This window comes from Helianthus annuus, chromosome 6 (assembly GCF_002127325.2).
Source record: "Helianthus annuus cultivar XRQ/B chromosome 6, HanXRQr2.0-SUNRISE, whole genome shotgun sequence".
Taxonomy (NCBI): Eukaryota; Viridiplantae; Streptophyta; class Magnoliopsida; order Asterales; family Asteraceae; genus Helianthus; species Helianthus annuus.
Window position 1 is genome coordinate 28757359 of NC_035438.2, and position 72089 is coordinate 28829447.

At 40.1% G+C, this 72089-nt stretch overlaps 1 protein-coding gene across 1 annotated transcript; it reads right to left on the reverse strand.

Annotated features, from left to right (window-relative positions):
- Nucleotides 1-29468: 29468 nt before the first annotated feature.
- Nucleotides 29469-32715, reverse strand: LOC110931711 (protein FAR1-RELATED SEQUENCE 5-like). The gene is made up of 7 exons (XM_022175094.2): nt 32610-32715; nt 32171-32269; nt 31444-32060; nt 31271-31347; nt 30904-31162; nt 30219-30791; nt 29469-30125 (listed from the first exon to the last, which is right to left on the reverse strand). Exons 1-7 carry the CDS (start codon nt 32713-32715, stop codon nt 29469-29471), a joined length of 2388 nt encoding a protein of 795 aa, XP_022030786.2.
- Nucleotides 32716-72089: the final 39374 nt, after the last annotated feature.

Consider the following 72089-nt stretch of genomic DNA (forward strand, 5'->3'; position numbering starts at 1 on the left):
TTCTTGTAGTTTCAAAAGAAAAAAGAGACTGATGACACTGAAGATTTAAAATCATAAATTGCTTCTACTTTTTTTTTTAATTTTCTTTATCTATTGTTTGTCTTGTAATTTCAGTTAATAAACAACAAAAGAATATTAATGCTATAATGAAAAATATAATAAAACGCTAAAATTAGCAAATGCGTGTAAAACGCCATAATGCCATAAAAACGCCCCCAAAAAACTACCAAACTATAATAAAATTAATTTGAACAACTAATATTATAAAAAAAGCGTGAAACAATGTGCAAAGAAGTCCAATAGTTATCTAACCGCCATTGGAAAACAAAACGCCATAATGACAGCCGCCAAAGATTTGACGTGTTACACCAGAAAAACAGTTGAGTCTGAAAACAAAACACGGTAAACTGCAAAAAACAGTAAAATGAAACGACGGAAAACATAATTACTAACATTTATTATATTTATTTATCTTTTTCAAAACGCCATTATTACCTGTCATACGCGGGAAAAAAAAAGTCAATATAAAAGAAGACCATGAGAACCCAAGTTCAAACACGCCAAAAAAATTGACTAAAACGCCACATATTGTCCAAAACGCCACATATTGTCCAAAACGCCAAAAAATTTAAAAATGGCTAAGGTTATTGCATGGAGGTTTGAAAGGAAAGAGAAACGATTCATCATAAAGTTCTCTGATAGGAGAAGGGTAAAGGTAAGGACAATCAAAGCCATGCTTGGAATGAATGAAAAAGTTCAGAAGGATATCCTGGCCCTTGGGGTTCCAATAGACAACGATTGTGAAAGAACGAGAACTGTAATAAAAAGACTGAAGAGAAAATTTCCAGCAGAAGATGATGAAGATGATTATGATATTTTAGATACTCCTATACCAAAATTTAGTAGTTGGGTATTGCATGAGGAAGAAGGAACACTGGAAGTGACTTATAAAAACGGGGTGCAATATTCAAGGCCAATGGAAGAAATGTTGAAGACTTGGTTGCTATCAATCATTGAACAACTCTGTGATTTAACACCTTCAAACGATCCAAAATCCAAGGATGCAGTGATATTCAAGAATAGTCTGCAGAAAAGAAAAGACGAGCTAATGGCGTTATACGCAAAAAAATGAAATTTGATGATGAAGAATCTGAAGAAAGTGATGAACAAAGTGATGGGTACATCTCTGATGTAATCCCACCTACGAAAGACTATTAGTTTATTTTGATTTTCGTGTTATTGTAGTTTTATAAAATATTAATCTATGGTAATCAATTATTAACAAAAAGATACAAAACGCAAAAAATGACATGGAAAAAGCCATAACGCCAAAAAAGTAACTATGTGACACAAAAAGAATTAATTCAACGAGAAGAAATCTGAGAAAAAACAGTAAAACGCCAAATAATTAATAATTCTACATAACGCCAAAATTATCTTGCACGTAAAAAATAAAGCAGCATGTCAAACGCGAAAATCGTGAAAGGAGAAGAATACTAAAAAGACAAAAAAAAAACCCCTTGGACCCTGATCATGCCCCGCGCCACGTGTTCGGCCAGGATGCGTTCTCACCGTTCTCACACTTTTTGCCGTTTTCTCCTGATCCCGTCTCTCTCTCTCTCTCTCTCTATATATATATATATATATATATATATATATATATATATATATATTGTCGAGTCCTAGATCAACAAGATTACGTGTCCGTTGACGGAGGCCCACTAACGTGTCATTGACGACCTGAGAAACCTGCAAAATAGAACACTGTTAGCCTCGTCACGGAGAGCCGGGGGAGGAGGGGGTATCCGTGACCAAACTCTGACGTGAGAATAAACGACCGTTTTCCCAGGAGAATAATTAATTTAATGCGAATATTGAAGTGGTCGGAATGTTCTTCGTGAGTTTAGTGTATTGAATGAGAGTATCCAATGAGAGAATTTACTTAGTGTTTGTGTATGTGCATGATAGGTTGAGTCCCTTGAAAGTGGTACTTACCTTTGCTTATATGCTCTTGATTCGTAGTACAATGTGGACTGCTTCCAGCGGGTGACCATCGGGATGTTCTTCCGGGTTATGATATTGTCCGAGTAATTCTCAGAGCCTTGTCTCCTTGGTAGGATCTTCGATATCCTTACATTATATGTTGCCTTCGCTATTAAGCAAATACCTTATCTCCATCAAAGATGGAGAGGCCTGAGGCCGGCGGTGCTCAGGGAGCATTTAATGAAGAGGATGAGTCACATCGCCGTTGGTCTGTCGGAATAGTGTCTGGCTTGCAGGGTTATTGGGCGGGAAAACCTAGGGGTGGCAATCGTATCGGGTTGGCAGGTTGACGGGTTACGGGTTGGCGGGTTGAAATATTTAACCCGAACTCGACCCATATTATTATTCGTGTCAAAGATTTCAACCCTAACCCGACCCATATTAATTTGGGTCAACCCGACCCGTTTAACCCATATTTTTAAATGAGTGATATAAGTTGATGATTTATAAACGAGTTATTCGGTTTTAAGCGGGTTATCGATAACATGTTTAATGATGAGTATGAGTGTAATAAATAAATAATATAATGTGTCAAAATTAACAATATTATAACTAACCATCTAAAATAGAAACCGAAAAAACAAAAACAAAAATATAAAAGATTTTTTTATCTAAATAGTTAAACGAGCTAATGAGTCAACCTGTTTTTATACGGGCCAACCCGAATCTGACCCGTTTTTAATACGGGTCAACCCGAACCCGACCTGTTTTTTTTAAACGGGTCGTGTTAGTCGACCCAAACCTATTTTTTTTGTGTCGGGTTCGGGTCGGGTTAACGGGTCGGGTCAAGAATTGCCGCACCTAGGAAAATGTTTCCTTTCCTTTGACTTGGTCTTCTCTTTTGGCCCTGATGCTCCTTAATTGATGGGAGAAAGTTCTAATGGGCTTGGGCCCAATCAACGATTAGAAAGAATAGTCGAGACGAGGGAGTATATATATATGATAAAAACAACTAAATAATTTATAGATTTCATATTTATTATTCTTTTTCTAAATATACATAACAATAATTATACATCCAAATAAATAATAAACGAGTTGACTTGTGTTTAGAAATTTTGATACACCGAGGCTCATGACTATGCGAAGTACCACTTTTTAGTATTTATTTGTATAGCATTGAGATTATATGTAGATAGCATACTATGATAGTTATATAGCATTGAGATTTATGTAGATAGCATACTGTGAAATGACAATGAAGAACATCTTTACCCAATCTTGTGACTCATAGTTGTATAGTGCATCATCACATGGCCGTGTGTCTAATTGTGCGCAAATAGTGTTAAATAAATTCACCCAAACCCATTTTTTTAAGTTTTTTTGTTCGATTCACAATTGTCCACAAATTCATTTTATTTTTATTTTACTTTAGGTATTCCTAAGACTATAATACATTGAGCTCCTTAATTTACGTGTTCAAACACATAGGATGTAATTCGGTCGACTTGCTAAATTAATAAGTATAAGATTAAGAATATACACATATCACAAGCCACTTACAACATAATTATTTCTTTCTAATCAACAAGTGGAAAACAGTTCTTAAGCCGGTCAGAGTCATCCATCTCTGTCCCAATTCATGGTATTAATCCCACAAGTCAAATGGCTATAAACATGGCCTCAAGTCAATGATTATCTGTTTTTTTAATAAAAATATAGATTTTCGTTCTAATTAACAGGGCAAATTACATAAGGATAGCAGGTAGACGGGCAACAAACTGCGCCGCCATCCCCTTCTAAATAGAAAACTCTAATCTACTAAAAACAAAGCCTCACTCCTGAGGGGTCGAAAAGTTGTTGTTGACCACATGCTGAACTCTATCCAAGAACCGAACCGCCTCTGACGCCAAGGAGCCGAACGGGTCAAACGCCAGAAGGACAAATGCATGCTGATTATCTTAACTCCAGAATCAAGTTGTGAAATAAAATAGCTTTTATAATGGTTTTACCTAAGTTTTACTATGTTATTATTATTTAAAAAAATACAATTACTATATTAGAAATGAAGTTACATTATTGTATTGCATTTGGCATACGTATCTATATAACTATGTTAGCTTGACAACTTAGTACTTTTCGTCGTCTATTTAAAAGACAAGAAGGAACATGGTACGGATAAATACATTTTAAAATATGATCCAATTGATGGCCTTTTCATAGTTTCAAGCGTCCATGATCGGATCAACAAATAATACCAAGAAAATATTTTAATTATATGGTTTCCTAGAAACTGCCTTTAAGAGAATGCTCGGTCAAGGTTGTACTTAATGGTTTTAAAACTCTCAACTTTCTGTCACATTTATCATAGACTATCTAATATACTATATTCACAATGGATTTCTTTTATGGAATGGCGACGTTTTTGTGTTAGGTCATCTCACTCCCTAAATTAGAGAGCCTCGTTATCTTACTTTGGTCAGACTATGTTGTGTTAACCGGGCCCACATTGGCTTCAGAGTTTGGCTTGGGTGTTTCCCCAGGAAACCATACCGCCGACTGCCACTTGACAGACATGCCACCACAAGATCTAAACACTCTTTGGTGTAACACACGGTGGGACGAAACCTCGGGTGGGCTCAGGATAGAACATGGCACCTCTTTAAGAAGGCTAGGTTCTATCCATAATTTCCTAATACACCAAAGTGACACAAGTGGGGATTGAACTTAGGGTATAGGGAGTGGTTAAACACTTTCAATAGGTAAACTTTAAAATTGATCAATCAAACAGTGCCATGTCATTTTACCTATTATGTTTACATATTGCTCAAAAACATTGGCGGTGGTTAGACACTTCGGAATAGGTAAGCTATTTAAAAAAAAAAATGTGTGATTGGTTGAGAAGGTATGGACCCCACCACACACCCCCCTCTCTCTCTCCTTCCCTCCCTCTCCCCGATTCGGTGAGCTTTAACCGATTTCTCCCCCAAAATCGGTATTGTTGAACGGTAAAAATCCAAGGCGGTGGTCACCGATCGGTGCCAACCCACCTTTACCGCTCCACACCGTACCCCCTTAGATCTCCATTAGAGAACGCAAACCTTCATACTACTAGGATATTACAGAATCAAATTAATAGATGATAATAGTTTTTCCTATAATCTAATTTTTTTTCATAGAAAAATAAAAGCTAACTATAATATCATAGAGTCATCCTTTATGGACCAACATATCTATCTTATAAATTTTGATGGCTAATTTAATCATGTCATGAGGGAGTTACATCAACTCTCGATCAATAGGGTCAGTCTGAGAAGTGCAAATACTTAGGGAGTCACTTTTGAAGAATATACATGAGTAGCAAGACACTTGGATGTTTAAACATAACTTGAGGATATGTGATTTCTGAACAAGCGAGTCTTCAAAATAAACTAGTGTGAAAATCTCTAAAAAGAATATAACATTAAATTATTGTTTTTTTTTTATTTGGATGATAATAATAATAATAATAATAATAATAATAATAATAATAATAATAATAATAATAATAATAATAATAATTTTAAAACCAGACGTCACGTCGGAAGTCGATTTGATGCATCAATAATTTCAACTTTTAAATCTAAAGAATTCAACTTTTATTTCTAAAGAACAAGGATTCGATAGCATGTTATATTTTCTACAAATTATTTTTGTATTACAGAACCCTCTCAAACTTTAGATCACATGAATGGTGATGTAGTCTCTCTCGTTTTTTTTAATGACAATATTAAAGTTAAACTTAGTTTCAAAGCATTAATTAATTAAGCAGATAAATCTAAGAAGATTATGCCAAAAGAAATGATCATACTGGGAATATACTTTTTTATATTTGTTACATCTCATATTTCATTTATAGTAATTTTAGTAAGTCTAAGGATTTGTTAAATAGGAAGCAAGAGAGAAAGAAATTTGTTGGTGTATATATAAATGTTACTCGAGGTATGTTCGAACCTAAAGGAAAGGGAGCCAAATTTACGAGTGAAATCTAGAAGGTCGGATAAAGTGTGGATGTGTTTCTCCATCAACGAATACTAAACAATCATCATATTTGATATTTTTTAATTTAATTTAAAAGGCTTTTTGACAATTTCTGAATGGTTAAGTGTTGAACCAGTAACGGGTCTGAACCATTAAGTGTTGAATCAATAAAATGTCTGAACTATTAAGAGTGAGTATAATGCTTAACCTTTCAGATGAAAATGTCTGACCAATTTAAATTAGAGGTTTGAATCATTCATACATCTGCCCATGAACCAAACAGTCTGAACCATTAAATACTGAACTAGTAAGAGTTTTGAACCATTAAGAGTCTCATTAAGAGCTAAACAAATAGCCCCTAAGTTATGGTTCATAACTCAAGTTAAAGACTTTTGGTTTTAAAGTGAAATTGATACTCTAAACGAGTTAGAAATGTTAGGTATGTAGTTGCTTGGTAGAACAGATGCTTAAATTTAAAGAAATAAGAAAAAAAAAAAGAATTACAAAACGCATGAAAATCATACACGTCAATTTGGGTTTTACGTGGTATTGGTATTTGATGTGAAAATCTAATGTTGTTTTGCAAGAATATTTGATATAACTAGTAGGGTGCGCGTGCGTTGCGTCGGAGGACACTTTGCATTGCAGCACTCATTTATGGTAGTTTTCTTATTCGTATAATATTTATGATAACATTATTGTGGTGGATGTCATAAGTGTTACACATGTCTAGTAATTGTTAAATTTAGAATTTAAATTATCAAGTACTTCAAGAAACCATTGGTGTAATAAAGTAACACACGATTAAGAAAAAACAAGTCTTAAATATAACTAAAAATTATATAAAGTAGCACACAAATAAGGAAAGACATGTCTTAAACATAAATGTTGAAAACTAAAAACTCAAGTGTCAAGTACTTTTGCATCATGAGGTTAAAAATTTAGTAATCATACGACTTAAACATCTCAAGGATCTCATCCATATTGTCACACCACCACTTCTCATCATCGAGATCAACGTCCTCTGGAATTTCTTGTCTCTCTTTCTGTTTGATTGTTACATCTTTTCAAGGATGAGTTTCTTCTTTGATCTCGTCTTTAACTGATACATCAGTAGTAGCTGCTGAATCAGTTTAGGGAACTGAAAGAAATGTTAATTATTTTAGTTACATATGTTTTATCATGTAATTGTTATATATAAGATATGATGGATAGGTATATATAACATTACTTGTTACAAACTTTTTTTTAAATCTTTTCTTTTCAAAAATAAAATGTTTTGTTTATAAATAAAAAAACAAGAATTGTTTTACATATGTAAAGTTTTGTTCTTTTATAAAAATTAATAATTAAAAGACATAAAATATTGTTTTTTTTATAAAAATTAATAATCAAAAAGACAAAAAAATAAAAGATAAGTTGTTATAACTGTAAAGTATGTTTATTTTATTGGTTAAATTATAAAGTATAATTTTATTCTTTAAAGTTCATAACTTTTTTTAAATATCCACATAGTACTCATCCAATAAATTTTAAGTTTAAAATTTGCGTTTTTATAAAAATAAAAAATAGTATTTGACTCGTAAGTACGTTTTAGACCTTTATCTTAAATTTTTAAATTTTATTTTGTATAGATATAAAAAATCTATATTTTTATAAAATTTCAAGAACTGTTTTTATAAAAAAATAGGATGTTAAAAGTTTATATCCTTATTAAGTTTATATCATACTAAGTTCGGATTTTTAGTTCATAACTAATCTTATCTATATGAGTCTACTTATAACTTATAATCCCTAAAAATATGCAACACAATCTACTATGTATCTAGTCAAGTTGGTAAAGAATTATTTTGAAACTGATTAATATTATCTATAACAATAGAGTTGAACTTATAATTCCTAAAAATTTGCAACACAATTTAGTATTTATCTAGTAAAGATTGTAAATTTCTGGAGTATTTTATTTATATTACTTGTTACAAAAATGTTTATAAAAGAATTATTTTTTTTATAAAAATGTTTGGTTTATAAAAAAAGTAAAAAAAAAACTGTTTTACACATGTAAAGTTTCGTTTTTTATAAAAAAAAAAATAATCAAATGATAAAAATAAAAGATAAGTTGTTATAGTTGTAAAGTAAGCTTATTTTTGTTGATTAAATGATAAAGTTGTAATTTTATTCTTAAAAGTTTATAACTTTTTTTTAAATATCCACATAATACTCATCCAATAAACTTTAAGTTTAAAAATTTTTGTTCTTAAAAAAACAAAAAATAAAAAATAGTAGTTGACTCGTAACTACGTTTTACACCTTTAACTTTAATTGTTAAATTTCGTGTATATATATATATATATATATATATATATATATCTATATATATATCTATACTACTTTATAAAGCATATAGGAAGGGCAAGGAAACAAATGTGTTGAAAACTCCTTTCAAGCATGAAGTACAACTCTCTAAAGCACAATACATTTATACCTTTCCAACAATACCCTCATCCAATCTTTGGGCGGCCAACAAAACCCAAAAATTTCATTTCAAATTTCAAATCCAGAGCCCTTTTTCATTTTGGTTTTCTCTCTCCCTCAAAGATCTGGATCTGCTCTTCCTTCCTTCTCTCTCTCTTTCAAATTCCCCCTGGATCTGCTCTCGCTCTAGCGATTCACCCTTAAATCAGTGAAGAATTAAATATCAATTTGTTTCTTGATGCTGATTCAAGCTTGCATCGTGTTACTGGTGGTAGCAGAGGGTGATGGGAAGATTCTAGAGTTCTGGTGTTCAAGCGACGCTAGAGACAAAATCCAGATCCATCAAGGTATCGATTTCACTCATTTACACCTTTATTTCCTTACTTATCAATTGTTTCTTTAAACTCAGGTTTTCTATTAAACCCTAGATTCGTCTACCCTCAACTTTGGGATTTCCATCACCGCTGCTCCCACGAAAGTGAAATCAATCCCTTCACCACCACTTCCCCTTCCACATCCGTATTGTAGGTTTCATCATCGATGTGGATCTGTTAAATTGTGTTTGATTTTCATTTAGTGTAGTTATTTCACAGGTTTAACCTCGCTCATGTCAAGTTTCTATTGAATTCCTTCATCTGTCATTCCGGTGACCTTAAATTTCATCTTAGCTTCAAATATATTTACCTCCGTCTTCCTTATTATATCTGCTCCTTGATGTACTTCTAATTCTGTCACAGGTAATCCTTTTTTCTCAGCTTAATATGCGTTTTACTAATTATACTGAGTATCGCTATCATATTTTTGTTAAATACAAAGTTACAATTGCCGGCAAAGAAAGTTTGGATGATGAGATATGTATTTTTTGCACCTTATGTAAACGATTGGTTGCACTTTATATGTTTAATTTGTGTTCTAAAATTAGGTTTTCGGCAATATAAGAATGAGTTATCTGCAGGGCTTAAGAATGAAGCTTTACAGAATTTTGTTTGGATAATGTTGAAACCATTGGCTACGCGGGCCTGCTATAAAGAAAGGTAGTTATATCAGAGATCTTTCTTTCTGATATAAATATCTCACATATAGTATTTATAAAAGACTTTTTTTGTAGACTTGTAGTAGTTGATCTATTCATCAATACCTGTTAGATATCATTTATTTCTAAAGATTTCTTGTTTCGTCAATGAATGTTGATATACATGTTTTTTGGTTCTGAATTTGCTAGAATATTTGAACAACGCGGAGGCAACGTCATCGACCATCGATAAGGATGGTTGGCTACAAACAGGAAACATTGTTTATTTTGACCAAGACGGGTATTTGTATATAGTTGATCGCATTAAAAAGATGATAAAGTACAAAGGGTTTCATGTAATCAAATAAATGAAAGGCTTTACTACAAAAGAGAGTAAAATTGGTTACCTTATATGAATAATATGATTGAGCTGCAGATTGCTCTGGGTGATTTAGAGGATGTGCTAGCATCTCATCCAGCCATTCTTGATGCTGCAATAACAGGGTGAGTGTGACCAAATTGTTAATCAAATATTTTCTTGGAAAGTGTACTAAATTGTGTAAATTTGGAAGTCAAAACATATGCTTTTGGACAAGTCAATGAAAATAATCTCAACACATAACAAGAATTTAAAGTTACTTTCATTTTTTAATTGGATTTGTGATATTGTTTTCGATCTGCATACTAAACAGAATCAGAGATGAGGAAGCAGGAGACATTCCAGTGGCGTTTGTGATGATGAAGGCCCGGAGCTGAAGCTTCTGAGTCAAGCATCATTGACTTTGTAGACAAAGAGGTCCGAATCAGTATTTGCAATCCGAAAAATCTTTATAATGTTGGCTGCAAGTTGTAGAGGTGCAAAATGTGTGGGTCGGTTTCTTTGGTCGGGGTGGGTAAATGGGTCGTAGCAGGTGTTTTGATGCGGGTCAAGTCGACCCACAATCACTTTTTTATCCACCTTTTGATATTTTTGTGTTATTTATGTGCAAAATATGACTGTTAAAACTATATATTCACATAAATAATCAAAGTTTTTTTAATATATTGTCAAAATTATTATTTACAATCTGAACATTATGATAATGCTGGTTGCAAGTCATATGTGTGGCAAAATAGGCAGGCGGGTGGGTAAATGGGTCAAAGAAGCTATATTTCGGGTCAATCCAACCCACAATCACTTTTTATCTATACTATATATAATATGCATATTGGAGGGGCAACTTTGGTCATTTGCCACTTACTTAAAAAGTACAAGCGTTGAAAGCTTTTTGTACAATTGTTCAATGCACAAAACATTAAATGCCAGCATAATGAAATTTGGGGCGGCCATATCTATTTCATTTCCTGTATCCAAAATTTGAAATCCCGCTTCTCATCCCCAAACTCTCATTATCCCACTTCTTCTCATTTGCAGGGAAGAACCAGAGAAAAAAAGAGAGTTAGAGAGAGAACCCTATCGGCGGATAGGGTTTCAAGGTTATCATCTCAGGCAACGGTGGTAATTAGTCTAAATTTTGGAGTGATGGGGGTGGTGGAACCAATGAAGATTGGAGGTGATGTCGACTGTTAGGGTTTTGGCCGTGAAACAGACTATTCGGCGACTAATCTGGCGACAATCATTATGGTTTCACGAATCAGGTAAAACCTATACCTACATCCGATTTTCCTGTATACAAGGTTGTAAATCTACTAATTTCATGTCACTGTTAGTTATCGGTGAACTTGTGCTTACGCAGTTTAGCTGACAAAAGTGAATGAACTTATTTTTGGATCTTAACAAAAGTTTCTTTGGGTTTTTTGTACAAGATATATGGAAGATCCGTGTTCAACTTGCAAAATCCGTTACTTCGCCTCCACTTATTTGGGGAGTAGTTTGTGGAGCCGTTGCTTCCGGTACATTTGCATAAATCCATAACATCCTGCTTCAATATGTTAGATCTACAAAATGAAATGGGAACTCTTGAAATCTTTCAGTATTGCATTCTATTATGTATATATATAGCTATAGATTCTAATTTGCATTGTAGGTATCTTCCACTGGACTATGGAAGATGTCGCTAAATTAATGGTCTGCATGTTGATGTCTCGTCCATTTCTAAGCGATTAGGCACATGTATATCTCTCATGTTCGTTAGATTACAACTAAACGTGGTTTAGTTTTTTTTTTGAAAAGCAAGTAAATGTGGTATGTTAAATATCTTTTCCATTTTGTTCGTTACTAACTATAAAATGGGTAAATTTTAAACAGGGTCGGTGGATCGGGCAATGGGCATGGATCTTAGAAGCCAAGCAAGAGTAATTAGATTTGTTAGAAGGTTGTTTATTGATTTAATCTTAATTTATTAATCTTAATTTATTAATCTTAATTTGTTTTTTGTGGGTTTTAGACTTGTAGTTCTGGTGGATGATCAGAAGAAGCTCCCAAATTGGAACTATGATGGATCCAGCACCCCCCGGGGAGGATCTGTTCTCAAGTCATTTGATGAATTGAACAGTCCCCAAGTTATTTTCAAGGATCTGTTAGGACGGGGCAACAATATATTGGTACATTTAAAAAAAATCTATATATTTAGTATACTTTATACCCGGTCAAAGGGGCAAGGCTGGCAGGGTAACCAGTCAAAATGAGGTTCGACCATGTTACAAGTAAAAAACTCACCATTTTAGAAAACGATCAATTTAGTTGGGGTTTGATTTAGACATAATGACTAATACGAAGATTATACACGTGTGGGTTGAGTAGGGTAATGGGTCGTTGCCAGTCAGGGTCCGGGTCCGAATGAGTTCCACCCAAACTGTGTACTTGTTCAAGAGGGACTGTTTTAAAAACTGGTCAAATAGGTTTGAGTCAGAATAGGTTCAAACCTTTGGTCGGGTTGCCTGGGTTTCGATAAATGGGTCTTTGGTTTTCATAAAGCAAGGCGCTGAAGTTGTGAGTTAATTTATTTTTATACTACATACTTTATTGTGTTTGGTAGCATGGAATTCAGATTCTAAATGGGTCACGTGTGAGCAAGATGCTTGATTGGATCGTTGAGTTAAAATGTTTGGTTTTAATCAACTGGTTGTTGAATGGAGGGCTTTCGTGATGTGGTGCACTTGAATTTATGGGATCACTCTGCTTGTGTGACGATTTATGGGTTTTATTTTGATCAAATACTGGATTATGTATCAAACAATTCTTTTGCAAAGGTACCCGTGTAGCATGTGTTACAAGAAAGATGTAACGTATTAACATGTGATGCTCATTTAATCTCTGTTCTATTGATTTAAATAACTGCTATTCTATTGATTTAAATACATCTTTGTTTCACGTGCCCACATAGCTTACTTTGTATATGGGCACATGGGCCACCCACCCAAACCTGCATTTTTGCTGGCTAACCAAATATGCTAAACTATTGTTGGTTTGTTGAAGAAAAATGCTAAAGCGTTCTTTTGGTGGCATGTGTTTTGGTGTGTTAATGTGTTATAGTAACCTCAAGGTAGGAATGGAACAGGCATCAAGGTGCATTTGGTGTGTGTTCATGGGGAACCTGAGTGTCTTAAAGATACATGGGTGTTTGTTAAAGGGTTGCTATTGTTCATGTGGTTTGGTTTCCTTTCATGTCGTTTCATTTCATGGTGGGTGGGTTTTTTCCTTTGTAAGGGTATTATGTGTGTGTGTTTTATAATCTGAGAATTGGGCTTGCTTAAATACATTATTATTTCAATTTTCAAGTATTTATTTGATCTGTTACATTTTCACTATCTTTCCTATATATGTATACATAATTAGTTCTAAATATTATAACTAAGAATATCATAACAATAATATAAGAAAAGTCATTCAGTTATGTGTCATCCAGGTGAAGGGCGAATACGGATCTAACTTATTCATATAAAGACTTTCATTGTTAACATTCCGCCGCAACGCATGAGTTCGCATCAAATCATTTACATATATATGTTAAATTTTTAAATTGTGAAGGTTCATTTTTTTAAATAGAACTTAACTAAATCCTAAATTTTATTCAAGCAATATTTTCTAAATGTAGAAACTCGGTGTGGTTGTGAAGGTGGAGGGAGTTTTTTGTGCCACATGTCAGTCACATAGGCAGATGGGGCATGGCGGGCAAAACCCTCAAAACCATGGGGGTGGTGGGCAAGGTGGAGCTAAGGTTTTTTGTTTATTGTTTCTTTTATTGTAATTCTTTAAAAAAACAAAACACCAATCATCATCATCCTCCATTCACCCAAACCAATCAACACCCTCCCCATCCAAACCCTTTTCTCTCCACGCCCTTGGAGAATCTCAAGCCCATCCCCCCACGCCATATATGAGTCAGTGTTGATGACATGAAAGGGCTTCACCCCATATCCATACCACCACACTGTGTGGTCTAAGGTTTCCAAAGATATTTTTATGGTGTGTCATTTCACATTTTGTTGTTTAAAAAACGTTGACCAAACTGTAACTATGGAATGTTTTGAAAATCTTAACAAAGTAAAAAAAATAAATAAATAAATAAAAAAGGTATGTAAATGAAATGTAAGTCAATACACGACTGTCGCAAGTCAACACTTGCATAAGAAAATTTTAACTTTTAGAATTTTGTCGAATATAACTTCGAATGTTAAATATAGATCAGAAATTACAGGCGGATTGGTTTGATTAGTTTGAGCTTATGGTTGTGCTTTTGTTGGTTTGGCGCAGTTCGGTTTGTTTATATTCTTTTAAAACTCTTTAAATCCCTATGACCGGTTTTGAAGTAACTTAACCGAAAATTTAGATTTTAGTTATGATCCAACTAAATTGAACATTCACATGCACACCCTTAGAATTACTAACAAGTGTTGTGTTTTCCTTTGCATCGCGAATTTGGTTTTGGTTATGGCTCAAAACCGAACCGCCCCGTACATAGCCATAAACTCACCAACCTAAGTGATATGTTTCCCGCCGCATCGCGCGGGTAAACGACTAGTATATATATATATATATATATAGATATAGAATTGCGCTAAAATGAGAACCACCCCGAGTTGTAAGAACCGCGAGAACCACACCATCCGGGTCGCCGTTTACCAGATTTTTTTTACAACTAGATGTGTGTATTATAAACACATCCATAAAAGAAAAATTTTAAACGCCGCGCCCGAGGGGGTAGTTTTTTACACCACAAGTTTGGTGTAAAAAAAAAGAAAAAAGAAAAAAAATAAAAACACCAAACTTGTGGTGTAAAAAACTACCCCCTCGGGCGCGGCGTTTAAATTTTTTTTTTACGGATGTGTTTATAATACACACATCTAGTTGTAAAAAAAATTTGTGGTAAACGGCGACCCGGATGGTGTGGTTCTCGCGGTTCTTACAACTCGGGGTGGTTCTCATTCTAGCGGTCCCCTATATATATATATATATATATATATAGGGCTTGGTTATATAAGAAACCCTATCTTTTTAAGAAAACTATGGAAACCCATTCTGAACCATTGATTAGATCACATCAAACTTGATCAAAGGCCATTATTATTTTGGTATGAATAAAAATAAAAAGAAATAAAAAGGACTGCAACTTTGTACCGTTCAAGGGCATTTTCGGAATTGAACAGACACATTGGGAAGACAGAAACTACTGCCATGCAGTAGCCGTCTAATCAAAGAAAAGTAAACAAAATTCAAAAATTTATCTTCTTTCCCATTATACTCATTTTCTCCCCTCCTGTTCATGTTTCTCTCTCGTCCCAAACCCTAACACAATTCAAAAGTTTTCCTTCTTAACGATTCAAAAGAAACATTGAAAAGCTACTCCACAAACCCTAACACAGAAGCCGATAGTGTCGAGTTTGGAGAATGAGGAAGTCGTTCATAATCTTGTCGTCGTCGTTGAAGCTGAAACGATTAAGGAAGATTCAGACTTCAAGTAAAAGGTTAGTTTGTTGTTATCCGTCATGTAAAAGTTGGTTTTCTTCAACGGATTATTGGAAAATGGCACCTGAGTTAGTTTTCTTATATATATGTAGGACTTCGAAACACAAGTTAGGGCAAAAATGGTCTGATAGCCCTAGCGTTGTGATTTTATCCGACGAACCCAAGCCCGGACCTTCCAAAGAACAATCTCACTTTGGTCCGACCCAACGGGAGTTAGGTTAGAATTTTTATGTTTCTGAACACTTAACATAGTTATAGGTGATCTGTATATTGATAGTGTGTTGGATAAGAAATTGGGCATAAGTGAATTTTGTTGGATGCCTTGCAGTTTATGATGATACCGATAGTGTGTCAGCAAGCCATGGGAAAAGACGGAAAAAAGGTAACGGTTAAGCAGTAATATTGTTTATAATTTGTATAAAGTATTGTTGGGCTAAACGTTTTCCTTACGAATGTATCGGTGCTAAATGAAGGTTGTGTGGAAAGCAAACGGGGACATAACAAAAAGCACAGTGGTAAGTTCCTTTTCTTGCAATAGAGGCTAATTGCGTATCCAGATAAATCTGATTAACATGTTTGAAACTGTAGGGAAGAAAAGCATTGTCGGGGATATTTCCGGTTTTGGAAATAAAAGAAAACGTGGTTAGTTAAATACTGTTGGCTTTGTTTAACATGTGTTAATTGGGCATGATCTTGAAAATGCACTAACATGTGATAATTAGCAGGTGAAAGAAACATCGCCGATGCAAATTATGGCAATGTAATGCGGAAAAACCGTGGTTAGTTATTTTTTAAGCCCTTCAAAAAATTTGGATGTTACGAATGAAAATTTCTTACATGTTGTCACCGGTAGTTGTAAAGTAGACTAATTGTTTGGGATGTTGTTGTTTCGTATAAAATGTTATTTCAGTAATTAGGGCAGAGGTGACGGCTACATCGAAGGGCGGGGCGTTAAGGACCGAAAAGACGAAGGGTTCGGATGACAATGGGAAAGGAAAAGCAGGGAAACCAAAGGTAGTTGGTAACAAACCGGAGAAGTCTCAGAAAGCCCGTAAGCGAGCAAAAAAGGATGAATTTCCCGGCATAAGGACAAGATCTGCACCGTTGCAGTTTTATAAGTGTGTACGGGCGTTGACAGAACAACAACGTGACGCAGTCAGGGAAATGGGCTTTGGACGTTTGCTAACTTTCAGCGTTGATGGTTTGCCGGCTAAGTTAGGTTATTTTGTTGTGGACAATTTTAATCCAGATAAGATGGTGATATGTACGCCTGCCGGTGATATCAAGGTGAACAGGAAAGTGATACATAAGTTATTAGGGATTCCGACTGGTGGACAAAAGTTTAGTTCGATTGGTAAGCTGCCGATGCTGACTGAAGCGATTGCCGATTGGAGGGCGAGATACCCGGGGGCAATGGTGCCTCCAACAAAGATGGTGAAAATGATTGAAGAGTCTGATGGCGAAGACAGTTTTGATTTCAGGATGGATTTTGTAATGTGTTTTGTGGCAGTGCTGGTTGATTGTCATAAACAAAGTTGTTTACGGGAAGAAATCTTGGAGTATCTCGATGAAGAAATGGACTTTGCAACAATAGACTGGTGTGACCTTGTTGTAGAAAAGCTGAGAACTTGCAAGGATACATGGAATCGGCTTGACCCACAAAGTTTCTTCGCCGGTCCTCTAGCGATTCTAATGGTAAACAACTTTAATTATTTTAGATAATTAACATGTGTTAGAATAGTTGATTATTGCCGGCTGAACGGATTGTTGTTTTCTTGTAGTTGTTGTACGTTGATAGCATTGAGTGCACGGGGATGGAGGTAGACAGTGCGGCGTGTCCTTTAGCTTTTTGGAACTTGAAAAGATTGAGAGAGAGAGAAAGGCTTGAAATCCTTGCTGGTGGGTTTGGAACAGGACGGTTTAAAGGATTAACACGTCCCAGAAACTATAACGTGGAACAGTGGGCAACTAAAGAGGTAAAGTTAGATGCTCTAACATGTGTTTTTTGCAATTAGTATATGTTCATAGTATGAAAAATGTTGAAAAACTATTCTCAACAGGAGAGGTTGACGATAATACGACAGTTAATAAACGTGACCAAGAAGAACAAAGTCAAAATTGAGGGTATGTTAGAATCGCTATTGGTGGAGAGCAATGAAGACGAAGAAGTACAAGAGTTGAAGGCAACGTTTGAAAGTATGTTTGAGAAGAAAGTTAGTGAAAGGGAGGATCACGATGACGCGGTAGATTTAGCGTCACACAAGATCAATTCGGTCTTGGGAGATTTGAGAAATGATGAAAGGTTGCACAGCAACGAAGGAGAGAACGCTGGTTAGTAACTGTTATTGTTTGTGCTATTTAGTTAAATTTTTTGTAATCCATTGATCGTTGTGCAAACGATTTCGTAGGGGATGGCATGGACGATGATTTTTCGGATGGGTCACCAATAGCGAGCTTGTACAGGAAGTCGCTTATCCGGCAAAACAAAAAAATCAGTAAAAGTAGGTTGAAAGCAGTAGGATCTTCAGCAATAGACTTTGATGTCCAAGAAGGTGCGCTGACGATGTTTCTGAAATGAACACGTGTTAAATGTTATACCTGTTGTGTTGGTTATCATTCTTAATTTGGTCACTGTAACACATTTTGACGGTGTGGCAACATGATTTGATTGACATTTTTTTTGGGTTTGCAGCTGATGTTGCGGGCCAATCATTCGTAGATGATGGTGGAGAAGACTACGCTGAAAAGATGGAAGATGGTGGAAAGTCGGGTGAGGTGCGGAGATCTGCAAGACTTGAGAAGTTAAAGCATGGTAGTGAGACAGAAGAAGGGTTTGTGACCCCAAAAAGGAGAAAGACAACTATGAAGTTTGGTGGACAAGACACGGATGGTGGCAAAGGAAAAGGTAAATTGTTACATGTATTACCCATTTTAAGAGTACGTTTATAGCGCAAAAAGAGTTTACGTACCTTTACTATATGTTATGGAATGAAATGTTTATGTTAACACACGTTAAGGTGATAATTATCGTATAGTATAACCTTCCTTTGTTGTTGCAGCAGATGGTGCGGGGGAATCATGCGTATTTGCTGATGGAACTGAGTGTACCGGAGCGCTGGAAGAAGGGGGTATGTCGTCGTGGGTAAGGAGATCTCCCCGTCTGAATACGTTAAAGGATGCTCCCGAAACAAAAGCAAGCTTTGTGGCCCCGAATTGCCCGAAGACGAAAATAAAGATTAATCGGGGAAAAACGGATGATGGCAACGAATCAGGTAAACTGTAACATGTGTTACCAGTTTCAGCAGACATTTAGATTTTGAATCTAACGCATAGTTTGTTGCTCGTTAAAATTTAGTACCCTCTAATATGCGTACGTTCTTGAAACACATATAATATTCATATGATGTTATAGGGTTGAACAAGACTAAGAAGCAACTGGAAGAGAGAGAACTGGGGTTTAGTGAACTTGGGCAAAAAATAATTGAAGTCGTCGAAGGTGATAAGAGTGTTCGTGATTCTGGTAATTCAAGTGGAGGCAGATGTAGTGTTGGTGGGGCCGAAGAAAATAAAGGAGCAGGAGGCGTGGATAAAAGTGATGCTGAAGAAGTGCATAAGCCGCTGGGTTTAATGCGTGCAATAATGCGTATTAAAGCAGCAGAAGTGCATGGTGCGCGTGGTAGTTCCCGTACCCCTTTAATAATGCCTAACTTTAAAAGTGTGCTTTGTTACTTTATTTGATTTAACATAGGGCATCTTGTTTGGACAGATTACCGTGGTTCGGACATGCAGTTTGTTAGTAAAGATGAACATAGAGTGGATACAGACAATAAAGTGGCTGCGAATGACAATGATGAACAGAACACCGATCTTGAAGCGAAGGACGCCAAAAAGGATGAGATTTACGAAGCAAGGTTTGTTTGTGATCAAGAGGTGGCCAAAATGGTCGAGATGGAGGTCAAGGATAGTAAACAGGATGAATGGAATGAGAAGGAATGTAATCTTCGGAAACCGTTTTATTTGTTTAGCATTGCTTAGCCATGCCTTATTTATTCGAAAAATGTTTATGCAAGTACAGATCGTAAGATTGAGAATGAAGTTAGGGCTGTATCTGATGGAAGAAAAGAAGAGAGTGGTGGCGTCGTGTTTTCATCTGTGGAAGGTTCTGTTAATGATAAGGACGAACATGGGGTTCTGGATGGCGAAGGCAAGGGGGCTGTTGATGAATGTTACCGTGTTTTTAACGGTAATTATTTATGCAGCTTCTGGTGCTAAGTTGTGCATGAGATGTAACAGCATTGTTTTATGCAGCTGCAGAAGGTAAGATTGAACATGATGGGATGCATGCTAGTATTGTAAATATGCAAGGGTGCAGTAGCGCGGGGGTAGACTTAGTTTCGGGCGACGGTTTTGAGAAGGCCCAGGTTGTCGATGTCAAAGGGAAAGCGCCTGAAGAGGTCCCTCCTGCGGAGAAGAACGGTAAGGACTTTCATGCTCTAACATGTGTTAACTGTTTTCCTACATGTATCATTTAGTGAGTTAACATGTTTAATCAAACACACAGTGTGCCTTGGCGATACCGTTTTTGATGAACGGAATTTAGATAGCCCGAATTGGAGTCTTGGGATGACACAAATTGGGGCTCAGTTCGACGTGTCACAGGAAATTGGTACGATATAGCATTAAACACACTTACTATTGATGGGGTAGTTCGAGTCACATATAATATACTTATTTGCATTAAACGTGCAGGTTGCACAAGTGGGAAGATGGATGACATTCCTCGGACAGAAACCGAGCGTTCCGGTGAGCTGAGACACATTGATTTACCGCATCAAGTGTGTTGTAATTTGTAATGCGTTAAGTGAGCTATTTATTTTATATGCATTAGGCGATATGGAGGCTACCACATACTTGAGTATGGTTCTAATGGTAGAGCCAGTTAGCTCCTATGACCCGGCCATTGCAATCCACAAAGGTCAAACTTGTCTGGAATCATGTGGGGGTGATATGTATGAGGTGGAGGACAATATTCCGCTTGCAAACCGTGTGCGTATGTTGGCTGAGTTGGGGGCACAAAAAAGGAAACTCCCTATCAGAGAGAAGGTGGCAGCGGAACTAAACAGATCACCTTACTATATAAGGACTGTTGACATGGGCCAGCCAATAACTAAGAAGGAGACAAATCTGTGGGGGTACATATTCACTGATGAAAGCCCATTGCACCTTTTAAGTGGGTATTCTCGTAGGAAGCGGGCAATGGAGGCAAACGTGTAAGTAGAACTGCAACGTGGTTTATTGTTTTATAGTAATAGGGCAAACCATCAACCAAGTTCCACACTAGATAATTGGTTATTTTTTGTTTTTTCCGCAGGAGGGAACAGGGTTCGTCGTCGGTGGTTGATGTAGATAGTCCGATACACATGGCTGTGTAAGTAGGGGGGTCACCGTACAAAATTTTAGTAAAAAAAAAAATTACATATGTTAATCTTGCTTTTACTGCTATACCCGGAGTGACTCCGTGTACATCTCACACCAGGGAGTTGCTGTTTAGAAGCCCTAACCATGTACAAGCGTCTCGGTCTATGTTCAAGAGTTTAAACGTTGGCAATGAGGTCTCAGATGGTATTATTGACTGTTGGGCGGAGGTGCTAAACTTCCAAGAGAAAAGAAAATCACGGGAGGCTTACAGTAGGCAACTCTTCGGTACTAAAGTTGTGGTGAGTGTAATGTATATATAGATTACAGTGTGGCGACTTTTTGACGTTATTAATTTCTCTGTTGTGCTTATAGTTTCCATGGATGCTCACATCTGAGGAAGGCGGGGTAGAGGCGCGGATGCACAAGTTTCGGCTTGGGGTAAAAGGTGCGGTTAACAGCGGTGATTACGTTCCTGATTTTCGAAATCAAGACATTGTTTTCTTCCCTATATTGGAGCACAAACACTTTTACTTGCTAGTGTTTGAGTTACGCGACCCCGGGATGTCGTTGATAATGACAAAGCCCGACAAGGTCAGTTGATAGAAGATAGTGTCTACTACCTACACAAGGACACAACGTATAAGATCGTAAGTTACTAAACTGACAATTGTTGAACAAATAAGTGTTATAATATTGAGGATCTGCCTGTTTTTTTTTTACCATTGCTTGTGTATGCGTATGCAGAAAGATATGTTTGTGCAATATTTGCGGGAGGTTGGGAATCCACGAGCCGATGACATAGAGTACTGCAACATCCAGCGTATGCCGGTTCCTTGGGTGACCACCGCAAACACAACTGATTGTGGGGTCTTCTTGATGCGGCACATGGAGTGCTATATGGGGAAAAAAAAAGTTTTAACTGTGGGTTCAGCACGAGTGGGGCGAGGAAGATGGCGGAGGTGAGAAAGTTGAGAAAGAGGTATGCGGCGCACATATTAGGTTCGGAGGTGAATGTGCTGCTGCCCAAAATCAAGGAAGATTGCCGAATAGAGTAACACGTGTTAGGGTGGTTGTCACATGTTACTGTAGACCCAGTGTGCATTAATTGCGCCAGCTATGTGTTTGGAAACATGTAATGTACTTTGATGGATTTGGGGATGTTGCTTTAAACTTATTGCGGGGTAGGTGTTTTGTTGGGTATGGCATCGTCACGATGTCTTTTTGGGGGATAGACTATCTATATTCAATCTGATGTTTAGTAACTTGGTAATTCTAAACTCTAAAGAATGTTGATGTGTTGTTAAATGTCGTAGAATATTATTAATCTAGTTTATTGACGTAGTTTATAATATTTTATTAGATACTGTTTTGTAACATTATAGAAAAAGAGAAAATGCTTCTTCCAAGGGGAACAGTCTTTCTAAAAAGGTAGTACGAATATTGGAAATTGGGGAAAGTTGTTGGCAGAATACTACAAGCATAGGGGTTGGTGTCTATAAAACAACTTTATTGGGAAAAGGAACAATTGCTTTTTATAACCTTTTGGTCACATCAAAGTCAAGTCACAAAGACCTATATTAAATGTAGCCAGGGAACACCTCTATAAGTATTGTAGTGAAGAACCAAATTCATATTCTGTAATACTTCACCACTTCAGTTAACCATAAACACCCTTGTCCCAAAGTCTTTTAATGTGATGGACCCGTGTGAAGGTAAGGTTACGGCTAGCCAACCAGGCATGGAGAACCGGAAGCACAAGGGAAAGGAAGCATGTGAGGGCCAGTACGGGGAGGTTAACGAAAAAAAAAGGGTCTCACCAGAATGGAGAAGACGGGAAAACTGGAGTAGCTTCTGGTGAAGATGCTTCAGAAAGCGGAACCAAAAATGTAACTGATGTAGCTGTTGTGTCGCAAGAACCGTCAGGCCGAAGGGAGCACGTTGTTCCAGAAGATGAAAAGTTGAAGGGGCTACCAGATGAGTTGGTTAGGTTGCTGACGGACCCAGACCATGAAATGTGTGGTTGCCCGTTGTGTCCATACTCACCCGAAACAATCCAGTCCTGGTGTTACCATGACCCATGGGAGAGTGAGCGCAGCCCCTCTCCTCTGTACTTTCATGATGAGGAATTTCCCACACCATGATGAAAAGCTTTCATGATGAGGATCACAATGGGTAGTTAGTATGTTGAAAATGGTTGAATATGTGTTAACATGATGACCCTATGTTGTAACAAAACGACATTCGAATGTCGTCTTGTTGGTATTTTATTATGTTTTTTTTTTCTTTATTTGTAACCTACTAGTAGAATGTTTGTTTAAGTTGCTTAAAGTCTACTTCTATAACCTGACGTGGTTTAATATATATGCTGTTTTTATGTGGTTAACACATATTGTTTTGAAACTTTCAAGTTTACTGAGCCAAGCATTATGGGGACTAACACGTGTTAACCAGCTGTTTGTATGGCATTGTAAAGTTGTCTAGAGGTGAAGTCTACTTATATAACCTGACTTGGTTTAATATAGATGCTGTTTTTGTGTGGTTAACACAACTTGTTTTGATACTTTGCAAGTTAAAATGCCTAGCGTTATGGGGAGTAACACGTGTTAAGCAGCTGTTTTTATGCCAGTTTGTGTGGTTAACAAAGATTGTTTTGAACCTTTCAAGTTAAAAAGACCAAAGCATTATGGGGATTAACATGTGTTAAGCAGCTGTTTTTATGCCATCGTAAAAAAATAAAACACAGAAAATGAGATATCAAAATGCAGATAATATTAAGATAAACCCGTTAAGCAACCACAGCGGTCCCCGAAGATCTTCGGTCCTACAAACACAAAAGTGGCCAAGGCCATAGAGTTTCTTACAATCCTACTTATGGTTATTGGGATGAAAATAGTTCCACCTTCTTACACACGTAACAGAGAAGAGCAGGATGATGTCAAAAGACTGTTACATGTGTGTAAGAAGGCCAAAATGAAGAGAGTCTCCCATTACATAGTACTACATAAAGATGTTAATCAGAGGATCAGTCGCCAGTGGCGGTCTGCCTTTGTTGTTCAGCAGCTGCCTTTGCTGCTTTCATTGCAGCCACCTTAAGGCAGTTGCGTGAGTCGTGGTCGTCGACATACAGACCACAACGCTTGCATAAACGAAGCTTCTTTGGACGTTTTGGTGGTTTTGCTTTGGCCTTCTCACCGGGCCCAGAAATGCGAGTATGAGTACCACATCCTTTATTGCGTGCAACTTCTGGATTAGCAACTTCGACTGGAATGTTGATTGGCTGTCCAACTATTTCTTCCATTTGACACTCATTTGATTCATTTTCAGTTGTTGACAAAGGTTGCTTGGAAAGAACATTGATCTTGAAATCCCTGAGTTGGTCAACCAGTTTTGCCAACGCATCCTCATCGGTTCTAGCAACATCAACGCATTCAGTAACGAGGTCGAGGATTTCATTCCGCATAACGGACGGTGCATGTGGGTTGACTCCGTATCGACTGGAAATTGAAAAAACATGTTTGGGGAGGGCATCTCGACGCCACCTATCGTTTATGTATTGTGGTGGAATCCTTTCAACATTTTTCAAGCGATAGACGCAAAAGACATGGCGACACAGATATCCGATACGTGTGAAATTCCTGCATGAGCAACTGGCCGATTGATCCACAGTCTTATACGTAACATGTTTTGAACATAGACAACAAAAAAGAAAAGCCCTTTAGATGTAACATACGATAGAGGATGGGTAATAATGAAATTGCCTAACATGTATTACCTGATAGACGTTTGTGATGTTGTTCCTTTTATCCAAATGAGTGACGTCTATCAGAAGACTGGAATCGCTGGTCTCGGTTTGGTTTGTGATGTAGCATAAAAACTTCCCTTTAATTATCTCTTTTTGAACTTGCGCGAAAACAGCGTTTGTGTAAATGGCGAACGCGTGCTGTTCTATCGCTAAATCAGTATTGCCAGTGAACATTGTGGATGAGGTTTTGAACTCCGAAACACGTTATCGATATCGTTGGCTGTCTACCCTATTTTCAAAGCACATCATAAATTGAACAAGGGTGTTTGCGCTTGTTGAGTTAACCTTGAAGGCAGCGTTAGAGCTTTCGCAGCGGGAGGTGGTCTTCATCAAGCAACACATGGGCAGTTCCCTGAAGTAGGCTGGTACCCAGAGATGTTTGATGTTGTACATGTCGTTCAACCAGCTGTGGTGTTGAAGCCCAAATGTTTGTAGGAGGTCACTCCAGCGGGACTCAAACGTTTCAGGTTTGATATAAACATTCCAAACCAACCGGTGAATGCAGGACCGAAGATCAGTGTTATCGAGCACGTCGGCAGAGATCTGAAAAATTTAATAGTTATAACACGAGTTATCTTAAACCAGTTTGAGAAGACATATAAAAATAGTGTTATGTTGAATAACACATGTTAAGGGTTAACAAACTTCTGTATACCTTGGAGGGTAGTTTTTTCATTATATGCCACATGCATAGACGGTGTCGTGATTCGGTAAAGACCATAGGAACAGCTTGTAGCATGGATGGGTCTTGATCACTCAGCACGAGAGTTGGTTGAGTACCGTGTGCCTTCAAGAAAGCCTTAAGCAACCACACGTAAGATTCAATGGACTCGGTTGATATCAAACCCGCTCCAAATGTAACACATTGGAAATGATGATCCACACCCGTGAATGGCACAAAAACCATCTTGTACCTATGAACAAAAATTTGATTTGATGTTAACAATATGAACAACTTTTTGGGTTTAAGATTGGATGCTTGGGTATCAGAACTAACATGTGTTAAAGGGGGGGGGGACTAACCTGTTTGTGCTGTAAGTTGCGTCAAACGCTAGGACATCGCCAAAAGCTTTGTAGTTTAGCTTTGAGATCTCATCAGCCCAGAATACAGAGGACAACTTTCCATTTGATACAGTGTAATCAAAAAAGAAGTTGGGTAGGTTGTCAAAACGCTCACGCAAGCGTTCAAGGAAAACTTGTGCGTCGCGTTCACCAATAAAAATTCGCAACTGGTGGCTAAAGTTTTTAAAATCGACCGGCGTCCCATTGACATTGTGATGCCCTCCTTTTAAAGCTACAAGACATCTATACGCTATCATTGGTCCGATGCGGTTTAGACTCATGTTGTGAATGAATTGTTTCGTGGAGAATGACAGTTTCCGTGATATCTTGCTAAGATCACGGTTGTAACTCTCAACAAGTTCATGATTATGAATATCATTGAAACTCAGAACTGCGTATGAATCGTTCGAGATCGAGACTAGTATGCTTGCCTTACAGTCACACCATGTGAAGGTGGTCCTCCGGTGCTTAACAGAAGATTCATCTAGGGTGTCGAAAGTCCTCTTTGGTTGTGGTTTTCCATATTTTGAGCATCGGAGATACTTGTGTGTGGGAATTCCATTCCAGACTTTAGTTTGCCCTTTTTTTTACAGAAAAACCTGCTTCAAACGCATAAAGTTCATACATGGAAAGAACATCCTGAAAGGTTGGATAAGATTTCCCACACACTGGTATGAACTTATCAGCGACGTTAGGAATCCAGTAACGGGTTCCCTGAGGGGTATCAAAAACAAAGTATGGATTCGAAGGCCCTGTACCATAAAACGAAAAAAGTTATGAATCTGCGATAAATGACATGACAAAAAAGGTTATAAATCTGTGATATGAGAATAAAGTGGGCTCCCATGGTGCATTGTACAACCGTCTAACTGGCCGCGTGATGATTCAGCAAACATAGAAGGACCATGAGATGATCCAGAAACAGCAACAGTCATGGGCTGCATCTGGGAATCTTGGGATCCTACATGTGAACATTATGGAATATGTTTGAACAATGCCATATCTGGTGAAGAAAAAAACAAGACCAGTGTATAGAAAAAACAAACCTTCTTCAATATCCATAACCTGGTCATCATTAAACGCGTTGTTCATGAAATTGTTGGATACCACAACATCAGGGGATCTAACAGGGGCTTCAGATGACCGAGAACAATCAACATGCATATAAGTGTATACAGAAGCTTCGAATGAAACAAGTGAACATGGACATGCAGTATAGTTTGGATTATTAGATTAAAAAGTTGTGAAAGACCAAAAAAAAACAGAACTTCTAGAACAGTTAATTGACATATATGGACAAACCTGGAGCATTAAATTCCTCATCATTTTGGAAGTCGCTGCAAAAGAACCGGTTTGGGAAACTACGGACCGGCGACATTAATTTTGAGGTTGGTGGATTTGTCTCCATGGATATTAATGGAGTTACTTGCTAATTTGGAGTAAAGGTGAAATGGGGTTTCTCTGATTAATGATGAAGAAGATATAAATGAAAATATGAAAAAGAAATATGGGGGAGGATGAATGGTACGATTTGATGGACAATTAATGAACATGTCAACTCATATTGGGGGAAGCTCTTGGGGGTTAATGTAATTTACTAATATAACCTTGATGTCAAAAGTAATACAAAGTGATCTGTGCAACGTGGAACAATGTAAGCCACATATATAGTTTGCTAAGTTTTCTAAGTTAACGTGGAACGAGTGGGGCGAGGAAGATGGCGGAGGTGAGAAAGTTGAGAAAGAAGTATGCGGCGCACATATTAGGTTCGGAGGTGAATGTGCTGCTGCCCAAAATCAAGGAAGATTGCCGAATAGAGTAACACGTGTTAGGGTGGTTGACACATGTTACTGTAGACCCAGTGTGCATTAATTGCGCCAGCTATGTGTTTGGAAACATGTAATGTACTTTGATGGATTTGGGGATGTTGCTTTAAACTTATTGCGGGGTAGGTGTTTTGTTGGGTATGGCATCGTCACGATGTCTTTTTGGGGGATAGACTATCTATATTCAATCTGATGTTTAGTAACTTGGTAATTCTAAACTCTAAAGAATGTTGATGTGTTGTTAAATGTCGTAGAATATTATTAATCTAGTTTATTGACGTAGTTTATAATATTTTATTAGATACTGTTTTGTAACATTATAGAAAAAGAGAAAATGCTTCTTCCAAGGGGAACAGTCTTTCTAAAAAGGTAGTACGAATATTGGAAATTGGGGAAAGTTGTTGGCAGAATACTACAAGCATAGGGGTTGGTGTCTATAAAACAACTTTATTGGGAAAAGGAACAATTGCTTTTTATAACCTTTTGGTCACATCAAAGTCAAGTCACAAAGACCTATATTAAATGTAGCCAGGGAACACCTCTATAAGTATTGTAGTGAAGAACCAAATTCATATTCTGTAATACTTCACCACTTCAGTTAACCATAAACACCCTTGTCCCAAAGTCTTTTAATGTGATGGACCCGTGTGAAGGTAAGGTTACGGCTAGCCAACCAGGCATGGAGAACCGGAAGCACAAGGGAAAGGAAGCATGTGAGGGCCAGTACGGGGAGGTTAACGAAAAAAAAGGGTCTCACCAGAATGGAGAAGACGGGAAAACTGGAGTAGCTTCTGGTGAAGATGCTTCAGAAAGCGGAACCAAAAATGTAACTGATGTAGCTGTTGTGTCGCAAGAACCGTCAGGCCGAAGGGAGCACGTTGTTCCAGAAGATGAAAAGTTGAAGGGGCTACCAGATGAGTTGGTTAGGTTGCTGACGGACCCAGACCATGAAATGTGTGGTTGCCCGTTGTGTCCATACTCACCCGAAACAATCCAGTCCTGGTGTTACCATGACCCATGGGAGAGTGAGCGCAGCCCCTCTCCTCTGTACTTTCATGATGAGGAATTTCCCACACCATGATGAAAAGCTTTCATGATGAGGATCACAATGGGTAGTTAGTATGTTGAAAATGGTTGAATATGTGTTAACATGATGACCCTATGTTGTAACAAAACGACATTCGAATGTCGTCTTGTTGGTATTTTATTATGTTTTTTTTTTCTTTATTTGTAACCTACTAGTAGAATGTTTGTTTAAGTTGCTTAAAGTCTACTTCTATAACCTGACGTGGTTTAATATATATGCTGTTTTTATGTGGTTAACACATATTGTTTTGAAACTTTCAAGTTTACTGAGCCAAGCATTATGGGGACTAACACGTGTTAACCAGCTGTTTGTATGGCATTGTAAAGTTGTCTAGAGGTGAAGTCTACTTATATAACCTGACTTGGTTTAATATAGATGCTGTTTTTGTGTGGTTAACACAACTTGTTTTGATACTTTGCAAGTTAAAATGCCTAGCGTTATGGGGAGTAACACGTGTTAAGCAGCTGTTTTTATGCCAGTTTGTGTGGTTAACAAAGATTGTTTTGAACCTTTCAAGTTAAAAAGACCAAAGCATTATGGGGATTAACATGTGTTAAGCAGCTGTTTTTATGCCATCGTAAAAAAATAAAACACAGAAAATGAGATATCAAAATGCAGATAATATTAAGATAAACCCGTTAAGCAACCACAGCGGTCCCCGAAGATCTTCGGTCCTACAAACACAAAAGTGGCCAAGGCCATAGAGTTTCTTACAATCCTACTTATGGTTATTGGGATGAAAATAGTTCCACCTTCTTACACACGTAACAGAGAAGAGCAGGATGATGTCAAAAGACTGTTACATGTGTGTAAGAAGGCCAAAATGAAGAGAGTCTCCCATTACATAGTACTACATAAAGATGTTAATCAGAGGATCAGTCGCCAGTGGCGGTCTGCCTTTGTTGTTCAGCAGCTGCCTTTGCTGCTTTCATTGCAGCCACCTTAAGGCAGTTGGGTGAGTCGTGGTCGTCGACATACAGACCACAACGCTTGCATAAACGAAGCTGCTTTGGACGTTTTGGTGGTTTTGCTTTGGCCTTCTCACCGGGCCCAAAAATGCGAGTATGAGTACCACATCCTTTATTGCGTGCAACTTCTGGATTAGCAACTTCGACTGGAATGTTGATTGGCTGTCCAACTATTTCTTCCATTTGACACTCATTTGATTCATTTTCAGTTGTTGACAAAGGTTGCTTGGAAAGAACATTGATCTTGAAATCCCTGAGTTGGTCAACCAGTTTTGCCAACGCATCCTCATCGGTTCTAGCAACATCAACGCATTCAGTAACGAGGTCGAGGATTTCATTCCGCATAACGGACGGTGCATGTGGGTTGACTCCGTATCGACTGGAAATTGAAAAAACATGTTTGGGGAGGGCATCTCGACGCCACCTATCGTTTATGTATTGTGGTGGAATCCTTTCAACATTTTTCAAGCGATAGACGCAAAAGACATGGCGACACAGATATCCGATACGTGTGAAATTCCTGCATGAGCAACTGGCCGATTGATCCACAGTCTTATACGTAACCTGTTTTGAACATAGACAGCAAAAAAGAAAAGCCCTTTAGATGTAACATACGATAGAGGATGGGTAATAATGAAATTGCCTAACATGTGTTACCTGATAGACGTTTGTGATGTTGTTCCTTTTATCCAAATGAGTGACGTCTATCAGAAGACTGGAATCGCTGGTCTCGGTTTGGTTTGTGATGTAGCATAAAAACTTCCCTTTAATTATCTCTTTTTGAACTTGCGCAAAAACAGCGTTTGTGTAAATGGAGAACGCGTGCTGTTCTATCGCTAAATCAGTATTGCCATTGAACATTGTGGATGAGGTTTTGAACTCCGAAACACGTTGTCGATATCGTTGGCTGTCTACCCTATTTTCAAAGCACATCATAAATTGAACAAGGGTGTTTGCGCTTGTTGAGTTAACCTTGAAGGCAGCGTTAGAGCTTTCGCAGCGGGAGGTGGTCTTCATCAAGCAACACATGGGCAGTTCCCTGAAGTAGGCTGGTACCCAGAGATGTTTGATGTTGTACATGTCGTTCAACCAGCTGTGGTCTTGAAGCCCAAATGTTTGTAGGAGGTCACTCCAGCGGGACTCAAACGTTTCAGGTTTGATATAAACATTCCAAACCAACCGGTGAATGCAGGACCGAAGATCAGTGTTATCGAGCACGTCGGCAGAGATCTGAAAAATTTAATAGTTATAACACGACTTATCTTAAACCAGTTTGAGAAGACATATAAAAATAGTGTTATGTTGAATAAGACATGTTAAGGGTTAACAAACTTCTGTATACCTTGGAGGGTAGTTTTTTCATTATATGCCACATGCATAGACGGTGTCGTGATTCGGTAAAGACCATAGGAACAGCTTGTAGCATGGATGGGTCTTGATCACTCAGCACGAGAGTTGGTTGAGTACCGTGTGCCTTCAAGAAAGCCTTAAGCAACCACACGTAAGATTCAATGGACTCGGTTGATATCAAACCCGCTCCAAATGTAACACATTGGAAATGATGATCCACACCCGTGAATGGCACAAAAACCATCTTGTACCTATGAACAAAAATTTGATTTGATGTTAACAATATGAACAAATTTTTGGGTTTAAGATTGGATACTTGGGTATCAGAACTAACATGTGTTAAAGGGGGGGGGACTAACCTGTTTGTGCTGTAAGTTGCGTCAAACGCTAGGACATCGCCAAAAGCTTTGTAGTTTAGCTTTGAGATCTCATCAGCCTAGAATACAGAGGACAACTTTCCATTTGATACAGTGTAATCAAAAAAGAAGTTGGGTAGGTTGTCAAAACGCTCACGCAAGCGTTCAAGGAAAACTTGTGCGTCGCGTTCACCAATAAAAATTCGCAACTGGTGGCTAAAGTTTTTAAAATCGACCGGCGTCCCATTGACATTGTGATGCCCTCCTTTTAAAGCTACAAGACATCTATAAGCTCTCATTGGTCCGATGCGGTTTAGACTCATGTTGTGAATGAATTGTTTCATGGAGAATGACAGTTTCCGTGATATCTTGCTAAGATCACGGTTGTAACTCTCAACAAGTTCATGATTATGAATATCATTGAAACTCAGAACTGCGTATGAATCGTTCGAGATCGAGACTAGTATGCTTGCTTTACAGTCACACCATGTGAAGGTGGTCCTCCGGTGCTTAACAGAAGATTCATCTAGGGTGTCGAAAGTCCTCTTTGGTTGTGGTTTTCCATATTTTGAGCATCGGAGATACTTGTGTGTGGGAATTCCATTCCAGACTTTAGTTTGCCCTTTTTTTACAGAAAAACCTGCTTCAAACGCATAAAGTTCATACATGGAAAGAACATCCTGAAAGGTTGGATAAGATTTCCCACACACTGGTATGAACTTATCAGCGACGTTAGGAATCCAGTAACGGGTTCCCTGAGGGGTATCAAAAACAAAGTATGGATTCGAAGGCCCTGTACCATAAAACGAAAAAAGTTATGAATCTGCGATAAATAACATGACAAAAAAGGTTATAAATCTGTGATATGAGAATAAAGTGGGCTCCCATGGTGCATTGTACAACCGTCTAACTGGCCGCGTGATGATTCAGCAAACATAGAAGGACCATGAGATGATCCAGAAACAGCAACAGTCATGGGCTGCATCTGGGAATCTTGGGATCCTACATGTGAACATTATGGAATATGTTTGAACAATGCCATATCTGGTGAAGAAAAAAACAAGACCAGTGTATAGAAAAAACAAACCTTCTTAAATATCCATAACCTGGTCATCATTAAACGCGTTGTTCATGAAATTGTTGGATACCACAACATCAGGGGATCTAACAGGGGCTTCAGATGACCGAGAACAATCAACATGCATATAAGTGTATACAGAAGCTTCGAATGGGACAAGTGAACATGGACATGCAGTATAGTTTGGATTATTAGATTAAAAAGTTGTAAAAGACAAAAAAAAACAGAACTTCTAGAACAGTTAATTGACATATATGGACAAACCTGGAGCATTAAATTCCTCATCATTTTGGAAGTCGCTGCAAAAGAACCGGTTTGGGAAACTACGGACCGGCGACATTAATTCTGAGGTTGGTGGATTTGTCTCCATGGATATTAATGGAGTTACTTGCTAATTTGGAGTAAAGGTGAAATGGGGTTTCTCTGATTAATGATGAAGAAGATATAAATGAAAATATGAAAAAGAAATATGGGGGAGGATGAATGGTACGATTTGATGGACAATTAATGAACATGTCAACTCATATTGGGGGAAGCTCTTGGGGGTTAATGTAATTTACTAATATAACCTTGATGTCAAAAGTAATACAAAGTGATCTGTGCAACGTGGAACAATGTAAGCCACATATATAGTTTGCTAAGTTTTCTAAGTTAACGTGGAACGAGTGGGGCGAGGAAGATGGCGGAGGTGAGAAAGTTGAGAAAGAAGTATGCGGCGCACATATTAGGTTCGGAGGTGAATGTGCTGCTGCCCAAAATCAAGGAAGATTGCCGAATAGAGTAACACGTGTTAGGGTGGTTGACACATGTTACTGTAGACCCAGTGTGCATTAATTGCGCCAGCTATGTGTTTGGAAACATGTAATGTACTTTGATGGATTTGGGGATGTTGCTTTAAACTTATTGCGGGGTAGGTGTTTTGTTGGGTATGGCATCGTCACGATGTCTTTTTGGGGGATAGACTATCTATATTCAATCTGATGTTTAGTAACTTGGTAATTCTAAACTCTAAAGAATGTTGATGTGTTGTTAAATGTCGTAGAATATTATTAATCTAGTTTATTGACGTAGTTTATAATATTTTATTAGATAGTGTTTTGTAACATTATAGAAAAAGAGAAAATGCTTCTTCCAAGGGGAACAGTCTTTCTAAAAAGGTAGTACGAATATTGGAAATTGGGGAAAGTTGTTGGCAGAATACTACAAGCATAGGGGTTGGTGTCTATAAAACAACTTTATTGGGAAAAGGAACAATTGCTTTTTATAACCTTTTGGTCACATCAAAGTCAAGTCACAAAGACCTATATTAAATGTAGCCAGGGAACACCTCTATAAGTATTGTAGTGAAGAACCAAATTCATATTCTGTAATACTTCACCACTTCAGTTAACCATAAACACCCTTGTCCCAAAGTCTTTTAATGTGATGGACCCGTGTGAAGGTAAGGTTACGGCTAGCCAACCAGGCATGGAGAACCGGAAGCACAAGGGAAAGGAAGCATGTGAGGGCCAGTACAGGGAGGTTAACGAAAAAAAAGGGTCTCACCAGAATGGAGAAGACGGGAAAACTGGAGTAGCTTCTGGTGAAGATGCTTCAGAAAGCGGAACCAAAAATGTAACTGATGTAGCTGTTGTGTCGCAAGAACCGTCAGGCCGAAGGGAGCACGTTGTTCCAGAAGATGAAAAGTTGAAGGGGCTACCAGATGAGTTGGTTAGGTTGCTGACGGACCCAGACCATGAAATGTGTGGTTGCCCGTTGTGTCCATACTCACCCGAAACAATCCAGTCCTGGTGTTACCATGACCCATGGGAGAGTGAGCGCAGCCCCTCTCCTCTGTACTTTCATGATGAGGAATTTCCCACACCATGATGAAAAGCTTTCATGATGAGGATCACAATGGGTAGTTAGTATGTTGAAAATGGTTGAATATGTGTTAACCTGATGACCCTATGTTGTAACAAAACGACATTCGAATGTCGTCTTGTTGGTATTTTATTATGTTTTTTTTCTTTATTTGTAACCTACTAGTAGAATGTTTGTTTAAGTTGCTTAAAGTCTACTTCTATAACCTGACGTGGTTTAATATATATGCTGTTTTTATGTGGTTAACACATATGCTGGCCGCATCGTCGCCTATGGTGACTATTGCTGTTGTCCAGCTTCCTTGTATTGATAGAAGTGTTCACTGGACGCGGTGCGAGGCCGCATCGCTGCGAATACTTCCGTTTTCATATACCAGATGTGATGCTATGTCGCATCACTTTACCGTTCTCATGTTCCATGTAAGTCCTCCTTCGTTACTAGGTAGATTGGATTCACCCCTTGTGTCAATGCGTTCTCGCATGGGCACAAGTAGGTTGTTAACTGGTGGGGGTTTTGATAAGGGTAATGGTCACTCGCGGTCGATGCTGACGCGAGATCTGGGACCATACCCCTTCAAGTCCCCCCAGTCTAGTGTTGCTGCCACATACAAGTTGTATGTGGGAGGAGTACTGGACTATGGTGTTTAGAAGGTAGTTTGGAGTCTGGAGAAGATCCTAGACCATGTGGATGGTCTTTTCTGTTTGTAGATCAAGCTGGAGGTCTGGAAGGGTCTTTTGACGCCTCTTCCGTACCAGTGAAAATGTTTCGTCTGATACGAAATTCTCAGCCTTTGGCTGGTTGCCACCTGTTGGTGTGCCGAACCAACTGGAGGAATTAGTTGGAGGAAGTGTACAAACTTCGAACCAATCTTTGAGATGTGGTTGAAGGTGTGCACAAACTTCGAGCCAACCTTTGAAGTGGTGAATGAAGAAGAGAACATGTTGTTCCCATGATTGGATATCTAATGATGATTCCGTTCGTGGGGTGTTCATGTTCTTCCCATTAGCTCTCAAGTAACCGCACGTCTTTTGCGGTTACCTCGTTGCTTGACATTGTTGGCCACGGTTGTGGGAGCAACGTTGGGCACTTGCGTCATTGTTGGCCATGTTTGGTCGAACAATGTGATTCTGGATAACGGTCAAATAAACATGATCATAGGCATGGTAATGCCCATCATTGTTTATTCTATCCAACGTACAAGTAGGGTAACAAAGTCATAAGCAGACTTGTTACCGCTTGTTCGACCGCTTGCTGTTCGACAAGGGCTCGTATGATTATTGTGGATTTCGTCCGCATCTCTTCCTTAGGCACCTTCCTTCCCGCTTCAATACCGAGGGGTTTTCCTTGGAGTAGTTTCGTCCCTCGATGAGGAGTTAGTTGTGGCTCTACCGTAGCAACCATTTCCGGAAGCTATGGTTATGTCCGCAGTGACTCATGAGTGTCTGCGGTTTTGCATTCCTATATTCGCTCGAAACGGGTGTGTTGCTCGGATGTGGCTCTTGAAGGTTCAGGAGTCAGGGTTGCTGATGTGCGCGCGCGTACATTCCCTTCCTTCTTCAAGTTAAAGAAGGTGTTCAATTACCCTCTGCGGTTGTGAACCGGACGGGAGGGATTTGAAGCTTGAAGAGAATGAAGGCAATGCGGTTTACCTATATCTGAGATGCGGTTCAGTCCAAAGAACAACGCTGGTTCTGAGTATCTGACACACCTGAACGGGCTCGTGTGTGTCATTTCCGCATATTCCACGGGTGCTCGTGGGTAGTGCGGAAAGGTATTATACCCCCTTATAGTGTGAAGACATATTTTTTGCCTATTTTTAGGGGTATGTAAAAAAAACGATATGCGGTATGGGTTATGGTGCGGGAACCAGAGAAACCGTATACCGCTTGCAATTGGATAAGGTAGTCGTTTTTTGTTGCATACGTGGCTGATCTCACGTGTGAGTTGGTGGAAGTTGGTGAGATCTTTCTGGCATGTGCTGAAATGAAAAGACGTTTGCACTGCCCGAGGCATTAAATGCACTGTAGCAAAGAGTGTAAACGTCTCTTATGTCAGGCGCGTGGGCGGCCACGCGCGCGTGATAACCGTCAGCAAAAACGGCGCTTGACACGTGGTGTCGCGCAATTCGTTCTTTTTGAACGTGATGATTCGTTTTCTCCCTCCGCATTAATTGCGATGGGTATATAAGGGGAAACCGTTCGGGGTTTCCCCTCACTTGTTCAAAATTTCAAAAAATTTGCCGGTGAGAGAAAAGAAGTTACTTGTCTTCTCCGATCAATTGTTTGAAGTTTCCGGTGAGGTTTTCTGAGTTTAGTGTTTCTACTCACTTTCTTTCGTTTCTTCGATATTTTCTGATGGCTGAACCATCAAGTCCACACAATGTGGAGGGTGAAAACCCTGAACAGCCGGTAGTGGCGGAGGAAGAAGAGGGGGGGGGGGGCAGCCGGTGGTGGTTTACCGGAGTTAAAGTGGACCAAGAAGACCTTTGATCGTCTGATGCTTGATGTCCAAATGCCCCCTGAATATGGGGCATGTTACCCTTCGGAGGGTGACACCGGTGCCGATGCTCCGGCCGGTTATGTGACCATGTGGGCAGACTTTTTTGGTGACTGTAATCTCCGGTTACCTTTGACTGTTTTTGTTATTGAGGTTTTGGAGTGGTACAAGGTCCACATTTCTCAAATGAGTCCGTTTGGTATGATCCGGATTCGAAATTTTGAATTCACCTTTCGTGCTCTTGGCATAGAGCCTACCGTTGGAGATTTCCGCCGGTTTTATCAAATGACGGTGTCCTTGGGGTTCTTTTCTTTCCGTCAGCGAGAGGGTAGTCCCAAACTGATGACTCCTCCCAAGGGGATGACGAAGTGGAAAATGAAGTTCTTTTACATCAAGGCTGCTGCGATTGTTGGCAATATGACGTTTCGGAATGTGACCGATACGATCATATCAGAGACCATTGCAGTCCCTAGCATGAAGTCGGTGGAGTGGTTCCCGCAGTTGCAGACCATTGAGTCGGTGAAGCTGAGCAACACACAGTTGTGGGTGTTGCGCATGATGCTCACAAGGAGGAACAAGAAGTCAAAGCCCGTGGTGCGGGAGAAAAGTGGTGGTACGTACTTTTCATTTGTTTAACTTTCTTATCCCCGTATACGTTACTGAGTTGTGCGTTTGCTATCAGAGGATGCTCCCTTATGGAGGATGTTTGCCCCGGATTTCCAGGGTCAGGTGGAAATAGTTGTTTGTGCGGATGGCGAGGAGGAGTTTAATGTTATCATTCGAGATAACTTCCGGGTGCCTACTGAGGCCGCATTAGCAGTTGAGTTGCCGCGGGGCAAAGGTATGTTTAGGAATCCTTTATTCTTGTGATAACAATAATGGTTGCACTGACTCACCTCTTGTATGGTTTTCATGCAGGTGATCTTGGGGCCTTAGGGGACCCTGATGCGAAGGGTGTGCCTAAGAGGCAAACGGTGAAAGGCGTGCGCTTTCGCCAAAAGAAAATACCGGAGGTCACTGTTGTGCCTCATCTGGTACCGCAGGCGGCAGGTATCTCTCACTCTTCTTTCCGTAGATCCTTGGATTATGTGATAGTATCTGATACCCTTGAGGGTTTGGGTACAGCTGCGGGCTCACAGTCTGGTGCTGGGAAGAGGCAAGTAGAAGAGACGGCCGCTGGTGCCGGTGGACCGAAACGTCGGAGGTTGCAGTCTAAGAGGACTGGTCCGACATCAAAGAAACCTGCGGGTACTGTTGGTAAGTGTTGTATTGCTTGTCGCAAGTGTTATGTACAACTTGTGTTTTGATAGCTATTTGACTTTGTTTTGCAGAGCTTCAAGATAAAGATTTTTCTATCTTTGATGCTCCGTTGTCACCTCCGCATGCCACGGGTGCAGGTGCGGGTGCGTCAGAGGAACCTTCGGCACCCTTTGTCAAGGTGGTGCCTGATTCGACCGTGCAAACGGAGGGTACCGCAGAGAAGGTCGCGACCCAGATATTCGATACCGTTGATTCGTCCAACAATCTGATCTCTCCCAATGAGGGTGATAATTTGGGTCTGCGGTTTTCTGATTCTGGGAAGCAAAAGTCTGATGCTGAGCCGCAAAAAACTGATGCTGAGGTGCGGCAGCATGATGCTGAACCACAGAAGTCTTCTGCTGGTGAGAAGGGTACCGGTTCGTCTGTCGGTGGTGCGGGTTATGATGGGCCTCCAATTCAGCCTGGGGAGTCTGAATTGGAGTATTATTATCGCACCTATACCCAGGGTCGAAGTACTGTTTATCACCGACCCCCTTGGACTGTTATGCAGGGGGATGATATTTCCAACGACCCCTCTGCGTGCAAGGAGATTCTGGGTGGTTTGGGCACCCCCTTTGAAGCAGAACGTGCCCGTGCCGCCCCCCCGTGAGTTGCGCATCAATCAACTTTCCACCTTGCTAGTAGGAAGTTCCATAGTGGCTAACGCCATTTTGGAAGACTACAAGGTGTTAGGCCGCAGAGAGGAGGAAGCTGCTCGCATGCGGGCCGAAGCGGAAGAGTTGATCAAGGCTGCTCGTGCGGGTGCGGAGTAGCTTGAGAAAGATAGAGCTGCGTTTGAGAAGCAGAAGCAGACCTCGGAGTGGGCTGCCACTGCTCAGCTGAAACAGGTTCGTACTCTTGCCAAACTCCTTTCTGATGAACGCAAGAGCTGGAACGAAAAGTTGTCCAATGAGCGCAAGAAGTGGAATGAGTCTTGGGCTAAGCAAAATGACAATTTGTTCCGTGCTCGGCAGGAGTTGACGAACGCCAAGGCAGCGAACGTTGCCTTGGGTAGAGAGAAGGCTGCAGCTGAGGCAATTGCGGTTAAAGCGCAGCAGGCGGAGGCCGGGGCCATAAAGGCTTTTGAAGAGGCCAAGGAAGCCGGGGCGCGTGCTGCGAAGGCCCTGGAGGAGGCCGAAGAGAGGGAGAGCCGTTCTTCCAAGGCTCTTGAAGAGGCGAATGCTGAGCGCATTCGTTTAGATAAAGTTGTTGCCAGCCTTCAGGTATGACTTGTTACCTTTGTTTTATATTTCTCTGCTTTTTGAGAATGTTTACTGAGTAAACTGTTTCCTGCTCTTTGACAGGCTGAGGTTCAGACCCGGGAGGTCGCGGTCACTGACCTCACAGCCCGCATGACTGCAGCGGAAGAGCGGGCCAATGTTGCCGTTGAGGCCAGAGATGCTCTGACCTCTTCGTTTAACCAACTGGAGGCTGACCGTGAGTGGATGCGGAGTCACGGTATCGCGCGTGTAAGTATCCCTTACCTTTATATTTGCTTGGATTAGTATCCGAGACTTATCCTTTGTTTACTGCAGATTGTTCAGGCTATCATGGACGCGCCTGAGACTGCAGCTGGTTTGGACTTGGTCAAGCAGCGTGCTCGTGACGCTGGTTTTAAAGCTGGTTATAACTGCTGCATTTCCCATATGAACGTCATGTCTGTAGGCGGTGTTATCGAAGAGCGATCCAGCTTTCGGGACGTGGATACCGAAGGTCGCCTGAACGCGGTCGTAGCCTCCTTTTATGATACGTCCCTCTCTTGTGTGGAGAAGTTGGACGACTGCTTAGAGGCTGCGGATTACGTTGATCGGCTGCGGATGCTGTATGCTGATGCCGAAGAGGAGGATCCCGCTGGTGGTGCTGGAGATGACGCGGGTACCAGCGGTACGAAATAGGGTTTAGGTTGGCAAGTGTGCCCCCTTTTTGTTTTCCTCTTGTATATACTAGGAACTTTATGTAAATCCATTAAGCATCGCGTGGGTGCTTGAATTTTTTGAATATAAAGTTTTTTGTTCAGTTTGTACAAGTGTTTTTAATTCTTGCATGTTTGAGCGTATGTATGCAGAACTTTACCCATTTGTGAATGGGGTCCAGTATACTCCATACTCTTGTCGTATGAGTACGCGTCAATTCTGTTATTTACCCCGTTGGGGTTTTAGAATTGTGTAAGCTTTGTAAAAGCTTATATATCCGGAACTCTACCCATTTGTGGATGGGGTCAAGTATACTCCATACCTTTGTCGTATGAGTACGCGTCAATTCCGTTATTTACCCCGTTAGGGTTTTAGAATTGTGTAAGCTTTGTAAAAACTTATATATCCGGAACTCTACCCATTTGTGAATGGGGTCAAGTATACTCCATACCTTTGTCGTATGAGTACGCGTCAATTCCATTGTTTGCCTTTTTGGGCTCAGGAATTGTGTTAAGTGTTAACAAAACTTATTTATCCGGCCGGATAAATATGCAAGTCTTTTTGCCTTTTGCTGGCCTATTACAATATTTGTGTGTGGTTACCGCTTTGTATGGGTATCGCGAATGAAGATTTTGCCAATCTGTTTTTGGGATACCGCAAAGTGGAACACGCATTTGTAATAGTAGTAACAAACAACAGTGTATAAAATTGCTTATTTATTTATTTGCCAATGGCCTGCGGCCCGATATGGTACATAGAAAATGTAGGAACATGGCTTACATATAACAGCGTCGAAGCTGTTGTGCGTTCCATGTTCGTGCGATAGGTTCGCATTCTAACGTTTGTAATTTGTATGCGCCTTTCCCTAAGACCTCTTTGATGAGGTATGGTCCTTCCCACTTGGGGGCAAGTTTGCCTGGGCGCTCAGCATTAGATGCTTCGTTGTCGCGTAGGACGTAGTCTCCTGGATTGAAAGTACAAACGCGGACGCGCGTGTTGTAGTACTTTTCAAGTTTGGATTTATATTTGGCCTCGTTGATGGCCGCGTTTTCGCGCCTTTCTTCCAAGAGGTCCAAATCGATCCTGCGTTCTGTGATGTTGTCTAGTTTTTCAATAGCCAACATTCTAGGGGAGGGGAGACCTACTTCCGCGGGGATCACCGCTTCTGAACCGTAGACTAGGCTGAAGGGTGTTTCCCCATTGCTTGTTTTTGGGCTAGTACGGTGAGCCCATAGGATACTTGGGAGTTCATCGACCCAGCCACGCCTGGCTGTTCCCAACCTTGCTTTGATGCCCTCGACTAGGCTTTTGTTGATACTCTCAACTTGTCCGTTTCCTTGCGGATGTGCCACGGATGAGAATATGTGTTCAACGTGTAGTTCTTTTAGCCATTTTTGAAATTCGTCAGCAGCAAAGTTGGTGCCATTATCGGTGACAATGCACATTGGTAAACCGAAACGGCAGATGATGTGTTCCCAAATGAATTTTCTTGTTATCATAGCAGTGGTTGAGGCGAGCGGTTTTGCTTCTACCCATTTTGTGAAGTAATCAACCGCTACTATGATAAATTTGACCGCACCCGGAGCGTCAGGGAAAGGTCCCACAACGTCAATTGCCCATTTCTGAAAGGGCCATGCGGTTGTGATGGGGACTAAGTTGTTCTTTGGCCGCAAAGTTTTTGGAGCATGACGTTGACAGTCGATGCATTTGCGCAACTCTTTGACGGCGTCAAGGTGCATGCCGGGCCAGTAATACCCGACATTCATGAATTTGGCCACTACCATGCGCGGTCCAGCATGTATGCCACATATGCCCTCGTGTATCTCTCGGATGAGGTATGTGGCATCCTGGGGGTTGACGCATCGTAGTAGTGGTCCTAGGTATGATTTGCGGTATAAGATACCGTCTCCCATTTGATAATGGCACGCTTTGTATTGTAGCTTGCGTGCCTCTGACTTGCTTTCGGGAGTCACACCTGATTGCAGATATGCGATGATAGGTGTCATCCATGATGTTGTACCATATTGAATGACGTTGACTTGGCGCAGGGGTACCGAAGGATTTTGTAGAATTTTGATGCGTATCTCCTTTGCCAAGTGCTGGAAGCTGGTGGATGCAAGTTTTGATAGTGCATCCGCGGACTTGTTTTCACTTCGATTAATATGTCGGATATTGAACGAAGCGAATTGGGATGTTAGTTGCAGGGCTTGCTCGAGATAGAGGATCATGATATCCCCTTTTGCGGCATAGTCGCCGCGTATTTGTCCTGCAACCAACAGAGAGTCGACGTGTGCTTCCAGATGTTGCACGCCGAGTTTGACTGCTAAACGTAGTCCTGCCAGTAGGGCTTCATATTCGGCCTCGTTATTTATGCTTTTGAAATCGAGGCGGATGGCATATGTAAGCTCTTGGCCATCAGGGCTGACGAGTCGCAGACCTGCGCCCGCACCTTCCTCGTTGGAGGCACCGTCGGTAAATAGTGCCCAAGTTTCTGAGGAAGATGGCGTTGGTGCAGGGTTTTGTGCTTGTTCGCATTCTTGGATGCGATTCACCGGTACTTCGGCAGCGAAATCAGCTAAGATTTGGCCTTTTATCGCGGGGCGCGGTTTGTAGTTCAACGTGTGCGCGCCCAGCTCTATTGCCCATTTTGCTAATCTCCCAGAAATGTCAGGTTTGGATAGGATCGGGCCGATCCTTTAATTGGTTAGCACCGTGATGACATGGTTCGCGAAGTAGCGGCGCAACCTTCTTGATGCGTGCACTAGTGCTAATACCAATTTTTCCATTATTGAGTACCTTGTTTCTGGGTCGTTGAGCATCTTGCTGATGTAATAGATGGGTGTTTGAACCCCCTCCCGCTCCACTATCAATACCGCACCTACCGCGTTGTCCGCGGCAGATAGGTATAATATGAGTGGCTCCTCCTTGCGTGGTGCGGTTAAGGTTGGGAGTTGTATCAAACATTCCTTCATTTCCCAGAAGGCGTTTTCGGCCTCTGCGGTCCACTGGAATTGTTCTTTCTTTAAACAGTTCGGCAGGGTTTTGATGAAAGGATAAGACTTAGCTGCATGGTTGGCTAAGAATCTGTTGAGTGCCGCTAGCCTGCCGGCTAGTCGTTGCATATCTTTCATCGATGAAGGCGATGGCATGCGCTCGATCGCCTGGACTTTCTCCGGGTTTACCTTGAATCCATCTTTTGTCACGATGAACCCAAGGAATTTGCCTTCCTCCATTCCAAACGAGCATTTCCCTGGATTGAGCTTTATGTTAACGCTTCGCAGAGTCTGGAATGTTCTTTCAATATCTGTGAGCATGGTATCTTCCTCCATGCTCATGACGACTAGGTCGTCCATGTAGATTTCGACACTTTTGCTTATTTGGCCGCGGAAAGTGTCGTTCATCAGCTTTTGATAGGTTGCGCCCGCGTTGCGCAACACAAACGGCATTTTTGTATAACAGTAATTCCCGGTGGGAGTGCGGAATGCCGTTTTGTCTTCATCCTCGATCGCCATTTGGACCTGATGGTACCCTTTGTAGCAATCGAGGAAACACTTCCATCTGAATGGTGCGAGATTATCGACCTTTTCGTCGATTTCTGGAAGTGCGTAACAATCCTTGGGGCAGGCTTTGTTAAGGTCTTTGTAATCGACGCACATGCGCCAGCCCCCGGATGGTTTTTCTACCATAACTGGGTTGGATAACCAAGTCTGGTATTTGACTACCCGCAGGATGCCTGCGGAGAGCAGTTCTTCGACTTGCTCTTGCATCGCCTGATTTTTAGCGGACCCAAGGTGGCGTTGGCCTTGGATCACCGGTTTGATACCTGGTGAGGTATTCAAGTGGTGTTGCGCAATATCACGCGGGACCCCTGTCATGTCTGCGGGTGTCCATGCGAAAATATCTTGGTTCCCGAAGAGAAGCTGCTTCAGGTGCGCTCTTGTGGTCGGGGACAAGGCGTGACCCAATGTAACCTTTTGCTCTGGGTATCTCGCGTTGAGAACCCATTTCTCTGGTTGGTTGCTGGGGGTAGGCCTTGCGACCTTGGTCGGACGTAGTTCGTCCGTCATCATGACGTCTTTTCGTGCGTAGATTATCGCGACCCCCGATTCGGTTGGAAAACCGACAGCAGAGTGGGGGACGGATGTAATCATATTGAAATCGCCTTGGGATTCTCTCCCAAGGAGTACGTCATATCTGGAGGTGTGAGGTAAAACCATGAAGTTTACCTCTTCTATTCTTGTGTGTCTGCCGCTGGTAAGACGCACAGGAAAAGTGATCTGGCCCAGGGGAAAGACAGTTTCCCCTGCGAACCCGGCCAATGGGTAATCTACTGCTTGCAACCGATCTTTGTCCTCCTGGTCGAACTGGTTGAAGCATTGTTCATAGATTATGTCAGAAGTACTGCCCGGGTCGATGAATAGACGTTCGGTGCAGTAGTGTGCCAGTTGGCCTGTAATAACGACGGCGCGCCTGTCGCGCGGTCCGCCTCGGACTTTTGGAAAGACGACTTGCTCGTCTTTCCAGGCACTGTCCGGCCTTCTCGCCGCTTTGCGCGGCCTATCTTTGCCTCCGTTAATCATGTGCGTGGAGGCCACGTACATGGTCTTCTTCTCGGAGGAGGTGCCTTCGCCATGAGGGGTGATGCGCTTGGTGGGTTTTTGTCCACCTGGCAAAAGATGTTGCAGTTTCCCCTCTTTTAAGGCTCGCTCAATCTCCAGCCGGAGACTGATGCAGTTGTTTGTGGTGTGGCCCGAGTCCTTGTGGTACTCACAATAGAGTGTGAGGTCCTGATTTTTCTTGGACTTCATTGGTTGGGCCGGTCGTAAGAGCTGTGCGTCCGTAAGAAGGACTTCGCTTGGCGACACAGTGATCTTGGTCCAGTTGCGGTCCCGAGAATCTTTCTTTGGGGCCCGGTTGTCCCGTTGGGGATTGTAGTTCCTTGGGTCAAACGGGTTGGTCCGCGGGAAGTATGGTTTGGAAATATCGTGATTTCCAATGTCACGGTTGCGTTTGTTGTTATGCTTGGACCCTTGGTGGGAGGTTTCGGCTTGGGGATGTGCCTTTGCCACATGCGGTTCGAGAGACCGCTGCGTTTGGGCGTATGTCTTAACCTCGACCATGACATCTTCCCATTTTTTAGGCAAACCCTCCTTGCCAGAGATGGTCATGACCATCTGCCTGTCCCTAACGGCCTTGATGAAATGGTTCCGTGCCATTTGGTCTTGCACGTCACCTATCTCTAGGCACTCTTTATTGTACCGGACGACGAATGCTTCTAATGATTCGTCGTCCCTTCGCCAGATGTTCATGACGTCCAACGAGTCACGTATGTGACGTCGTTGTTGGCTGAAATGAGTGAGGAACTTTGCGTGCAAGTCCTCGAATGAGGCCAGTGATCCCACTCGCAAAGAATCGAACCATGCCCTGGCCAGGCCCGTGAGGGTCTGGGGGAAAAAGTTGCACCAGGTGGGTTCGTCCCACAGGCCGTTGCACCCTGCGCCCATGAAAACGTTCATGTGGTCGTCCGGGTCGGACGAACCGTTGTATTTTTCCCGACACTGAATGGAAATTTTGTTGTGGTAACATGGGCGTGGGCAATTCGCGGGGCGAATTTGGAATTTTCGGCCGCAGCTTTGGGCCTGTATGGCTGGTTCTCAGGGCGTTTTGAGGCCCTGAGGTATGTGTTGCGGGGATGAGTGGGAGGGACATAGTTGCGTCCTCCCGGTCTGCTGTTGGTGTCATGCGAATCCCCGATATATGTATGGTCGTCCGGGTCGGTACGACCATACCCTTCGGTATATGGTTGCGGGCCCAACCGGCTCTGAATTCCAGAGCCATGTCGGGATGCTGACCGTCGTCTGTCCTCAACGTGAGGACCTAGGCGGGTATGCACTGATCCCCTGGTGTGGGACCCGTATGCGGAATCATCTTCGTTGATTGTGTGGATCGAGCAGTAAGATGATCCGCGGTCTTCACGTCTGCTTCTCGAAGCTGGACGTGAATGTGCCCTGCCTTCGTATTGTAAAATACGATCGGCAGGGGTGTGCGGTGCTGGGGTTGGCCCAGCTTGTATGTGCGCTTCCGCACAAGCGCGGTTGTATGTTGCGGCCAGCAGGGTGGCCTGTTGGTCATACCAGATGTGGGGGTCCATGTTCGGGGGGATCACAGATGCGTACTGTGATAAGTCGTGTCCGAACGTTAGGAATGGACCCCTTTGCGTTGATGTGCCGATATGGCCCGGATTCGGTTCCGGTGGGGTACTCCCCACATTTCCTGGGTTGGTGGGGAGTGGATTATCCCCTGTAGTATTGTTTTGGTGATCAGTCATGATTTTGAGAGAGGACAAAGGATGATCGAAAAAGTGCTAAGAGTAGCGGTGGGCGCCAATGATGAAACAATGGTTAACCGGGCAGGGTTAACTCACTGGTCTCGTCAAGAAGGGTTAATCCCTTCCTCCCGAGGATCGCTGGCTGGATCACCGGTGGGTTGATCTCCTGCACAAGGAAACAAACCGTGACTCGTAACAAGGAGGATGGGGTGGGGGGTGCTCCTTGTTACCACTCTCCGGCGTGAGAATCAGTAGTTTGCTTGGGAAGCAAAGTAAGATAGTAGTAGTAGTGAGAGAGTTGTGAAGAGATACCTCAAACCTGGTTTGGGGTTGGTATTTATAGCCGAGGAGTGAAGGAGGAGGTGGATGGATAGACTGACGGCATGCTGCACCTTTGCAGGTGTGTCAGACATGTCGGCCGTTGAGACGACGCCACGTCAGTCTGTCGCTTCCGTAGATCTGACAGGTGACTGCCATTGGTTCCACTTGCACTGTGGTGTCAGTCCCACTTGTTGAGCGTATAGGATGCGGTGCTAGCCGCATCGCTGGCTGCGGTAACATCTGATGTTATCACGTCTCTTGCTAGTGATCAAGAAATACGCGAGATGCGGTGCTGGCCGCATCGTCGCCTGTGGTGACTATTGCTGTTGTCCAGCTTCCTTGTATTGATAGAAGTGTTCACTGGACGCGGTGCGAGGCCGCATCGCTGCGAATACTTCCGTTTTCATATACCAGATGTGATGCTATGTCGCATCACTTTACCGTTCTCATGTTCCATGTAAGTCCTCCTTCGTTACTAGGTAGATTGGATTCACCCCTTGTGTCAATGCGTTCTCGCATGGGCACAAGTAGGTTGTTAACTGGTGGGGGTTTTGATAAGGGTAATGGTCACTCGCGGTCGATGCTGACGCGAGATCTGGGACCATACCCCTTCAAAACTCAAGAAACATTTCTAAAAAAAATAGGAAATGTAATATACATATGTTTGAACATTTTTAAAAAAGAAACACAAAAAAACACCAAGTAGTTTTTTTTTTAAAAAATGTTACAAAATTTCAGGTTACATAATATATATGTCCAAAAAAATGTAACATACAAATTTTCAACATTTTTTTTAAAAAAAATAGTAAGCGTTTTTTTACATTTTTTTTCATAAATAGGTCCGTGTACATTTACATTACATTCCCTATTTTTTTTAGAAAAAAATAAAAATGTTACTAGGGTTTATTTGGGTTTTCTCAACTCACATGGGTTTTCGATTTATCTTTCCCCTATGTATGTATATATATATATATATATATATATATATATATATATATATATATATATATATATATATAGGACCATGATCAGGAGAGAACGCCTCAAAGTGTGAGAACGGTGAGAACGATTCTCAGCCACAAGATCTTAGTGGTTTGTGGCTGAGATTGATGCGGTGACATTTTTGTAAATAATAGGGGTCTTGTAACTACCAGGAGGGGTAAAATAGGAAGATCCAAACAAAGGTGCACATGCTAATCACATGCCATTTTCCCCCATCATATTTAAACGACAATAACTTTTTTGTACGTGATTATTTTTAAATTACACTATAAAACTCAGCGTTTTTTATCTTTCCAACGAGTATACTATTGATATACTTTTCGAAAAAAAAAATTAACTGGGTTTTATGGCGTTTTTCTGAACTGAGTGTTTTATGGCGTTTTAGACTAGGTATTTTAATGGCGTTTTTCTGAACTAGGTGTTTTATTGCGTTTTAACTAGGTATTTTCATGGCGTTTTTCTGAACTGAGTGTATTATGGCGTTTTCAACTGAGTTTTTCATGGCTTTTTTTTTTGAACTGGGTGTTTTATTGTGTTTTTACAGTACAAATTAGGATTTTTCTGAGCTAAAAAAATATTAATTTAGGCTGATGGCTCAAAAAATGGTTTTTTGAGCTGGCGTTTTAACTGGGAGCTGGCTCAAAACATGGTTTTTTTTTAGCTGTTTTAATTTATAGCTCAAAAAAATAGTTTTTTGTTATGGCGTTCTCGGAGCTCAAAAAAATGGTTTTTTTGAGCTGTTGCAATTTATAGCTCAAAAAAATAGTTTTTTTTGTTATGGCGTTTTAATTGTGAGCTATATGGCTAAAAAAATGGTTTTTTTTTTGAGCTGTTGTACATTATAGCTCAAAAAATAGCTTTTGAGTGTTTTATGGCGTTAAAAAATGTTTTTTTTTTTTGAGATGTTGTAAATTATAGCTCAAAAAATAGGTGTTTTATGGCGTTCAAAAAATGGTTTTTTTGAGCTGTCGTAAATTATAGCTCAAAAGCTTTTGAGTGTTTGGCGTTTTTCAGAACTGGGTGTTTTTATGGCGTTTTATTTGAACACCCAGTTCATGTGAGTGAGTTTTTTGACAATATTACCCCTTAGTGTAATTTAACATCAATGCCACATGTCACCACCAAAATCGTTCTCACTATTCTCACACTTTTCACCGTCCTCTCTAAATCCTAACCCTATATATATATAGGTGGGGGTTAGGTTTTTTTAGGGTTTTTTTTAGCTATTTTAGGTTGTGTTCACATTGGTTCTCAAGGTTCTCACAAAAGCTAAAAACTAAAACCCCCACCCCCCTCCCCAAAAAACCTAACCCCCCTCCCCCAAAAGCTAAATGCTAAAAACTAAAACCCCCACAAAAACCTAACCCCCCCCCCCAAAAAAAAAAAACCTAACCCCCCCCCCACCCCCCTCAAGCTAAAATGCTAAAAACTAAACCCCCAAAAAACCTAAAAAAATCCAAAAAAATCTAAAAAAATCTAAAGTTTTTTTTTTAATATTTTTTATGCTCAAATCGCTACTTTTAGTGGCAAAAAAATTTAAAATTTTTTTTTTCTTTACTTCGAAAAGTAGCAATTTTTATATAAAAAATATTAAAAAAAAATTTGTGTGATTTTTAGCTATTTTTAGGCATTTTTGGTGTGTTCACATTGGTTCTCGCGGTTCTCACAATAAGAGGTGGTTCTTGCATGATCTTCTCCCTATATATATATATATATATATATATATATATATATATATATATATATATATATATATAGAGGCCGGTTAACGTACAATACCTCTTATCATACATTATGTACGCGATGCCCTCAGCCGTACGATCTTTAATCGATCAAACGCGAGCGAAACTAATTTAAATGATTAAATTAATTATTTTAATATATCTAAATCATACCAGGAAGGTTAAACGTCATTGCGAGGTCATAAATCTCTGTAATTGACCGATGATAGTTCAAAATCAAACCCTAAATCAAATTCAAAAACCTAAAAATCTTCTTCCCCAACCTCCCTTAGTTCCTTTTAGTGCGATATCGATAATAAGAACTACTAATTTGGGGGTTGTAAGGGTCAAACAGAAGAAGACTGACAATGATCGACCAACAAACGAAGAAGATGAACAGTAACACACACACAGATTTTTCACATGCGATATTCAATTTTCCACATGCGATTCTACACACCCCATGTCATTTTTCACATTACCGCATGCTAGCCATTTTTTCACATGCGATATTCAATTTTCCACATGCGATTCTACACACCCCATGCCATTTTTCACATTACCCCATGCCATTTTTTCACACGCGATATTCAATTTTCCACATGCGATTCTACACACCCCATGCCATTTTTCACATTACCCCATGCCATTTTTTCACATGCGATATTCAATTTTCCACATGCGATTCTACACACCCCATGCTATTTTTCACATTACCCCATGCTAGCCATTTTTTCACATGCGATATTCAATCTTCCACATGCGATTCTACACACCCCATGTCATTTTTCACATTACCCTATGCCATTTTTTCACATGCGATATTCAAATCTTCCACATGCGATTTTGTCCATCTACACACCCCATGCCATTTTTCACACTACCCTATGCTAACCATTCTTTCACATGCGATATGTATTGAATTCGCACCAGATCTGCACCTGATCGAACGGCTGGGATGATCGCGTACGTATCGTAAGATAAGCGCATTTGTATTTTACTCTTTACCTATATATATATATATATATAGGGTAAGGTTCATGCGAGAACCACCTTTATTGCGAGAACCGCGAGAACCAATGTGAACACAACCAAAAATAGCTAAAAAAAACCTAACCCCACCCCCCCCCCCAAAAAAAAAAAAAAAAAACCTAAACCACCCCACCCACCCACCCCCCCCCCCCCCTAAAAAAAAAAAACTAACCCCCGCCCCCCCAAAAAAAACCTAACCCCCCACCCCACCCCCCCCCCCTAAAAAAAAACCTAAACCCCCATCCCCCACCCCCCAAAAACCTAAACCCCCTCCCCACCCCCAAGCTAAAAATGCTAAAAACTAAACCCCCAAAAAACCTAAAAAAATAAAAAAAAAACACACAAATTTTTTTTTTTAATATTTTTTACATTAAAATCGCTACTTTTAGTAGACAAAAAAATTTAAATTTTTTTTGGCTACTAAAAGTAGCGATTTTTTGATAAAAATATTAAAAAAAAATGTGTGTTTTTTAGCTATTTTTAGGTATTTTTTGTTGTGTTCACATTGGTTATCGCAATAAACGGTGGTTCCTAACGGATCCTTCTCCTATATATATATATATATATATATATATATATATATATATATATAGGGTAAGGATAGTGTAAAAATGGCCTAATGTGTGAGAAGTGTATTATAACACTATATATAATACTATATAACACCATATAAACACCGTATAACAATATGTGTGACAACCCGAACATTTCAGGTTAGTATCGTTTAACCTTGTGGTCTCAACGCCTCGTTACTTCCCTTTAAGCGTTACACGTTCTGCGTTTGTATGATTCGGTAACCGTATATTAGTGCATCGGGCCACACTTTAGTGTTCATGTTCGAGTGGGCCGCACCCAAAACCTTTGTGGTCCAGCCTAATTAAATGATTACTTTCACTTGCAACCGAGAGCCTAATTATGAGACCCCAATCCAAGCCGGACCCCACCTCCCTTAATTGTCAATATATTGATTGTTTACTATAAGTTTTGGCAGCCTATTCTACTTGGGCTTAAGCCCATTGTTTCGGCTAGAAGAGAACCGCCCAATTTTACAATCCTATATGAATACGTATTAGAGATCAATATTAGGTTACTTATATCTCAAGTCTAGAACCCTAAAGGTTCTTCCCTGATCGCACGAGTTCTGTGGAGAACCCCCCCCTCCTGTTCGAGATAACATCTTAGTCAATCAGGTTCCTGGTTAGTGTTTCTCACTGATTGACTTTTATGTTGTGTGATATTGTTATGTGTGATCTTTGATATTTTGATAAAGATTTAATGTGTATATGTGTGGGGTATTGTGTAATACATAATTATAGTAAATGACAGGGGGGGGCATGTTCGGTCCAATAGGATAGAGAGGTGAAAATAGTTGTCGGCTTTGGTTGTAGGAAACATCAGGTTATTTATATGAAAATAGGGAAATTTTAGTGGTGGTGACACATGATAACTTGCAAACTAAATAAATTAATGACATGGGCTTGATCTGTGATTAGATGTGTTGATCATCTAGTGGTCCGAGCAAAGGTCCAATAGGGGGGCAGCTTGTGTATTGTGAATAATTAATTGTGTATTGTTAATAATTAATTGTGTATGTTGAATATAATTTGAAATTCGTATGTGTGATCATAAACTGTAAGGTTCAATGTGATCAAGTGTTGGATTGTACGAGGGTTTAGGGCCTACGGCTATAAGGGGTGTTGTTGGATTAGTTGTAGCATACTTGCTCAGGTTATAGAGATTGGTCAAAGGTGGGCCGAATAATTAATAACAATCAACATAAATATGTTGGGCTGGTTAAACAGTAAACTAACGATGGGCTGGGTAGTTTGGATTGAGTTAATGTTGGGCCGGTTGATGTAATATGGTTAATTTAGTTCACTGATCTTATGTTGAATATTAGTTGATTGGGTTTAGTGTATTGATTTGGGCCGCACAGTTGGTTAAATGGGTTAGATAGTAGATTTACATTATGACAAATGATTTCATAAACAATATGATGTATGGGATTGATAGGTTGAATACATGACGAACCGGATGGGACTATATATTAACCGGATGGACTTGGGCCATCCGGATCGGTTCTATAGTGTTAATGGCAATCCGGTTAGGGTTAGATAACCGGATTGGGATTGTTGATTGGATCGGACCTTGTAACTTGATTGAGCTACTCGATACTGTGTACTATTGGATCAACTGTTTGAATAATCATTGTTCTTGCTTGAGTTGTTGCTTAACTGTTATACGTGCCATACGTGACAATCACTGATGTGATCTATGTGTAAACAAACTGTAAAACTGATCATTACCAAACACTCTCCTAGGTCGCGAGTATTGAATAAATTAACAAGTGAAATATTCTGCCGAGCAAATCAAGGTGAGTTCATTGCATTTCTCTAAGCATGCGTCCCGGTGGTCTGGGACAACTGGTAAACATTCGGAAGGGAAACATTGGGTAAACAACTTAATCGGTTTTGGTTATTGCCTGGAGGGCAATGGAGGTATTTAGTTGATAGCGCTATTAGGTGGGAAACCTCACACCGGGCCGTAAGGACGGGCGTGAACTAATTATCTGGGTATGGCTATGGTTGTTAGAGGCACACTCCTTGGATACATATGGGCACTCTCCCTAGGGTATCTAACGAAGGCAACATAGCAAACGGTCGTTAAGGGGTACCCACTCCCCGGATACATATGGGCACATTCCCTAGGGTATCTAGCATGAGCAACATTGTATCGCAGTGTTAAATCGTATTAACATACATATGGTAACATAACTTGTTAACAAAACCTTGAACTCACCAGCGTAGTCTGACACACTTGTTGCATGCTTGTAGGTAATTATTGAAGGAACTTGGGAGCTTGCCGTCTGATGCTGCTGGAGTGGTTGTGGTCATGATAAACAATTACATTGATTTGGTTTCGATACATTTACACACTTATACATTTATGCTTCCGCTCAATACTTTGGTTTTGGTTTAACTTTTCAAACGATACATTTCTTTCAATTGGGTATTTCAATACATTATAACTTGCGTTTGATATGATTGGTGGCTCTTTGTTGGATCGTTGCACCTCCAATAGGGACATGCCCTAGGTGGTTATTTGGGGGTGTGACAGTTTGGTATCAGAGCCACTGGTTATAGAGAACTCGGTTTTAAAATGTTTTCATAAAACCAGACTATAACCGAATTGATCCAAACGATGACCATGACACTCAGCTTCAGATTGCAAGGTTCGTTCCTCATTAGTTTACACATTATATGCCTAGTAAACGTAACTATATTTATAGCATACACGATACGACATGATAGACATCATGACACATTGATAGTGTAACATAACGCTTGCATCTAGTAAATCCTAATCTTGTTGGTAGTGCATATTTTGTGTTGATTGGGGTGGGAGAAACTTCAAACATAAGTTAAGAAGCATCGAGAGGAGCATGCAAACCGCCTTATTATCATGGGTGCACACATAATAATAACGCGTGGTGCATGCAAATCCCAATGAGGCTTAACGAGTGTAAGAGGGGTTCTTCCCTGTTTGTGTATGAACATGGTAGTTAATCGTCCCTAACGTGATAAGCCTGAACACTTCTCTCGTTCTCGACTCCTAAATTTGTTCCCTTCCCCTATTATAGAACCATGAGTGGACGAGGAAACGGACGTGGCAACATCAGCATGACTCAGGCTGAGTTGACAGATTTAATCAACACCCGTGTGGCTGAGGCTTTAGCAGCCTATCAAGTTGGTCAGCAAGTGCAACCTCAACCCAACCAGCCTGCGTGTACATTCAAAATGTTTATGGACTGTAAGCCACAGACCTTCACCGGGACCGAAGGGGCTGTGGGACTTCTGAGATGGTTCGAGAAAGCAGAGTCCGTGTTTGCTATCTGTAACTGCCCCGCTGGGGACAGGGTGAAATATGCTGCGGGTACCTTGGCGGATGGTGCCCTAACGTGGTGGAATGCCCAAGTGCAGTTGCTGGGCATTGAGGCAGCAAATGCCACAACTTGGGATGATTTTAAAGAGCTGATCAGGGAAGAGTATTGTCCTCGGGATGAGATCCAGAAGTTGGAAAACGAGTACTACGACTTGAAGATGGTTGGATCTGAAATCGAAGCGTATGTGAAGCGATCGTATGAATTGGCCGACATGTGCCCGAACTTGTCCCGGCCTATGTCTCGGAGGATTGAGCTATTCGTCAAGGGGCTGCCTTCGCGTGTAAAGAGTTTGGTCACCGCAGCCCATCTCAATGACTTGACACAAATTGTTCGTTTGACCCACAAGATTGTGGATCAAGAGGTGGAGAGTAACTCGTTACCACCGCGTGTTTCAGCCACTACTACTGCACCCACTGCCACTGCGTCCGCTAATGATAACAAGCGGAAGTGGGATGACTATGACAAAGCATCTAGCGCGGGACAGACTCAGAAAAGGCCAGACAATAGTAGCAACCGCAGTAGCAGCCAGTCGTTTCCTGTCAATCAAGGCCAGGGAAGTAGCCAAAGTCAGGGTTCGTAAGCAGGGAAGAAGCCGCGATGTAACAAGTGCGGCTATCATCACTTCGGGCAGTGTGGACGAACATGTAACAGGTGTGGTAAAGCAGGCCACGAAGCCAAAGATTGTAGAGCCCCGCAGCCCAGACATCAGCAACAACAGAACCAGCTGAATCAGAATCAGGACAACAACAACCAAGGAAATGGGAACAACAATGGGGGTAACAACGACGACAATGGTGCTAGGGGACGTGTCTTCGTGATCGGTCAGGGTGAGTTCCTACCTGACGACTTTTGTGTTACTGTTTTATTTTATTCGGGTGCCGATACTAGTTTCGTGTCTTTAAAAGTTAGTCAAATGCTTAATCATACCCCAACACTTCTGAACACCGAGCACATAGTAGAACTAGCAAACGGTAAAAGTCTAAAGGCCACACACATAGTTTAGGGTTGCTATCTTGTTCTTGTTGATCAGACCTTTTCTATCGACCTCACTCCTATCGTTCTGCGGAATTTCGGGACGAAATTCCAAATCAACGGGGGAAGGATGTGACACCCCAGGAAAACCAGAAAACCACGCAACCCAGTTAGCTTCCTCTGTGACTACGTGCTAAATTTCGGGACGAAATTTCTTTCAAGTTGGGGATGATGTGACAACCCGAACATTTCAGGTTAGTATCGTTTAACCTTGTGGTCTCAACGCCTCGTTACTTCCTTTTAAGCGTTACACGTTCTGCGTTTGTATGATTCGGTAACCGTATATTAGTGCATCGGGCCACACTTTAGTGTTCATGTTCGAGTGGGCCGCACCCAAAACCTTTGTGGTCCAGCCTAATTAAATGATTACTTTCACTTGCAACCGAGAGCCTAATTATGAGACCTAAATCCAAGCCGGACCCCACCTCCCTTAATTGTCAATATATTGATTGTTTACTATAAGTTTTGGCAGCCTATTCTACTTGGGCTTAAGCCCATTGTTTCGGCTAGAAGAGAACCGCCCAATTTTACAATCCTATATGAATACGTATTAGAGATCAATATTAGGTTACTTATATCTCAAGTCTAGAACCCTAAAGGTTCTTCCCTGATCGCACGAGTTCTGTGGAGAACCCCCCCCCCCCCTCCTGTTCGAGATAACATCTTAGTCAATCAGGTTCCTGGTTAGTGTTTCTCACTGATTGACTTTTATGTTGTGTGATATTGTTATGTGTGATCTTTGATATTTTGATAAAGATTTAATGTGTATATGTGTGGGGTATTGTGTAATACATAATTATAGTAAATGACAGGGGGGGGCATGTTCGGTCCAATAGGATAGAGAGGTGAAAATAGTTGTCGGCTTTGGTTGTAGGAAACATCAGGTTATTTATATGAAAATAGGGAAATTTTAGTGGTGGTGACACATGATAACTTGCAAACTAAATAAATTAATGACATGGGCTTGATCTGTGATTAGATGTGTTGATCATCTAGTGGTCCGAGCAAAGGTCCAATAGGGGGGCAGCTTGTGTATTGTGAATAATTAATTGTGTATTGTTAATTATTAATTGTGTATGTTGAATATAATTTGAAATTCGTATGTGTGATCATAAACTGTAAGGTTCAATGTGATCAAGTGTTGGATTGTACGAGGGTTTAGGGCCTACGGCTATAAGGGGTGTTGTTGGATTAGTTGTAGCATACTTGCTCAGGTTATAGAGATTGGTCAAAGGTGGGCCGAATAATTAATAACAATCAACATAAATATGTTGGGCTGGTTAAACAGTAAACTAACGATGGGTTGGGTAGTTTGGATTGAGTTAATGTTGGGCCGGTTGATGTAATATGGTTAATTTAGTTCACTGATCTTATGTTGAATATTAGTTGATTGGGTTTAGTGTATTGATTTGGGCCGCACAGTTGGTTAAATGGGTTAGATAGTAGATTTACATTATGACAAATGATTTCATAAACAATATGATGTATGGGATTGATAGGTTGAATACATGACGAACTGGATGGGACTATATATTAACCGGATGGACTTGGGCCATCCGGATCGGTTCTATAGTGTTAATGGCAATCCGGTTAGGGTTAGATAACCGGATTGGGATTGTTGATTGGATCGGACCTTGTAACTTGATTGAGCTACTCGATACTGTGTACTATTGGATCAACTGTTTGAATAATCATTGTTCTTGCTTGAGTTGTTGCTTAACTGTTATACGTGCCATACGTGACAATCACTGATGTGATCTATGTGTAAACAAACTGTAAAACTGATCATTACCAAACACTCTCCTAGGTCGCGAGTATTGAATAAATTAACAAGTGAAATATTCTGCCGAGCAAATCAAGGTGAGTTCATTGCATTTCTCTAAGCATGCGTCCCGGTGGTCTGGGACAACTGGTAAACATTCGGAAGGGAAACATTGGGTAAACAACTTAATCGGTTTTGGTTATTGCCTGGAGGGCAATGGAGGTATTTAGTTGATAGCGCTATTAGGTGGGAAACCTCACACCGGGCCGTAAGGACGGGCGTGAACTAATTATCTGGGTATGGCTATGGTTGTTAGAGGCACACTCCTTGGATACATATGGGCACTCTCCCTAGGGTATCTAACGAAGGCAACATAGCAAACGGTCGTTAAGGGGTACCCACTCCCCGGATACATATGGGCACATTCCCTAGGGTATCTAGCATGAGCAACATTGTATCGCAGTGTTAAATCGTATTAACATACATATGGTAACATAACTTGTTAACAAAACCTTGAACTCACCAGCGTAGTCTGACACACTTGTTGCATGCTTGTAGGTAATTATTGAAGGAACTTGGGAGCTTGCCGTCTGATGCTGCTGGAGTGGTTGTGGTCATGATAAACAATTACATTGATTTGGTTTCGATACATTTACACACTTATACATTTATGCTTCCGCTCAATACTTTGGTTTTGGTTTAACTTTTCAAACGATACATTTCTTTCAATTGGGTATTTCAATACATTATAACTTGCGTTTGATATGATTGGTGGCTCTTTGTTGGATCGTTGCACCTCCAATAGGGACATGCCCTAGGTGGTTATTTGGGGGTGTGACAATATGTAACACCATATAATACCATATTACACTATGTAACACTATAGAACATTATATAACAAATATAACACTATACATCTATCATAGACATGCTATCAGACAAACTATAGTGTTATATTTGTTATATAATGATATATAGTGTTACATAGTGTTATATGGTATTATATGGTGTTACATATTGTTATACAGTGTTTATATGGTGTTATATAGTATTATATATGGTGTTATAATACACTTTGAGCACTTTGAGCACTTTTTACAGGATCCTCTACCTATATATATATATATAGGATAAGGATCATGTGAGAAGTAGTAGGCTATTTGAGAAACTTGAGAAGTATTCTGGACCACACATTTTCCTTAAGCAAAAAAATGCAAAAAAAAAAAAATGTAAAAAAATGCAAATTTTTTTTTTGAAATATCGCAGGTTTTTCTTTAAGAATTTAATTTTTAATTTTTAATTTTTTTTTTGAGATTTATACACATGTGTATATTGTTAATCTTTTTAACTATACATATATGCATATTGTCAATTATACATATATGTATATACATGTTTAAAATTTGAAAAATAAATGTTATTTAGGGTTTAGCATTAGTATTTAGGGTTTAGCATTAGGGTTTAGGGTTTAGTTTTATGGTTTAGGGTTTAGCTTTAGGGTTTAGTAATAGTATTTAGGGTTTAGCATTGGGGTTTAACATTAGGGTTTAACTTTTGGGTTTAGCATTAGGGTTTAGCTTTAACTTTTGGGTTTAGCTTTATCTTTAGGGTTTAGCATTAAGGGTTTAGCTTTAGGGTTTAGTTTTAGCTTTAGGGTTTAGCATTAGGGTTTAGCTCTAAGGTTTAGAATTAGGGTTTAGCTTTAGGGATTAGCATTAGGGTTTAGAATTAGGGTTTAGCTTTAGGGTTTAGGGTTTAGCATTAAGGTTTAACTTTAGTGTTTATGGTATAAGGTTTAGGATTTATAACACATATTTTTTCAATTTTAAACATGTATATACATATATGTATAAAGAATTTCTTCTCATTTGAACCCTCCCCATTGTCAATATACATATATGTATAGTTAAAAGATTAACAATATACACATGTGTATAAATCCCAAAAAAAAAAAATTTTAAAATAAAAAATTTAATCCTTAAAGAAAAAGCTGCGATTTTTTCAAAAAAAAAAAAAAATTTGCATTTTTTTCACCTTTTTTTGCATTTTTTGCTTAGGGAAAATGTGTGGTTCAGATTGCTTCTCAAGTTTTCTCAAATAGGGTGGACTTCTTATAGGATCCCTACCCTATATATATATATATATATATATATATATATATATATATATATATATATATATATATAGGGGAAAGATAAATCGAAAACCCATGTGAGTTGAGAAAACCCAAATAAACCCTAGTAACATTTTTGTTTTTTTCTAAAAAAAATAGGGAATGTAATGTAAATGTACACGGACCTATTTAAGAAAAAAATGTAAAAAAACGCTTGCTATTTTTTTTTAAAAAATGTTGAAAATTTGTATGTTACATTTTTTTTGGACATATATATTATGTAACCTGAAATTTTGTAACATTTTTAAAAAAAAAACTACTTGGTGTTTTTTGTGTTTCTTTTTTAAAAATGTTCAAAAATATGTATATTACATTTCCTATTTTTTTTAGAAATGTTTCTTGAGTTTACATGGTTTTTTTACAAAGGTTTTCTGAGTTTTCTCAACTCAAGTGGGTTTTCGATTTATCCTTCCCCTATATATATATAGGGGAAGGATAAATCGAAAACCCATGTGAGTTGAGAAAACCCAAATAAACCCTAGTAACATTTTTATTTTTTTCTAAAAAAAATAGGGAATGTAATGTAAATGTACACGGACCTATTTATGAAAAAAAAATGTAAAAAAACGCTTACTATTTTTTTAAAAAAATGTTGAAAATTTGTATGTTACATTTTTATATTTTTATAAAATTTTAAAAATAGTTTTTATAAAAAGTGGGATGTTAAGAGTTTATATAATTATTAATTTTATATCATAGTAAGTTCAGTTTTTAGTTTAGCTTTAAAGTTTATTACTTTATTATTTTTTAATTAAGAAATAAAAATTATTAAATTAATATCCAATAATAACTGCAATATTTTTTAATTTCACCTTAACTATATCTAACTGCAATATCTATTTATTGCAACTTTAGGATATTAACTTATATAAGTTCAATTGACTTGTAAATTTAGGATATTAACTTTATTTTGAACTTTATTAATATGGTCAATGATTGCATTATATTAACACAAAAAATAACGTTCAAATATAAAATAAACTTTATTCATACATCTAGATCAAACATAACAACTGAAAATGAAAAAAAAACATAAAAACACTTGATAGATTTCATATCAGACTGCATGAAATCTGTTCCCCTTCTGAATTGACACTTGAGGTATTTTTAATCGGGTTTTCTGGTTTGTGCTTGAATCAGCAGTATCTTCTAATTCCTCTTCTTTGTCATTGTCCATCGTCTAAATTAATAACCTCACTCTATTTCCATTCAGAGAGTCTTCTTGATCTCTTCCTTAGAGTCTCAAACTTCTGATCCTTAAAAGTAACAAAAATTGAATACAAAAGTTAAAAAAAAAGATTAAATAAACCTTAAAATTACCTCTTCACTAAATTCATGTTGAAGATTAGACTTGTATGGACTAAACATTGCACCATAAGAAATAATATCAACATTTTTATCACCATCATCCTGCAACAAAACACACATATAATAACATAACGAACATGTTAATAGGAGAGATATACACAAAGATAATATTTAAAAACCAGCAAAATCAATACCTTAGAAGCTTGTTCGACAACTGGGTTGTTTAAATTAGCATCTTTATCATGCAACTAAATCTGAAAATCAAATAAGTTAACATTCACATAAAAGTAAATAAAAGAAAACAATTATTCACTGTTGCGATATAACAGAATTGACCTTAGAATTTTCAATCTCGCATGCTTGGGTTTTCGCAACAATTGAATTCAGAACCGGATCCATTTTTTAACTTTGTTTAGCAATAGATATAGGGGTGTCCTACTGTGTATTGATAGTACTAACTATAGAAGTGCATTAGGGTTTAATTTTAGATTTGCCACCCCTTTATTTATGAAGTTTGTTGTGGTTAGTTTTAAGTTTTTATAGGATATATCTAAGTATAGATATTAGGCAAATTCAATAAAATAAAATGTGACACATAATCAATTCTCAATTAGGCAAAAACAATTAGCTATGCAAAGAAACAATGAACATGTATAAGCGATGGGTTTCGCTAAGTTAATTAAATAAGTTTAAATGAAGATATCATGAAGGGTCTTGTTGACAAAAATGAAGATTTTCGATAATGAAAAGTTTTATATAAACTTAAACATGACGTGAAGCGATCACGGTTAAGAAAAGTAATATGGAATAAAATCACGTTATAGCGTGAACTATGAATTGGGGATAATAGAAGTTTGTAAGACTTAAGAAGGCAAAGTGGATATACCCGGGCAATGGGGTATAAGGTAACCGGTGACTAATAAGTCTAACCGCCAAGACAAGCAATCAATAAAGATAAAGGATAAGAGCCGAAGGTAACGGCCCATGAGACCTTACACGTAAAAGGCGCATACGCTTAGAAACCAAAAAGACGTTACTATAATTCCCTAGTAAGATTAGTGAACGCGAGCAATGCCCAAAGTAAATCGCCAAAATCAGGTTCATTAACTTTAACCCATTGAATTACGTGATAAAGGTTTCGAGGACGAAACCTCTTTAAGGGGGGTAGACTTGTAACACCCCAAAAATATAAATATTATATTGTAAACTAAACATCGGTAATAGTCAAGATAAAATAACTAGGAATAAATAACCTAGTTAGTTAGTGTCTTGACATAATAGAACAAACGTGGTTAAAATACCCTTTACAAAACTTGAATAAGTAAAGGGGCTAATGTTGAACAAAAGTTAAAATGGATTTTATTTATTTAAAAAACAAAACACCAAAACACACACTAAAGTGTGTGTTCTGGTCGTGTAAATCACAGGAGCCAAAAGAGCTCTCAAAAACCCAAACCCTAGCTTACAAAATTGATCAAATCAAGAAGGCAAATCAAGTTCAAATCAAAAACCAAGCTCAAACTAGTGATCACTCAAGTGAGGGGATCACAAGGTATGTTGAATTTAGTCTTTTGGTTTCGTTTTGATTTCTTGATGAACACATGAAGTAGAAATCTGAACTTGCATGTTTGATTTTGGAATGAAGTTATGATAAATTCATGATTTAGAACAAACCCTAGTCAATAATTTGATGCATTAGTGTCAATAGATATGAGATTCATAATCATCCATTTATGTGTTAAATGGGTTTTGTAGAAAGATGATGAACACTAGAATTATGATTATTAATCTAGTGTTACTTGAGCTCCATGAAATAAGTCTAGGTGTTGATGTATAACTAGACATTTGAATTTGTGAAAAAATGCTCAAAATTGGCTAAATAACTAGTCATGAAACTTGGTTATTGATTTAGCAAAATTATGCCCTTTAGGTGTTTGTTGAAATGCCTAAAAGAAAACTAGATATTGAAATATTAAGTAAAAACGCATTTTGAATGTTATGGTGAATTATGCGTTATATGAAATAATAAGAGTTCTAAACAAGTCATTGATTGAACTCTATAGGCAAAGGAATTGAATCTTCAAGCGGACGAGCCGGAGTTGATGCGCGCTTGAAGGAAAAGCACTAAAGGTACGTAACTATTAGTTTCGTTACGTTATGCAAGAATGTTTAGTTATAGCTTGTTAATAGTATCGTGGTGTGATATGCGCGTTTGATGTGTCATTGAAGTGACGAAGTTCACTCGATAGATCAAACGGGTCAAATTTAATGATTAGAGTATGTTTGGTAAGCCGTGGAAGTGACGAAGTTCACTCGGCAAACCAAATGGGTCAAAGTAAATGGTTAACGTATGGTGGGAATAAACCATATGGGTTGAAATGAACGGTTAGAATCGTTCGGTGTATCATAGAGAACGGGTCAAATATTGGTTAGAAATAGTTTGGCTTGACATTAAAGTGAGGATTTTCACTCGTCAACCAAACGGGTCAAAAAATATGTCCTTATATCGATTCTTGCGCGTAAAGATTTGAAAGCCTCATATTGCGCTGGTGCTAGATAGCAATTTTAGTAATGAATGGTTATACTAAGTTAAGGTTATGAATCCGTGTTATCGGGTCGAATGGTAGAAACTAGTTGCAAGAATTGCATAAAGTGGCAATGCTTGAATTTATAGAAAACAAGCATGAAATTCGAATACGAGCGTTAAGCCATGTAATGGTACGGATACGCCAAGAATTTCAAGCCCGGGGAATGGGTAAATAAGATTAGAATGCCAAAGAATAAATTGGCGAACAATTTGCACACATAGTTAACGGGTCGAATAATCGAAACAAGGATTTTGTGGGCCATTCGTTCATAATCCGGGTTTCGTTAAGTGAAATTTATATGGTTAGATCTGTAATCTTAATACAGACATATAGGAAAAAGAATCGGCTAAAACTGTAACAACCCGCACCTTCGTGCGTTGTTACTACTCGATACACTCGTTACGCCTAGCACCGGAGATTCGGATCATAATGTAATCATACCAATTTTATCGCTAAATCGAAGTATAATCGAATAATTACGCATATTCTATCGCTACTACAAACCTATTTTGCATAACACTCACGATGATGTCGAATAAGGGCCTAATCTACCCTTCTCGATGAGCGTGAGGTGTCAAAATGTGAGTAATCAACGCTAACGAGGGTTATCGGGTGAGTACTATGACTCTAACCGTCATGACGATGATGGCAATATGAGTAAGTGGTGCCCCGATAATCATTGTGGCACATCACATCGAAGAACGCACTCGAAGGCACGCGTAACTCGATCACCGCACTGAGAATTGGATACATAAATACGTATATACGGCCCTTTTGTGATTAATTATAATAAATAAAGTAATAATTATATAAATATATAAAAATATGGCTTAAACCGTCGAAATCGCACCAAAAACGGGATCAAAAGGCTTCCGAACGGATCAAATCGATCAGACCAGTCCAATTGATCAGACCAGCCCAATCAAATGGGCCAGTCCGATCGAACGGACCAGTCTGCTCGATCGACTAGGCTGCTCGATCGGCTAGGCTGCTCGATCGACTAGGCTGCTCGATCGGCTAGGCTGCTCGATCGACTAGGCTGCTCGATCGGCTAGGCTGCTCGATCGACTAGGCTGCTCGATCGACTAGGCTGCTCGATCGGCTAGGCTGCTCGATCGAACGGGCCAGCCGATCCAACTGCAGTTTTGCCTTCCTTTCTCCTTCCTTGCCTATAAATACCCCTCCATTCCCTCCCAAACACTTGTGTTGCTGCTCCTAACCGACCAAGACGTTCCAGCCCTCAAATCTCTCGATTTCTTCCGATTCTTGTAAGTTTTCGACTCAAATCTTGTACTTCCTTGATCAAAATGCAATCCTTCATCTTTCTACCTTTCAAATCTCAATTTTTAACCGTGAAACCAACGGATTTGGGGTGTTCTAAGGTAATGTCACCATAAAGTTCTTCAAAGGTGATGTCATCCCATGAAGAACAACTCGGATTCGGATGATTTACATACGATTCTTCATGAATCTCAACCAAATCAATGTTTTTCTAATCAAAAGGCCACGGATTTGGGTTGTTCGGATAGATTTCATCACAAAGTTCTTATGAACTTCAAGTGTTGACCTCATATCATCAAGAACAACTCAGATCCAGGGCATTTCCTAAGTAAAATCAAGGTTTTTACATCAGATCTAGTGATAAAATGATCGATTTCGAGTTAAACACGGAAAAACCGACAAAAACGACCAGTTCCGACGAACGGGGTGATTCCCGGCCGTTAAAACAGGTCGGAATTGACGGGATTTCAGTTGCTTAACACCTCATCGTAACGTCCTAACCCAAAACGCCGAAGAACGCTCGAAAAATCATCGAAAACAGCCGAACAGGATGGCCAATCGAGTGGCCCAATCGATCGAACAGACCAGTCGATCGAGTGGCCCAATCGATCGAACAGACCAGTCGATCGAGTGGCCCGTTCGATCGATCAGGCCCATTCGATCGATCAGGCCCATTCGATCGATCAGGCCCATTCGATCGATCAGGCCCATTCGATCGATCAGGCCCATTCGATCGATCAGGCCCATTCGATCGATCAGGCCCATTCGATCGAGTGGCCTGTTCGACTGGGCCAGCCCAATTTCATCATTTTACCCGATTTTAACCCAATTTTGCCCGATTTCACGCAAATCGATACCGTTGAACGCATAGTAATCTATCACTCACATAAATTGTCTGAAATCAGGACATTCTCCGGCACCGATTCCGCAAACCTAACCGAATACGCGCTGTGAGTATACTTGACCCCTTTTATCGAATTTTGGGTGTAACATACGTTCCATAAAAACCAAACTTATCAAACGAATGATTTAATTGAACTATTTATCACTTGCGAATAACTGTTTGCATAGATATACGTGATGCTAGTACATGTATGCTAGGACTTATACTCGTGACGTCCCACCAAGACTAGTATAGTACTATTTCGCCCGACGGGGTCTAGTTATGCCATCAAGAGTCGAGCATCGAGGACTTAGCTGGTAGTATCAGTTTTGTGAGTATATATGTCGTGTATTACGTTTATGCATGTGGAAATTCGCAGCACTTTTAATCTATCACACTATCACATATCAAACCTGTATACTCGCCAATACTTTTGTATTGACAAAGTTTTAACGTATGTTGCAGGTTTAGCCGAAGTTTACATCAAATCAAGCTAGGAAGTCTAGAAACTCATCTAAAATCTAGGTTGTCGGATTTGAATTGTTCGAGAGGACAAGAAATCTGTGATGACTTACGTGATTGTATTGTTTGTTAGTATGGGATGACAAATGTAATAAATATTATCGCAACATAGTTGTTATGGATTCTCTTGAGCAATCTGATTCGCCTAGTGCCGCGCCCCGATGATTCCGCCATCGGTTGGGGTGTGACAGATTGGTATCAGAGCCATAACTATAGGGAATTAGGCAAAGTTTGAGACTCGACCTAGTCCGGGTCGATGTCTTAGAAAAAAATTGACCTAGTCTATAGTCTAAGTACCTACAGGCCGACTCTTACGAACTCGTTAGGGTTTGTTTGGGCCAACTTGCTACTCTCGATCGAATTTGTTGAAAGTTACAACTATTGTGTGAACACCGCATACTACGGCTTCACACAAAGAGCCTTTCCTAAGGCTAGAAGGTTACTTAGCCTTTCCTAAGGCTGACACAATACACATGTTTTCAAAACTACTCGCATAACAAAACCGAGTGATCTAGTCGAGACCAGGTGTGAAAACCAATAACTCTCGATAGGATCACTCACTCAGCGTATTTTTCTAGCACGAGAACTCTTCGTTGAGCTAGGAGTGACATCCACATCTCGACAAAAGGTCTCCATTTCGAAATTCTGGTGGAACTCTCGGATTTATTCGATGAGCACAACCACAAATGGGAACGAAGTTGTTAAGCCAGGGGTGAAACCCATACCTTAATCAACTGTTCCACTCCATAAAATGGTTTACAAAAGCTCTCACCAAGGTCACGGCCATAACAACGACTCAGGCTACGCGAAGACTAGAGAGACGAATGTCAGGAGCTGCATCCCAGTGGAAGCATGAGTCCCCTAGGTCAACGCGTATGCCCGAACTTGTTGGGTATAGTCGGGTTACTTGGGTAGTCAACGCCTAAACACCCAGGGCATTCTATCTAAGCTGTTACGTTTATGGTATCGATTACGTTTAGGTGTTTTCGAATTTAAACTTTACGATTTATCGATTTCTCGATTTATCGGATTTACGATCCTAGATTTACAAAGCGCACAACTTGCACAGCCATCGCAATCTAAAACAAAGACCGAATAATCGCAACAAAACAAACGCCTAAGTACTCGAATTCGCTTACGCCATTTCTCTCGTCGCGTCGTCGCGAATTCTGAATCAAAATCTATGTGTAGCCTACAACTATATCTATATGTAATAAATACAAAACGAATCAATTATGTGGAAGTTTAGGAATCTAGAATTTTCCTATGTGGCTCCTATGTGTTTAATTAAATTCTAAATCGCATCAAAAGCTCAAAAATCATTATGATCGAATCTCATTCCGAATCCTTCTGTCTAGATGCCTTCCAACAACTCGATCTCGAGACGAGTAGCTAGGAGAAGAGCCCAACGACGCGCCGATAAGAGGATTGCCTCAATTGTGACCAAGGAAGTGGTCAAGCTCATTCCTCAAATTGTCGCGCAAGTGCACTCTCAAAGCCACTCTCGAGCCCCGGAAGACGTCAAGACGGAATCTGCATTCCTCTACAAACACTTCAAGGCCTGTGATCCGATGCCTTTCACGGGTGAAGGAGATGTTTCTCAATTACTCCAGTGGTTCGATGCCATCGAGGTTACCCTTCGTCAGAGTGGGTGCCCCGAGGACCTTCAAACTACTTGCGCCACCGGAGTATTCCAATCCCGAGCACTCGATTGGTGGACCGCCGAACGCAACAAACGTGGGATCTCCGCAGCTTACGCCCTCTCATGGGGTGAGCTGAAGGAACTCATGAAGGAAGAATATTGTCCCCCTCACGAAGTCCGGAAGCTAGAGAACGAATTTTGGGAAATCAAGCAAACCGAAGGTGACAATGCGAGCTATACAGCAAGGTTCAAACAGCTCAGCATAATCTGCCCAAGTCAAGTCGACACTCCGAAGAAAGCTATCGCGAAGTATATTCGTGGCTTACCAGAGTGTGTGGGTGATTTTGTCGAAGCTGCAAAACCTACTACCATCGAAGAAGCCTACCGACTAGCCGCAGAGATCAACAGCAAACGAGTCGTGGACGGATTCTTCTCCAAGAAGCCTGTCAAACGAGCTCATCAAGCAATCATCATCAACTCGTCCGACGATTCCTCTGGAGAATCGGTCGATGGATCATCTGACAGCTCCTCGGAGGATTCTTCTAAGAATTACTCCGACAATGCCTCCGCTAAATCGTCAGGCGAATCCGAAGACGACGCCGCATCAACTCAGGAAGCCCAACCGAGCCGCAAACGAAAGACCGTGAGCCCAGACTCTTCAACAACTGGACTGCCGCAACCCGAACCTCTCCGATCAGTTCCAGTTCAGTCAAAGCGAGCTTACAATGGATCTCATCCCCTGTGTTTCACATGCACGTATCATCACCCGCTAGAAGCAAAATGTCGCTATTGCGCAAATTGCAACTGGTATGGGCATTATACGTCGCAGTGCCGTACAAGACCGTAACCTGGAAGGAAGTCATCAACAACCGCCGTCTCCGCAAGTATCCACAACAACGTTATTTTGATCCTAATGTTGTTGTAATAATGCGACTTAACGCTATCATTTCTGAAACTCATTTCATATATCATCGTGTGTGGATTCTATTTCTCTTACAATCGAGCACTATCTAGACGCTAGCACTATGTACTATATTATGTATTTTATCCCTATAACACTCTTAGAACGAGGTACGGTATACGTGCAAGGGACAACTAATCACGGGTGCACACGGGATTATCTTGGTCAGTGCACGGAGATCGTAGTGAAGTTCTAATGGTGCCATAACGTTTAAAAGCACGGTCAAGGCCGTGTCAACAAAGTGTGACACCAAAGCACGGGGCATAAGTAGTAGGGGTGACGCGGGGGTACGCTTTACCATACTACCGAAACTTCGTGAAGAAAGTGCCATGTGGAGTTGGACGTTATTAGACCTATTATACTATTATGGTTAATTTGACACTCTACCATCAATCACAAGGCGTAACAAAACTAAACCGCATCACTGCGAGGCTTCTCGTAAGTCTGCGTACACAAATTGCCACATCGATGAACTTAGGTAAGTTCACCCCGAAGAGCAATTGGAGCAACGCGAGACTGGTCGTAAAGTCTAGAACGCAACTTAATCGCAGTTTTGCCGGATCAATCTCGCAATCAAATCATTCGATAAGTGGCTCGAAATCGCAATCGCATCATGTGTTTGTCTAGAAATCTCTAACGCTAGTTGATGTCAATTGTGTGAACTTCTATCAGCTGGTGTGGATCGCCTATTGTGGATTCGCTAGACGAGTATCGAGAATCACTCGTCGCCTTCCACTCTTAACGCGCCTCGCACCTAATCCACCAACTCGATACTCTTATCATGGTTCGCTATTACTTATCAATGCACGCATTCTACGTGTCATGTTAGCGCACAAGACCTCGCTTCACGAGACGAAACTAACAAGGTTGAAACATGGTGATGTTTTGACCATATTAGTTGACCTTGTGGAAAAAGGCCGTGTGGGCTAGCCTTAGTACTATTCGTGGTGTAATCAGTTCAATCAATCGTCTATCACTCGCAACGCAACAATCGTCGCTTATCAATCTGTTGAAATCTATTGTCTATCGATGTTCGAATGTTACTTGGAAGTCATCGCAGGTGGTGTAATGTTAGGGTGCATGACATTGCTTCACAAGATAAAACTAATATGGAAACATGGTGTTTGTCATATTAGCAAGTCTTGTGGAAACGTGCCATGCGAACTTCGTGTGGAATCAAATCGAAATCTCATTTACCCGAATCAAAATCGTGTCATTCGTTGCCCAACCAAGCATACCATATCAGCGTTGTGCGACCGGACTACTCGCACCCGCTGCCTACGCTTGGTTTGCATCCAACTTATTTATATTCAAAACTCGGTCTAGCACCTCATCGCTAGGATCAAGGGAATCGAAATTCTATCTGTGTCTTATCGGCACGCATGACACTGCCTCATGAAACAGAGTTAATATGGGTAAAGCATGGTGGATACGCTGCTGGTACTTCCTATATATAAGTGTTTTAACCATATTAACGAACTTTTGTGGGAAGGTGCCACGTGGGGCCCGATGTAAGTTATTTTTCCATAGTATTAAGGAAAACCTATTTTTATAAAATTTTTACTAAAACCGTTGGACAAATGAAATTCCTTACAACATGGAGAAAACATTGAATAGTTTGGCTCCGTGCCCAATGAAAATTTCATAAGTCCAATTCTTTTCTTAAAAACCTTTGCAATGACCGACAGGAATCTTCCCGAGAACGAGGGTTCGGCAGTCGAGTTCCGCTCGAACCCACGTTGTAGGAAAGTTTTCTTAAAACTTATTTTGCCACCTGATTCTTTTAAAATGTAAAACTCAAAAACCTGTTATCAAATAACAAAACCCTCCACATAGCGCTGGTGTGGACATCAAAACGGTCGACACCGCGCCATGAGGAGATTTTTCTTAATTAACTTCGGAAATTAATCGAGTATTGGTAAGTTTAAAACGCTATAAAATTGCTTTTTGTATGTGTTATCACTTCTAAGTAATCGAATCGTATGCTCTCTCTATTTTCACTCGCCAAATCTTAATCGATCGCTCGTTATCTAGACGCTATTAATCTCTACTCTCAATCGCATCAACTCTTACGACCCTACTATTGGATTAATTTCGGGACGAAATTTCCTAAAGGAGGGGATACTGTAACAACCCGCACCTTCGTGCGTTGTTACTACTCGATACACTCGTTACGCCTAGCACCGGAGATTCGGATCATAATGTAATCATACCAATTTTATCGCTAAATCGAAGTATAATCGAATAATTACGCATATTCTATCGCTACTACAAACCTATTTTGCATAACACTCACGATGATGTCGAATAAGGGCCTAATCTACCCTTCTCGATGAGCGTGAGGTGTCAAAATGTGAGTAATCAACGCTAACGAGGGTTATCGGGTGAGTACTATGACTCTAACCGTCATGACGATGATGGCAATATGAGTAAGTGGTGCCCCGATAATCATTGTGGCACATCACATCGAAGAACGCACTCGAAGGCACGCGTAACTCGATCACCGCACTGAGAATTGGATACATAAATACGTATATACGGCCCTTTTGTGATTAATTATAATAAATAAAGTAATAATTATATAAATATATAAAAATATGGCTTAAACCGTCGAAATCGCACCAAAAACGGGATCAAAAGGCTTCCGAACGGATCAAATCGATCAGACCAGTCCAATTGATCAGACCAGCCCAATCAAATGGGCCAGTCCGATCGAACGGACCAGTCTGCTCGATCGACTAGGCTGCTCGATCGGCTAGGCTGCTCGATCGACTAGGCTGCTCGATCGGCTAGGCTGCTCGATCGACTAGGCTGCTCGATCGGCTAGGCTGCTCGATCGACTAGGCTGCTCGATCGGCTAGGCTGCTCGATCGACTAGGCTGCTCGATCGACTAGGCTGCTCGATCGGCTAGGCTGCTCGATCGAACGGGCCAGCCGATCCAACTGCAGTTTTGCCTTCCTTTCTCCTTCCTTGCCTATAAATACCCCTCCATTCCCTCCCAAACACTTGTGTTGCTGCTCCTAACCGACCAAGACGTTCCAGCCCTCAAATCTCTCGATTTCTTCCGATTCTTGTAAGTTTTCGACTCAAATCTTGTACTTCCTTGATCAAAATGCAATCCTTCATCTTTCTACCTTTCAAATCTCAATTTTTAACCGTGAAACCAACGGATTTGGGGTGTTCTAAGGTAATGTCACCATAAAGTTCTTCAAAGGTGATGTCATCCCATGAAGAACAACTCGGATTCGGATGATTTACATACGATTCTTCATGAATCTCAACCAAATCAATGTTTTTCTAATCAAAAGGCCACGGATTTGGGTTGTTCGGATAGATTTCATCACAAAGTTCTTATGAACTTCAAGTGTTGACCTCATATCATCAAGAACAACTCAGATCCAGGGCATTTCCTAAGTAAAATCAAGGTTTTTACATCAGATCTAGTGATAAAATGATCGATTTCGAGTTAAACACGGAAAAACCGACAAAAACGACCAGTTCCGACGAACGGGGTGATTCCCGGCCGTTAAAACAGGTCGGAATTGACGGGATTTCAGTTGCTTAACACCTCATCGTAACGTCCTAACCCAAAACGCCGAAGAACGCTCGAAAAATCATCGAAAACAGCCGAACAGGATGGCCAATCGAGTGGCCCAATCGATCGAACAGACCA

Coding starts and splice junctions, on each gene's coding strand:
- LOC110931711 (XM_022175094.2), bottom strand. CDS start 32,715: ATGGAGACAAATCCACCAACCTCAGAATTAATGTCGCCGGTCCGTAGT. Junction 32,270..32,609: donor TGAGGAATTTAATGCTCCAG/GTTTGTCCATAT, acceptor GTTCACATGTAG/GATCCCAAGATTCCCAGATG. Junction 31,348..31,443: donor TTGGTGAACGCGACGCACAA/GTTTTCCTTGAA, acceptor TCTGTATTCTAG/GCTGATGAGATCTCAAAGCT.